The sequence below is a fragment of the Triticum dicoccoides genome, chromosome 5B, assembly GCF_002162155.2.
Source record: "Triticum dicoccoides isolate Atlit2015 ecotype Zavitan chromosome 5B, WEW_v2.0, whole genome shotgun sequence".
NCBI classification, from domain to species: domain Eukaryota; kingdom Viridiplantae; phylum Streptophyta; class Magnoliopsida; order Poales; family Poaceae; genus Triticum; species Triticum dicoccoides.
In genome coordinates, this window is record NC_041389.1 from 282,293,627 (window position 1) to 282,365,715 (window position 72,089).

Genomic DNA, 72,089 nt, shown 5'->3' on the forward strand with positions numbered 1-72,089 from the left:
GCGGCAAAGACGGAGGAGGAGCAAGGAAGAACAAGCAAGCGGAGCGAGAAGTGATGGACTGAGGGGGCTCGCACCTCTCCGTACTTATAGTCCAAAGGAGGCCAACCGTCGGCCTCCACGATCGCAGGTAATCATGACTCTTTTTTGCATGCAGCAGGGACTCGTCAAATCGGGCAGTTGACGAGGTAGCGTGGGGAAGTGAAGATGCCCACGTCCAATCAACTGCCACGTGGCGACCAAGGCCGCAGGTTGTTAGGGCCCGCGGCGCCCCGCACTTGCCCTTTTGCTTCGCTACTAAGCCAGGCCCGAGCGCGCCTTGGGCCCGGGGGCTACTGTCGGTGTTCTGGGAACGGGGGTCCCCAGACTTGCCTGCCTGCAGCCTGCGGCGTGGCTCAAGGGGTGGCCCAGCATGACCCGTCTTCATCAACCCAAGCTCAAGACCCTCGCGAGGGGCCAAGCCTCGCGGGGCTGACGATGCAAGGCTTACTTAGGGGTGGCCTCACCAGGCAGGCTCGCGAGGAGGCAGAGAGATCAAGGCAAGGAGTACCTCGCGAGGTGCTCATGACGCAAGCCATGACGATCGAGACCAAGTGGGCGCCAGGCGGGCGCCAGCCTGCGCAGTGCCCTCGTTTCCTCTTTGGTGCAAAGGGGGCAAGCGCAGGCACGGAGTACCGAGGCATCAAGCAAAGGTTACCATATTGGTGCAACAAGACCAAGACCAGCAGAGCGGCAGGACGGAGGTCACTGTGGAGCCCAAGACGGCGTCATTGCTAGTGCCTTTGGCAGTCGAAGACCAACTTTAGTCAGGATAACTTGTACTAGCTGCCCCCTTCAAAATGGCCATTGTTGGCTCCCTTCCCGCTCAATATTTGGGAAGAGGACCAGGGCCTCTATATATAGATATAGCCACCACAGTAGAGGGGATCGAGATCTCACCGAGAACCAACAGAGACAGAGCCATTCCTCTCCAAGCACACCACCACAAGAACACCCCTCGCGAGGCTGTTCTTCCTCTGCACTATTCATCATCGGCCCCAGAGGCAATCCACCATCACACACTAGAGTAGGGTATTACACCACAACGGTGGCCCGAACTAGTATAAACCTTGTGTCCTTTGTGTTGTTCATCGTGTAGCTTAGATTCACGGCAAAGCGTTGGGACGTGGATCGGTAGGGAGTAGATCTTCGCGCGCACCCCAGAGTTCGAACCTTAAGGGTTTTACCGGAACCCGATATCCGACAATGGTCATCTTTAGAACAGTAACATATATTGTCATATAATTTCTTATGCTAAGTAACAATTCGTTCACAAGGTAAAGTATGAATCAGAAACTTCATTGCAAACCAACAAACTATTATCTTGGTCATTGAAGAAATTGCAATTTATCATAACATCGGAAAGAGTCAATTCAAGAGCTTTTCAGCAAGTCCACATGCTCAACTATCATTTAGACTTTCACAATTACTAACACTCACACTACTTATGTGTTCAAAGCTTCAATCGGTCACAGAGAAAGATAGGGGCTTATAGTTTCACCTACCAATATTTTACCCCAAGGGTAATGTCAACAGTAATACTTTATGATAGCCTACATCCGAGTGGATATATATATATATATATATATATATATATATATATATATATATATATATATATATATATATATATATATATATATATATATGGATCTCTCCAACACATAGTGCTTGCCAAATGAAAAAGTGTGAAAAGGAAAGGTGAAGATCACCATGACTTTTGTATAAGGGTAGAAGATAAAAGTAAAAGATAGGCCCTTCGCAGAGGGAAGCAGAGGTTGTCATGCGCTTTTATGGTTGGATGCACAAAATCTTAATGCAAAGGAACTTCACTTTATATTGCCACTTGTGATAAAGAACTTTATTATGCACTCTATCGCTTTTATTTCTTCCATATCACAAGTTCGTATAAAGCTTATTTTCCTCACACTAATAGATCATACATATTAAGAGAGCAATTTTTATTGCTTGCACCGATGACAACTTACTTGAAGGATCTTGCTCAATCCATAGGTAGCTATGGTGGACTCTCAAGGCAAAACTGGGTTTAGGGATGTTTGGATGCACAAGTAGTATCTCTACTTGGTGCAAATAATTTGGCTAGCATGAGAGGGAAAGGCAAGCTCAACATGTTGGAGGATCCATGACAATATAACTTCTATTCGGATATAAGAAAACATAACCCATTATGTTGTCTTCCTTGTCCAACATCAACTTTTTAGCATGTCCTATTTTAATGAGTGCTCACAATTACAAAAGATGTCCAAGATAGTATATTTATACATGAAGCTTCTCTTTATTTATTACTTCCTATTAATTGCAACACTGACCAAAACTATGTTTGTCAACTCTCAACAAATTTTATTCATCATACTCTTTATATGTGAAGTCATCACTTTCCATATGATCAATATATGATCTTTTATTTCTTTTTTTCCTTTTTTTATTCCCTCAAGATCATAGCAAGAAAGCAAAGTCGTCAACTCAAAACTACTCTTTATTATATATAACTCACGGACTCGATTACATAGAGGGAACATAAAGAAAAACTCAAAGCTAGATCATACTAAAAACTTCATTCTACTAGATCAAGATATAACCAATAGGATCGAACTATGAAAAGCGATAAAGGTAAAAGTGTGATGGTGATACAATACCGGGGCATCTCCCCCAAGCTTGGCAGTTGCCAAGGGGAGTGCCCATACCCATTTATTTATGTCTCTTTCTTAAGAGGTGGTGATGAGGGAGTTGTTGATTTGGTATCCTTCTTCCTCAGCTTGCGCTTGAGGATAGAATTTTCCTCCCTTAAGTCATCGATCTCCTGCTCAAGCCTTAATATCTTTTTACATAGTTCTTGTTTGTTTTCCTGCAAGAGACGAAAAGGGATAAACTTGATCTTAGGTTTCTTTGCTTTATTAGGAAGACTTGACTTTTTGAACTCCATGTGCATGTCCCCAGGTTGGGGTAGTGGGACTTCCCCTACATCAGAACTTGTCTCCTCCTTTCCTTTCGGATCATAGTCTTGTTACTCCTCTGTGGTCCAACCACAATGCTCCAAATCCCCATAGACCTTGGGGTCTGCAATGTAATTAGCTACATAGCTCTCTCCCTTCGAATCTTGGGACGACATATTGCTCTAAATCTGCTACAGAAACAACTCAAAACGAAAACAGGGGATTTTGCCGTGGTACTGTGGTCAAAACCTTTGGGAGATTATATAATGATTTTTTACCGACCAAAAGAAGTGTTATGCAAGAAAACGGAGTCCAGAGGGCACACGAGGGGGCCACAAGGCAGGGGGCGCGCCCAGGGGGTAGGGCGCGCCCTCCACCCTTCTGGTCTCCTCGTGCAACTTTCAGACTACTTTTAATTTACTAATTTTTTAAATATTCCAAAACGGAGAAAAATTGCCATTAGAACAGTTTTGGAGTCGGTTTACTTACCGTACCACATACCTATTCCTTTTTGGAGTCTGAAACATTCTGGAAAGTATCCCTTATGTACTCCTCCGGTGTTACAGTATTAATTATATTGGTCTCAAAATTTATGGGAGTACCTAAGATATAATGTTTGATTCTTTGACCGTTTACCACCTTCGGATTTGTGCCTTCGGCGTTGTTGATTTTGATGGCACCGGAATGATAGACCTCCTCGATAATGTAAGGACCTTCCCATTTAGAGAGAAGCTTTCCTGCAAAAATTCTTAAACGAGATGTATAGCAAATCATGATCACCTACATTAAACTCATGCTTTTGTATCCTTTTGTCATGCCATCTTTTAACTTTTTATTTGAACAACTTGGCATTTTCATAGGCCTGAGTTCTCCATTCATCAAATGAGCTTATGTCAAATAACCTCTTCTCACTGGCAAGTTTGAAATCATAGTTGAGCTCTTTGAGTGTTGAATATGCTTTATGTTGTAATTCAAGAGGTAAGTGGCATGCTTTTCCATAAACCATTTTAAACGGAGACATACCCATAGTATTCTTATAAGTGGTTCTGTAAGCCCATAATGCATCATCAAGTTTCTTAGACCAATTCTTTCTAGATCTATTAACAATCTTTTGCAAAATCAATTTAATCTCTCTATTTCTCAATTCTACTTGACCACTAGACTGAGGATGATATGGAGATGCAATTCTATGGTTAACATCATACTTAGTAAGCATTGTACTGAAAGCACCATGAATAAAATGTGAACCACAATCAGTCATTAAATATCTAGGGACTCCAAACCTAGGAAAAATAACTTCTTTAAGCATCCTAATAGAATTCTTATGATCAACACTATTAGTTGGAATAGCTTGTACCCACTTAGTAACGTAATCAACAGTAACTAAAATATGTGTATACCCATTAGAGGAAGGAAAATGTCCCATATAATCAAAGCCCCATACATCAAATTGTTCAATAACAAGTGAATAATTCATAGGCATTTCCTGGCGTCTACTAATATTACCAATTCTTTGGCATTCATCACAAGAAAATACAGACTTATGAGCATCCTTGAAGAGAGTAGACCAATAAAAACCAGATTGCAATGCCTTGTGTGTAGTTCTATCTCCAGCGTGGTGTCCTCCGTAAGACTCAGAGTGGCACTTGTGTAGGATCTGTTCCTGTTCATGCTCAGGCACACAACGTCTAATAACACCACTCCTTCTTTATAAAGGTGTGGGTCATCCCAAAAGTAATGTCTTAAATCATAGAAAAACCTTTTCTTTTGCTGGTATGTGAAACTAGGTGGTATAAATTTAGCAACAATGTAATTAGCATAATTAGCATACCATGGAGTATTATGAGAAGCATTTATGACAACTAATTGCTCATCAGGAAAGCTATCATCAATATACACTGGGTCATCAAGAACATTTTCTAACCTAGACAAGTTGTCTGCAATGGGGTTCTCGGCTCCCTTTCTATCAATAATATGAAAATTAAATTCTTGCAACAAGAGAACCCATCTAATAAGTCTAGGTTTAAATCTTTCTTTTCCATAAGATATTTAATAGCAGTATGATCAGTGTGAACAGTCACTTTGGAATCAACAATATAAGATCTAAACTTATCACAAGCAAATACAACTTCTAAAAATTCTTTTTTAGTAGTAGCATAATTTCTCTGGGCACTGTCTAGAGTTTTACTAGCATATTGAATAACATCCAACTTCTTATCAACTCTTTGTCCTAGAACAACACCAACAACATAATCACTAGCATCACACATAATTTCAAAGGGTAAATTCCAATCATGTGGTTGAACAATAAGAGCAGAAATCAAGGCTTTCTTAAGTATTTCAAATGCTTCTACACAATCATCATCAAAAATAAAAGGAACATCTTTTTGCAAGAGATTAGTGAGAGGCCTAGAAGTTTTAGAGAAGTCTTTGATAAACCTCCTATTGAAACCAGCATGACCAAGGAAACTTCTTGTAACTTTGATATCTTTAGGACACAACATCTTTTCAATAGCATCTAGCTTAGCTATATCAACTTCAATACCTCTTTCAAAAATTTTATGCCCCAAGACAATACTTCCATTAACCATAAAGTGGCACTTCTCCAATTCAAGACAAGATTATTTTCTTCACATCTCTGCAAAACTCGATCAAGGTTGCTTAAGCAATCATCAAAAGAAGTTCCGTAAATGGAGAAATCATCCATGAAAACCTCAACAATCTTTTCACAATAGTCGGAGAATGTAGTAGTCATACATCTTTGAAAGGTAGCAGGTGCATTGCATAAACCAAAAGGCATACGTCTATAAGCAAGAGTGTCAAAAGGGCAAGTAAAAGTGGTCTTTTCCTGATCATCTTTTGACACATGTATTTGAGAAAAACCTGTATAACCATCTAGAAAGAAAATATGTGTATGTTTGGATAATCTTTCTAGCATTTGATCAATAAAAGGTAGATGGTAATGATCTTTTCTAGTAGCTTTGTTTAATTTACAAAAATCTATTAGCATCCTATAACCTATAACAATTCTTTGTGGAATCAATTCATTCGTATCATTAGGAACAACAGTAATACCTCCCTTCTTAGGGACACAATGAATGGGACTTACCCATCTACTATCAGCAATAGGATAAATTGTACCTGCCTCCAAAAGCTTTAGTATTTCATTTCTTACCACTTCTTTCATCTTCGGATATAACTGTCGTTGGTGATCAACAACCGGTTTAGCATCAGGCTCCAAATTAATTTTGTGCTGACATAGAGAAGGACTAATGCCCTTAAGATCATCAAGAGTATATCCAATAGTGGCACGATGCTTCTTCAGAGTTTTCTATAATTTCTTTTCTTCGTGCTCTGAAAGGTTAGCACTAATAATAATAGGATATATCTTCTTTTCATCAAGATAAGCATATTTCAAAGTATCAGGTAATTGTTTAAGATCAAAGACGGGATCACCTTGGGTGGAGGAGGATCCCCAAGATTTTCAACAGGCAAATTGCGTTTCAAAACAGGTCCTTGAATAAAGAATATTTCATCTATTTCCCTTCTTTGTTTCATTCATAAACACATCATTTTCATGGTCTAGCAAATATTGTTCTAAAGGGTCAGTAGAAGGCACAGAAATAGAAGCAAGACCAATAATTTCATCCTTACTAAGCAATCCTTATCATGGGGTTGTCTACAAAACTTAGAGAAATTAAAAACACGAGACACATCCCCAAAACTGACTGTAAAAATAACCTTTTCGCAATCTGTGTTAGCATTAACAGTGTTCAAGAAAGGCCTACCAAATATAATGGGACAAAAATCATCTTGTGGGGAACCAAGAATAAGAAAATCGGTAGGGTATTTTATTTTCCCACACAAGACTTCAAAATGTCTAACAATCTCAACTGGTGATATAATATCTCTATTGGCAAGCTTAATAGTAACATCAATATCTTCTATCTGAGTAGGTGCAATATCATTCATAATTTCTTGATATAAGGTATAAGGAATTGCACTCACACTAGCACTCACATCACATAAGTCATGATAACAATGATCTCCTATTTTAACCGAAACAACACGCATGCCAACAACAGGTCTATGTTCATCTTTAACATCGGGTTTAGCAATTCAAGCAGCTTCATCACATAAATAAATAGCATGCCCTTCAACATTATCGACCAAGAGATCTTTAACCATAGCAATACTAGGTTCAACTTTAATTTGTTCAGGGGGTGTAGGTGTTCTAGTATAACTCTTACGAACCATAGTTGAAGCTTTAGCATGATCCTTCATTCTAACAGGGAAAGGTGGTTTCTCAATATAAGCAGTAGGAACAATAGGATCAACATTATAAGTGATAGTTTCTTCTTCAACTTTAATAGGCTCTACTACTTTCACTTCAATGGGAGGATGATATTTAAACCACTTCTCCTTAGGGAGATCAACATGAGTTGCAATTGATTCATAGAAAGAAGCTACTATCTCAATGTCAAGTCCATATTTAGTGCTAAATTCACGAAAAGCATCGGTATCCATAAAAGATTTAACACAATCAAACTTAAGGTTTATACCCGACTCATTACCTTATTCGAGTTCCCAATATTCAGAGTTACGTTTAATTCTCTCCAATAAATCACATTCAAATTCAATATCTTTCTTCATAAAATAACCAGTAAAAGAAGTATTGAGCATGGATGGACCATTACGAGGAAGCCGAGCATAATTTTTTTGAATAATAATTTATCTGTAGAGCTCATGATTGGGGCATGAATATAACATTGACTTAAGCCTTCCCCAAGCTTGAGCGATACTTTGTCCTTCACTTGGCCAAAAACTATATATATAATTCCGATCACGATTAACCAGATGCATAGGATAAAACTTTTGATGAAATTCCAATTTCAATTGATTGTAGTTCCAAGACCCAATATCATCACATAGCTTATACCATGTCAATGCCTTTCCCTTCAAATATAAAGGGAATACCTTCTTCTTGACAACATCCTCAGACAAATCTGCAAGCTTAAATAATCCACAAACTTCGTCCACATAGAATAGGTGCATATCGGGATGTGTTGTTCCATCTCTTGCATAAGGATTACCTAGCAGTTTCTCTATCATACCCGAAGGAATTTCATAATAAATATTATCAGTAGGTTCAGTAGGTTGAGGAGCAACTCTTTGCTCTTCCAGTCGAGGTGAAGATACCCCGAACAAACCCCTCAAAGGATTATTTTCCATAGTAACAAGTGACAGTAAATTTCATCACACTATACAAATGTTTCCTTACCAAATTCTACTCACCAAAGGCGCTTCACTCCACGGAAACGGCGCCATAAAAGTTGATGACCCACAAGTATAGGGGATCTATCTTCGATAAGTAACCGTGTCGAACCCAACGATGAACAGAAGGAAATGACAAGCGGTTTTCAGCAAGGTATTCTTTGCCAGCACTGAAATTATCCATAACAGATAGTTGTGTGATAAGATAATTCGTAATAGAAAACAAGTAAAAAAACTAACTAAGGTGCACCAAGGCGGCCCAATCCTTTTTGTAGCAAAGGACAAGCCTGGACGAACTCTTATATAAAGGAAAGCGCTCCCGAGGACACATGGGAATTACTGTCAAGCTAGTTTTCATCATGCTCATATGATTCGCGTTCGTCACTTTGATAATTTGATATGTGGGTGGACCGGTGCTTGGGTGCTGCCCTTGCTTCGACAAGCATCCCACTTATGATTAACCCCTCTCGCAAGCATCCACAACTACGAAAGAAGAATTAAGATAAATCTAACCATAGCATGAAATATATGGATCCAAATCAGCCCCTTACGAAGCAACACATAAACTAGGGTTTAAGCTTCTGTCACTCTAGCAACCCATCATCTACTTATTACTTCCCAATGCCTTCCCCTAGGCCCAAACAATGGTGAAGTGTCGTGTAGTCGACGTTCACATAACACCACTAGAGGAGAGACAACATACATCTCATCAAAATATCGAAGGAATACCAAATTCACATGATTACTTATAACAAGACTTCTCCCATGTCCTTAGGAACAAGCGTAACTACTCACAAAGCATATTCATGTTCATAATCAAAGGAGTATTAATTATCATTAAGGATCTGAACATATGATCTTCCACCGAATAAACCCACTAGCATCAACTACAAGGAGTAATCAACACTACTAGCAACCCACAGGTACCAATATGAGGTTTTGAGACAAAGATCGGATACAAGTGATGAACTAGGGTTTAAGAGGAGATTGTGCTAGTGAAGATGTTAATGGAGATTGACCCCCTCTCGATGAGAGGATCGTTGGTGATAACGATGGCGATGATTTCCCCCTCCGGGAGGGATGTTTCCCCGGTAGAACTACTCCGTCGAAGCCCTAGATTGGTCTGCCCAAGTTCTACCTCGAGACGGAGCCGCTTCGCCCCGAAAGCTTCCTTCTCATTTTTTTTCCAGGTCAAATCACACCATATAGCTGAAGATGGGCCCCGGAGGCCTTCCAAGGGGCCCACAAGGCAGGGGCATGCCCAGGGGGTAGGGCGCGCTCCCCACCCTTGTGGTGGTGGGCCCCCTCTAGTGCTTTCTTCGCCTAATATTTTTATATACTCCAAAATAATTCTCTATGAAGTTCAAGAGTTTTGGAGTTGTGCAGAATAGGTCTCTCATAATTGCTCCTTTTCTAGTCCAGAATTCCAGCTGCCAGCATTCTCCCTCTTCATGTAAACCTTGTAAAATAAGAGATAAAAGGCATAAGTATTGTGATATGATGTGTAATAACAACCCATAATGCAATAAATATCAATATAAAAGCATGATGCAAAATGGACGTATCAACTCCCCGAAGCTTAGACCTCGCATGTCCTCAAGCGAAAGCCGAAATCGAAAAATATGTCCACATGTTTAGAGATAAAGGTGTTGATAAAATAGAATACATACATGAGGGCATCATGGTCATCTTTAGAACAATAACATATATTGTCTTATAATTTCTTATGCTAAAGTAACAATTCGTTCACAAGGTAAATTATGAATCAGAAACTTCATTGCAAACCAACAAACTATTATCTCAGTCATTGAAGCAATTGCAATTTATCATAACATCGGAAAGAGTTAATTCAAGAGCTTTTCAACAAGTCCACATACTCAACTATCATTTAGTCTTTCACAATTACTAACACTCACGCGATACTTATGTACTCAAAGCTTCAATCGGACACAGAGAAAGATAGGGGCTTATAGTTTCGCCTCCCAATCTTTTACCTCAAGGGTAATGTCAACAGTAATACTTTACGATAGCCTACATCCGAGTGGATATATATATTTGGATCTCTCCAACACATAGTGCTTGCCAAAGGAAAAAGTGTAAAAAGGAAAGGTGAAGATCACCATGACTCTTGTATAAGGGTAGAAGATAAAAGTAAAAGATAGGCCCTTCGCAGAGGGAAGCAGAGGTTGTCATGCACTTTTATGGTTGGATGCACAAAATCTTAATGCAAAGGAACTTCACTTTATATTGCCGCTTGTGATAAAGGACTTTATTATGCAGTCTATCGCTTTTATTTCTTCCATATCACAAGTTTTTATAAAGCTTATTTTCCTCACACTAATAGATCATACATATTTATAGAGCAATTTTTATTGCTTGCACCGATGACAACTTACTTTAAGGATCTTGCTCAATCCAGAGGAAGGTATGGTGGACTCTCATGGAAAAACTGGGTTTAGGGATGTTTGGAAGCACAAGTAGTATCTCTACTTGGTACAAAGAATTTGGACAACATGAGAGGGAAAGGCAAGCTCAACATGTTGGAGGATCCATGACAATATAACTTTCTATTCGGATATAAGAAAACATAACCCATTATGTTGTCTTCCTTGTCCAACATCAACTTTTTAGCATGTCCTATTTTAATGAGTGCTCACAATGACAAAAGTTGTCCAATATAGTATATTTATACATGAAGCTTCTCTTTCTTTATTACTTTCTATTAATTGCAACAATGATCAAAACTATGTTTGTCAACTCTCAACAAATTTTATTCATCATACTCTTTATATGTGAAGTCATCACTTTCCATAAGATCAATATATGATCTTTTTATTTCTTTTTATCCTTTGTTTTATTCCCTCAAGATCATAGCAAGAAAGCAAAGCCCTCAACCCAAAACTACTCTTTATTATATATAACTCATGGACTCGATTACATGGAGGGAACATAAAGAAAAACTCAAAGCTAGATCATACTAAAAACTTTATTCTACTAGATCAAGATATAACCAAAAGGATTGAACTAAGAAAAACGATAAAGGTAAAGGTGTGATGGTGATATGATACCGGGGCATCTCCCCCAAGCTTGGCAGTTGCCAAGGGGAGTGCCCATACCCATGTATTTATGTCTCTTTCTTCAGAGGTGGTGATGAGGGAGTTGTTGATTTGGTATCCTTCTTCCTCAGCTTGCGCTTGAGGATATAATTTTCCTCCCTTAAGTCATCGATGTCCTGCTCAAGCCTCAATATCTTTTTACATAGTTCTTGTTTGTTTTCCTGCAAGAGACGAAAAGGGATAAACTCGATCTTAGGTTTCTTTGCTTTATTAGGAAGACTTGACTTTTTGAACTCCACGTGCATGTCCCCAGGTTGGGGTAGTGGGACTTCCCCTACACCATAACTTGTCTCTTCCTTTCCTTTCGTATCATAGTCTTCTTATTCCTCCCTGGTCCAACCATAATGCTCCAAATCCCCATAGACCTTGGGGTCTGCGATGTAATCAGCTACATAGCTCTCTCCCTTCGAGTCTTGGGATGACATATTGCTCTAAATCTGCTGCAGAAACAACTCAAAATGAAAATAGGGGATTTTGCCATGGTACTGTGGTCAAAACCTTCGGGAGATTATATAATGAATTTTTACCAACCAAAAGAAGTATTATGCAAGAAAACGGAGTCCAGAGGGCACACGAGGTGGCCACAAGGCAGGGGCGCGTGCCCTCCAACCTTGTGGTCTCCTCGTGCAACTTTCGGACTACTTTTAATTTACTAATTTCTTAAATATTCAAAAACGGAGAAAAATTGCCATTAGAATAGTTTTGGAGTTGATTTACTTAGCGTACCACATACCTATTCCTTTTCGGAGTCTGAAACGTTCTGGAAAGTATCCCTTATGTACTCCTCTGGTGTTATAGTATTAATTATATTGCTCTCAAAATTTATGGGAGTACCTAAGATATAATGTTTGATTCTTTGACCGTTTACCACCTTCGTATTTGTGCCTTCGGCGTTGTTGATTTTGATGGCACCGGAATGATAGACCTCCTCGATAATGTAAGGACCTTCCCATTTAAAGAGAAGATTTCCTGCAAAAGATCGTAAACGAGATGTATAGCAAAACATCATCACCTACATTAAACTCACGCTTTTGTATCCTTTTGTCATGCCAACTTTTAACTTTTCCTTTGAACAACTTGGCATTTTCATAGGCCTGGGTTCTCCATTCATCAAGTGAGCTCATGTCAAATAACCTCTTCTCACTGGCAAGTTTGAAATCATAGTTGAGCTCTTTGATTGCTGAATAAGCTTTATATTCTAAATCAAGAGGTAAGTGACATGCTTTTCCATAAACCATTTTATACGGAGACATACCCATAGGATTCTGATAAGTGGTTCTATAAGCCCATAATGCATCATCAAGTTTCTTAGACCAATTCTTTCTAGATCTATTAACAGTCTTTTGCAAAATCAGTTTAGTCTCTCTATTGCTCAATTCTACTTGACCACTAGACTGAGGATGATATGGCGATGCAATTCTATGTTTAACATCATACTTAGCAAGCATTTTACAGAAAGCACCATGAATAAAATGTGAACCACCATCAGTCATTAAATATCTAGGGACTCCAAACCTAGGAAAAATAACTTCTTTAAGAATCTTAATAGAAGGGTTATGATCAGCACTACTAGTTGGCCCGCTCCTGTGTCATAGGACTTGTAGCTCAGCAGTCCACCGGGTAGGTTTGTTTATCCTTCCTTTTTCGAGTGTCTTCTTGGAGCTAAGCTCCTGTGAATGAAACGCCTGTCCTGCTAAGCCCAAACTCTAATGTGCTTGACTTGGCAGTAGGCCACTCTTTCACTATGAGGATCTTCTTTTAGTCTGTAGCCACCCCTTGCCCACTAATGACATGACCCAGGTATTCTATCTATGGTTGAGCAAATGAACATTTATTCAACTTCACATATAGTTGATTCTGCTTTAGAAGGTCAAATACTTGCTGCAAATGGGTGACCCGCGCGTGAGACTTTTTGAGGTTAAGAAAATAATAATAGGGCGGCTTTCTTAGACTCGGCTCTATAGCACTCTTTGAGTAAGTTCGTTAACGAGGTAGCAGTTCTACACGAATGAAAACAAACCTATCTTCTCTTTCTTGGGCGGGGCACCAGGAACGGGGAGCTCTCCCCTTTTTCCGCCTGACTCTTTGATCTTAAGAATGCTGGTTTTAAGAACGAGTGATTGCCCTTCTCCGACCCTTACTATCCAACCGGAGAGGGGACGGCTAATGTGTTCCACTTATTGAACAGGGTCTATGGTCGGTCCTAGAACTGTTCCGCCTGGAAAACCTGGTGCGGGATCTGGCTAATAAGAAGCAACAATAGAGAATCTCGCCTAGCTCGAGGCTGCGCCTCAGTTGCTATTAAAGGGAATTCCTCCTAACGTTGGAAAATCTATTTATTTGGGATCGGTCTTCCTCGTTCGTTCCCTCGATCGGTCACTCCTCGTCGACCTTGTTATTATTAGATTTTTGCTTTTATCCAGGATCGCCCTACGGGGTCCGAGCATCTTACCTTCCTCGAGGCCGATCTCGGAAGGCGCTAATGGCAAAGCAGTAGAAGAATAACCAGTAGAAGAAGTTTAATCGCTTCCAGAGATCGGAGCCAGACAAAGATAAGACTCCACGGCGGCACGATCGGGATGATCGGGTCAAAAATGAGTCAAAACTTGTAAAACCCCAGTTTTGGCCTTGTTACTAAGGAGAGGCTTTTACGATTCTTCTGATTGACTTCTCTTCTCTGCTCCTAGCTCCGAATGCCAGGAATAGGGATTGCCATTAGCCCTTTCGAGATTGGCCTCGAGGAAGACCTTTTCCCGCTAGGATCGGAAATCCTGTATTTTCCATATCCATATGATCGAGTCCTTAGGTTTCCGAGGAAGACTCGGCATGAAGGCCAGAAAATGGTGTGGAACGTAGTGGTAATAGTACGTGCCCGCTCCGAAACAAAGAAAAAGGTCCCATCCAAACCAAATCCGCCACTCGTTGGGCGAGGCCTTGCTTTCTATGAACACCTCACCACTGAATGAGAAACTTAGCCTCCGACCCGACCAAGAGAGAAGATAGTACGAAGACGAATCGGAATACGGAACCGGAAGTCATAGCCCAGAACCTTTAGCTTGAGCGGAAGGGGAGGAAACCGACACATTAGCCATCCGCTCTCCGGTTGGGAAGTAAGGGTCGAAGAAGGGCAATCACTCGTTCTTAAAACTAGCATTCTTAAGATCAAAGAGTCAGGCGGCGGAAAGAATAGAATCTTTTACTGCTACATCCACTAGAGAAGAAAACTCAGCAAAGGAGATTCCTACCGTTTGGTCACTTTTCAAAAGAAGGATGCACCGCTATTTTATCATCATCTGGCACTGCTTGACTTGCTTTCACAGCTTTTAGCTTGAGCCGCTAACGCTAAGGAGACAGCACCGCTTCTTTGTTCGTAACTAGGACATGTATTGATGATAGAGGCAGACTCCTGGCACTTATCACTCCTTAGATGTTTGGTCAAGTCCTATAACGAGCGAAACCCTCGTTTTGTGTTGCCAAGACATGCGCCTAAGGAGAAATCCGCCCAAGGAGGGGCTCGCGTCTGATTAGCTAGTTGGTGAGGTAATATCTTACCAATGAGGGCTTCTTATTCCACAAGAACGAAAGCACCTTTTCATTCTTTCATATACTAGGGGTTTTTACTTGGAAAAGACAATGTTCCATACTAAAGGTAGAGGGAGTTACGCCCATAAGAACTGTTGGCTGTAAACGCGACTTGCATAGCTTCTACCCACTTAGTAACGTAATCAACAATAACTAAAATATGTGTATACCCATTAGAGGAAGGAAAATGTCCCATATAATCAAAGCCCCATACATCAAATTGTTCAATAACAAGTGAATAATTCATAGGCATTTCCTGATGTCTACTAATATTACCAATTCTTTGGCATTCATCACAAGACAATACAGACTTATGAGCATCCTTGAAGAGAGTAGACCAATAAAAACCGGATTGCAATACCTTGCGTGCAGTTCTATCTCCAGCGTGGTGTCCTCCGTAAGACTCAGAGTGGCACTTGCGTAGGATCTGTTCCTGTTCATGCTCAGGCACACAGCGTCTAATAACACCATCTACTCCTTCTTTATAAAGGTGTGGGTCATCCCAAAAGTAATGTCTTAAATCATAGAAAAACCTTTTCTTTTGCTCGTATGTGAAACTAGGTGGTATAAATTTAGCAACAATGTAATTAGCATGATCAGCATACAATGGAGTATTACGAGAAACATTTATGACAACTAATTGCTCATCAGGAAAGCTATCATCAATAGACACTGGGTCATCAAGAAATTTTCTAACCTAGACAAGTTGTCTGCAATGGGGTTCTCGGCTCCCTTTCTATCAATAATATGCAAATTAAATTCTTGCAACAAGAGAACCCATCTAATAAGTCTAGTTTAACATCTTTCTTTTCCATAAGATATTTAATAGCAGCATGATCAGTGTGAACAGTCACTTTGGAATCAACAATATAAGATCTGAACTTATCACAAGCAAATACAACTGCTAAAAATTCTTTTTCAGTAGTAGCATAACTTTTCTGGGCACTATCTAGAGTTTTACTAGCATAATGAACAACATTCAACTTCTTATCAACTCTTTGTCCTAGAGCAGCACCAACAACATAATCACTATCATCACACATAATTTCAAAGGGTAAATTCCAATCAAGTGGTTGAACAATAGGAGCAAAAATCAAGGCTTTCTTAAGTATTTCAAATGCTTCTACACAATCATCATCAAAAATAAAAGGAACATCTCTTTGCAAGAGATTAGTGAGAGGATTAGAAGTTTTAGAGAAGTCTTTAATAAACCTCTTATTGAAACCAGCATGACCAAGGAAACTTCTTATACATTTGATATCTTTAGGACACAACATCTTTTCAATAGCATCTACTTTAACTTTATCAACTTCAATACCTCTTTCAAAAAATTTATGCCCCAAGACAATACTTCCATTAACCATAAAGTGGCACTTCTCCAATTCAAGACAACATTAGTTTCTTCACATCTCTGCAAAACTCGATCAAGGTTGCTTAAGCAATCATCAAAAGAAGTTCCATAAATGGAGAAATCATCCATGAAAACCTCAACAATCTTTTCACAACAGTCGCAGAATGTAGTAGTCATACATCTTTGAAAGGTAGCAGGTGCATTGCATAAACCAAAAGGCATATGTCTATAAGCAAAAGTGTCGAAAGGGCAAATAAAAGTGGTCTTTTCCTGATCATCTTTTGACACATGTATTTGAGAAAAACCTGTATAACCATCTAGAAAGCAAAAATGTGTATCTTTGGATAATTTTTCTAGCATTTGATCAATAAGAGGTAGAGGGTAATGATCTTTTCTAGTAGCTTTGTTTAATTTACAAAAATCAATTACCATCCTATAACCTGTAACAATTCTTTGTGGAAACAATTCATTCGTATCATTAGGAACAACAGTAATACCTCCCTTCTTAGGGACACAATGAACGGGACTTACGCATCTACTATCAGCAATAGGATAAATTATACCTGCCTCCAGAAGCTTTAGTATTTCATTTCTTACCACTTCTTTCATCTTACGATTTAACTGTCGTTGGTGATCAACAACCGGTTTAGCATCAGGCTCCAAATTAATTTTGTGCTGACATAGAGTGGGACTAATGCCCTTAAGATCATCAAGAGTATATCCAATTGTGGCACGGTGCTTCTTCAGAGTTTTCTATAATTTATTTTCTTTGTGCTCTGAAAGGTTAGCAATAATAATAATAGGATATATCTTCTTTTCATCAAGATAACATATTTCAAAGTATCAGGTAATTGTTTAAGCTCAAAGACAGGATCACGCTTGGGTGGAGGAGGATCCCCAAGGATTTCAACAGGCAAATTGTGTTTCAAAACAGGTCCTTGACTAAAGAATATTTCATCTATTTCCCTTCTTTGTTTCATTCATAAACATATCATTTTCATGGTCTAGCAAATATTGTTCTAAAGGGTCAGTAGAAGGCACAGAAATAGAAGCAAGACCAATAATTTCATCCTTACTAGGCAATCCTTATCATGGGGTTGTCTATTAAACTTAGAGAAATTAAAATCACGAGACACATCCCCAAAACCGACTGTAACAATATACTTTTCGAAATCTATCTTAGCATTAATAGTGTTCAAGAAAGGCCTACCAAATATAATGGGACAAACATCATCTTGTGGGGAACCAAGAATAAGAAAATCAGTACGGTATTTTATTTTCCCACACAAGACTTCAACATCTCTAACAATCCCAACTGGTGATATAGTATCTCTATTGGCAAGCTTAATAGTAACATCAATATCTTGTATCTCAGTAGGTGCAATATCATTCATAATTTCTTGATATAAGGTATAAGGAATTGCACTCACACTAGCACTCACATCACATAAGTCATGATAACAATGATCTCCTATTTTAACAGAAACAACAGGCATACCAACAACATGTCTATGTTCATCTTTAACATCGGGTTTAGCAATTCAAGCAACTTCATCACATAAATAAATAACATGCCCTTCAATATTATCGACCAAGAGATCTTTAACCATAGCCATACTAGGTTCAACTTTAATTTGTTCAGGGGGTTTAGGTGTTCTAGTATAACTCTTACGAACCACAGTTGAAGCTTTAGCATGATCCTTCATTCTAACAGGGAAAGTTGGTTTGTCAATATAAGCAGTAGGAACAATAGGATCAACATAGTTTCTTCTTCAACTTTAATAGGCTCTACTACTTTCACTTCAATGGGAGGATGATATTTAAACCACTTCTCCTTAGGGAGATCAACATGAGTAGCAAATGATTCACAGAAAGAAGCTACTATCTCACAGTCAAGTCCATATTTAGTGCTAAATTCACGAAAAGCATCGGTATCCATAAAAGAATTAACACAATCAAACTTAAGGTTTATACCTGACTCATTACCTTCTTTGAGTTCCCAATATTCAGAGTTACATTTAATTCTCTCCAATAAATCCCATTCGAATTCAATATCCTTCTTCATAAAGAACCAATACATGAAGTATTGAGCATGGATGGATCATTACGAGGAAGCCGAGCATAAATTTTTTGAATAATAATTTCTCTGGAGAGCTCATGATTGGGGCATGAATATAACATTGACTTAAGCCTCCCCCAAGCTTGAGAGATCCTTTGTCCTTCATGAGGCCTAAAACTATATATATATAATTCTGATCACGATTAACCAGATGCATAGGATAAAACTTTTGATGAAATTCCAATTTCAATCGATTGTAGTTACAAGAACCAATATCATCACATAGCCTATGTCATGTCAATGCCTTTCCCTTCAAAGATAAAGGGAATACCTTATTCTTGACAACATCCTCAGACAAACCTGCAAGCTTAAATAATCCACAAACTTCATCCACATAGATTAGGTGCATATCGGGATGTGATGTTCCATCTCCTGCATAAGCATTAGCTAGCAGTTTCTCTATCATACCCGAAGGAATTTCATAATAAATATTTTCAGTAGGTTCAGTAGGTTGAGGAGCAACTCTTTGCTCTTCCAGTCGAGGTGAAGATACCCAGAACAAACCCCTCAAAGGATTATTTTCCATAGTAACAAGTGACAGTAAATTTCAGCACACTATACAAATGTTTCCTTACCAAATTCCACTCACCAAAGGCGCTTCACTCCCCGGAAACGGCCCCAGAAAAGAGTCTTGATGACCCGCAAGTATAGGGGATCTATCTTCGATAAGTAAGAGTGTTGAACCCAATGAGGAGTAGAAGGAAAGTACAAGCGGTTATCAACAAGATATTCCCTTCAAGCACTGAAATTATCGGTAACTGATAGTTGTGTGATAAGATAATTCGTAACAGGTAACAAGTAACAAAAGTAACTAAGGTGCAGCAAGGTGGCCCAATCCTTTTTTGTAGCAAAGGACAAGCCTAGACGAACTCTTATATAAAGCAAAGCGCTCCCGAGGACACATGGGAATTACTGTCAAGCTAGTTTTCATCATGCTCATATGATTCACGTCCATTACTTTGATAATTTGATATGTGGGTGGACCGGTGCTTGGGTGCTGCCCTTCCTTGGACAAGCATCCGACTTATGATTAACCCCTCTCGCAAGCATCTGCAACTATGAAAGAAGAATTAAGATAAATCTAACCATAGCATGAAACATATGGATCCAAATCAGCCCCTTACGAAGCAACGCATAAACTAGGGTTTAAGCTTCTGTCACTCAAGCAACCCATCATCTACTTATTACTTCCCAATGCCTTCCCCTAGGCCCAAACAATGGTGAAGTGTCATGTAGTTGACGTTCACATAACACCACTAGAGGAGAGACAACATACATCTCATCAAAATATCGAACGAATACCAAATTCACATGATTACTTATAACAAGACTTCTCCCATGTCCTTAGGAACAAACGTAACAACTCACAAAGCATATTCATTTTCATAATTAGAGGAGTATTAATTATCATTAAGGATCTAAGCATATGATCTCCCACTGAATAAACCAACTAGCATCAACTATGAGTAATCAACACTACTAGCAACCCACATGTACCAATCTGAGCTTTTGAGACAAAGATCGGATACAAGAGATGAACTAGCATTTAAGAGGAGATGGTGCTGGTGAAGATGTTGATGGAGAATGACCCCCTCTCGATGAGAGGATCATTGGTGATGACTACGACGATGATTTCCCCCTCTCGGAGGGTTGTTTCCCCGGCTGAACAGCTCCGCCGGAGCCCTAGATTGGTTCTGCCCAAGTTCCGCCCCGAGATGGCGTTGCTTCGTCCCGAAAGCTTCCTTCTGATTTTTTCCAGGTCAAAACACACCATATAGCAGAAGATGGGCATCGGAGGCCTGCCAGGGGGCCCACAAGGTAGGGGGCGTGCCCCGGGGGGTAGGGCGCGCCCCCACCCTTGTGAATGGTTGGTGGGCCCCCTCTGGTACTTTCTTCGCCCAATATTTTTTATATATTACAAAATAATTCTCCGTGAAGTTTCTGGAGTTTTGGAGTTGTGCAGAATAGGTCTCTCATATTTGCTCCTTTTCCAGTCCAGAATTCCAGCTGCCGGCATTTTCCCTCTTCATGTAAACCTTGTAAAATAAGAGAGAAAAGGTATATGTATTGTGATATAATGTGTAATAATAGCCCATAATGCAATAAATATCAATATAAAAGCATGATGCAAAATGGACGTATCACGTGGGTCTCCACTTTATGCTCGCTGAACTCCATTGCAGCGCCGCTAGATAAACTCTCTGTATGTGTCATCATGGGTGTGCTTGTTGTGTTGTGGAGCGAGATCGAGAGGTTGAAGAGACTAAGGTTATAATGGTCGCGGGAATTAATGGGGAAGCTGGACGGCCTGAAATATCCCCACCCCGGATGGCAGTTCTAAGTTGCAGCGCGTAACTCCATCGTGCCACACGTAACTGCATAGTGGCGACGCATGCGGTGCAACCACATGCATATGGGGCCCCCAATGTGATCATGCGTAGGGCCCAACCGCTAGCAGAGCGCGTGCGCAGGGACGCAGGCAGAGCGCTTCGCGGTCGCCTCAACGGCGAGCAACCATATATATGCATATAGTAGTTGAACATGCAAGGAAAAGTTGTCCACAAGCCGAGCGCAGGAAGGTACACGAGCAGAGCGCATCGACGGACGCGAGCAGAGCGTGCCGTGGCGCCTAACGGCGAGAAGAGCGCCGAGGGATGCGAGCAGAGGCCGGCACAGTGATACGTGGTAAAATAAGGTGAAATGTGCGAGCGATGTCGGATACATCAAGCACGAATCATATTAGAGTTGCGTGTGTGATACGTGGCATATAGTTGATCCACCCGATCGAGTTGTTTGTGATGGAATAAGCCATGTGTGTTCTGGGCAAACGCTTGCTGGTATACAACCGTCTGCGATTGATATATTCATGACCGACGGGTTCCCTAGTGTGGTCCGTGTGTGATGTGATATGCTCTGTCTATAGAAATCAACACATATACTTATAAGAACAGCATTGCATAACCAAATTAAGCATACAATTACATAAGTGACTACACACATTACATTTCCACACACCAAAGTAAGCAGTTACATGCATACTAAACTAGGAGAAACGAGCATCTAATCACTACATCTTGTTGCGATGACGTTTGCCATTGCTCTGCTTCCGGCTGGATCCCTGGTCATGAATGGTTAATAAAATCGAAGTCTATTGCATATTAAGGTCAAAATAGCACTACCAATATATGAGTCTCATACGATGCCATTTCAACGATTGTACCACAAAAGCCCGAAATATTACAAGGTTCAAATTCCAGAGTTACATGGCTCAAAATTCGAAGATTACAAGGTTCAAACTGATATTAGAAATGAAATTCGGATCATTCAGCTGCAAACACCCATGCTGATCAGCTGAACATGGATATAAGAGAGGTTCAAACTAAAATTACCAATAGTAAGGCCAGTTTCGAAACCTCATCATTTCTGCAAAGGGATCAGCTACTAACAAGTCATGTATGGGGTTGACACAATGACTTCCAATTACTCTGGCATATGCAGTTCCAATATGAAGTTTAGCTTTTTTGGATCCTCTTCCATTCTGCAGTAACTTCTAGCTCTGACCAACAAACCATTCATAATTTCTATGTAAATGCATGTTCAACCTCATTACCTTCAGCACCCTTGCTCTGGCAACAAAGAACCTAGCGAATATAATCTCCGGTAAGGTCCCTCGGTAGGAGTTCAAAGAAATTTTTGAGAGATGCAGATCTGGGAATTCGATGCGATTGTCATTATATTGAATCACATTATCCACCATCGGGCCTATTATCATGTGCAAAAGAAGAGAACATGTTACTGCCTACATGCAGTTTTGAACACTACTACAGGCCTATTTGGTTTGCAGGATTTGTAAAATGCACCAACATGCCATCTTCGATCTGACATGATTAACATGGGCATTTGATTACAATCTAGAAAAATGTAGCCTTCTTCACAAGTGGTTGGAGTGGATGCAAAATTTCTTAAGAAAACTAGTACAGATGAATCCAAAGGAGAAATGCTTATGGATTGTAACCATATGAATCAAGCAACCAGTATGGGGTGGGGGTGTATGTCCTTAAATCCTGCAAAATTCCTTCAGAAATCTTAGTACATTGTCATTGTAAACTTGGGAAAAGGTGCGAAAAATTGAACTCCCTGATGGTTAAATTTTAACAGGAAAGGAACATCACCTCGATATACAACTTCTTCAGGCACATAAAGTATCTCAGGAAACTCATAACTTCGTGCAGGTTGGGGCTGATAGATTCTAGTGCTAAGAACTTCACTGTGCGCAGAATCTGGGTCAACTTTTCTGGATGACAGACGAACATACATCTTCAAAATTAGAAATAATGTTGATATCAAGAAGGAGAGATAGAAGGAGACTGTTGTACTTGAACATATGTGGATCAGATAACACGTTCGTAGTATTTGACAGACGAATAGCCCACCACTGTCAATTTCGGTGCAGAAATGACATTGATTCTTGTTGGACCTTGTTGATCAACTACAATTAATCTCTCAAGTGAAGGTGTGTCCTCAATGAACATATTGTGGTCCACCTTTTGTAATCTCTCGTTGCAACACCAGCAACACACACTGGTACAGCGAGGTGCTATAGAAACAGTTTTTAACCCCTTTCTGCGACGGCGTTCTAAACCGTTGCCTAGTGAGTGACTGTGATAGGGGGGTCCTTCCCACACGACCCAGAAACCGTTGGGGATAGGGAGCCATGATGCATACGGTTGTCCCTATAAAACTGTTTCCGATATCTCAAATATCCCAAATGCTTCATCCTTGCTACTCGTTTGTCCTCGCATTGCCATCGCAGTCAGAGTTATGTGGTTTTACCTAAAACCAGGCACATTCCAGGCACGGAATTTTTCCAAGCGCAGTCCAGGCACATTCCAGACACGTACCAAACTGGCTCTACGTTTACGATGCTTGGCACATCACAAACAGTTCATCATTGTAAATCGTGTACGATAGGGCGACAATCACTCACATTTAGTTTTCCCGCACCGTTTGTGATATTGTCTAACATCACACACGGTTTGCAAACGGCAACTTTGTGCATGGTTACACACGTTTCCTCTCCATGAACCATGTCGGATTATGATGTATATCGCACACGCTGTGCTTTATAGACCGTGTGCGCAGTAATGACCTGTGGAGCGTAATTTCACCCTAATTTAATTGCTGCCATTTAAAATTGTACCTGATTTGAATTTGAAAGTAGGCTATAGCTGTATTCATATGCATCAGGTTCAAACAACCAAAGAATTATTCGATGCACATGTACATATGTTCAAGAATTACATAAGAACCAAATAAAGAATGATGAACCATGTATACTTGTACTATTACAGATGCTAAAGAAAGAGGCGAGAGACATTCTGGTTGCTCAACAAGGTGAAGCGGAATGGCCCTATTGTGCTCTCCTCGATGCAGAAAGCACACACGACTCTAGTCCAACCCCTTGTGATGGCCGGCCGCCAATCATGTAGTTTGAGAGGTAATCTTGAGTAAAATGCTTCAGGATCCACTACAAAGGAAAAAGATTCAGACACTGTCATCTAACACAACTCATTACGGGCAGTAAAAAGAAGGCTACAAAGTTCTTACTTACCATCCTCCAATTCACTGTTGTCTTGCATAAAGTGTAAACAAATAGTTCGATTGACATCTTTTGACCCATTTTAATAACAATCTTTGTCAGTTTCCTCACTTGATGCTGGTTCATGAATATCTCATTGCCCATATGCAGAAAGGGTCGAAGTGTGGATCCTTGGCAATGGCATATGTACCTAAAAGCACCAAGTTAATATTAGAACCTAAACAAAAATTGCAAAATGATGTAGTACAACACTCCCTCCATCCCATTATATAAGATCTTATTACATGTATATCTAGACATCATCAGAACATTAAGGTAACACTCTTCCTTGTTGCTGTGTAGCCTAGGATCACATATTTAGTCATTCAGTACAATGCATGTTGCTATGTGGCCTCAGATATATTAGATATGGCCCTGGTAAACCTATCGATAAATGGATTACTGATATATTAAGTGAAATGTCCGATTCGATGATTAATCCCTTATTAGCCCCCAGGCTATATGGTACCAGCTACCGATATCTTGAACAATGAGTATATATAAGCAACGCGATGAAACTAGCCTCGATGGTAAACAACAGTTGTTCTTGATATTGTCATGTATGAGTACATATAAAGGCATGTTAAGCACAACAGGCTAAACATCAACCAAATATATCCATGGTAGACAACATAATCTACAAATGATAGCTTCAGTGTGCAGGTTTAAGCACACTATTTAAGCAAAATAAGAAGTGGAAAGGTGTGTTAACTACAATAGGCATAACATTTAAAAACAAGCAAATATAGTAATTCAAACTAGTATTGTGCGGGTCTAAAGTACACTAGTTATTGTTAAAAAACGAAAAGGCATGTTAACTGCAACATCCTTAACAACAACCAAATATCGTAATTCATAGTGGTATTGTTGAAACTGTTATCGATGAAATTGAACTGCATGACAAATAGTTGCACATATAGAGCATCACATTGTGAAGAACTGGAATAAACAAGGCATAAGGCCATCTCTAGCCGATCCTTTAAAAGTTAATGGACTAAAACTGGGAAAAACAGGAACTGACACTGGGCTCTAGGTTAATAGGTCAGTCCCAAAAATAATATAAAATAGCATAATAATGCATATAAAACATCCAAAACAGATAATATAATAGCATGGAACAATAAAAAATTACAGATACGTTGGAGACGTATCAAGCATCCCCAAGCTTAATTCCTGCTCGTCCTCGAGTAGGTAAATGATGTGGAATGATACCTAACATATTTATCCATGTAATTTTCTTTATTATGGCATGAATGTTCAGATCCGTATGATTGAAAACAAAAGTTTAATATTGATATAAAAACAATAATACTTCAAGCATACTAATAAGGCAATTATGTCTTCTCAAAATATCATGGCCAAAGAAAGCTTATCCCTACAAAATCATATAGTCTGGCTATGCTCCTTCTTCATCACACGAAATATTTAAGTCATGGACAACCCCGATGACAAGCCAAGCAATTGTTTCATACTTTTGACGTTCTCAAACTTTTCCAACTTTCACGCAATACATGAGTGTGAGCCATGGACATAACACTATAGGTGGAATAGAAGGTAGTTGTGGAGAAGACAAAAGAAGGAGATAGTCTCACATCAACTAGGCGTATCAATGGGCTATGGAGATGCCCATCAATAGATATCAATGTGAGTGAGTAGGGATTGCCATGCAACGGATGCACAAGAGCTATAAGTTTATGAAAGCTCAAAAAGAAACTAAGTAGGTGTGCATCCAACTCGCTTGCTCATGAAGACCTAGGGAAATTTGAGGAAGCCCATCATTGGAATATACAAGCCAAGTTCTATAATTAAAATTCCCACTAGTATATGAAAGTGACAATATAGGAGACTCTCTATCATGAAGATCATGGTGCTACTTTGAAGCACAAGTGTGGTAAAAGGATAGTAACATTGTCCCTTCTCTCTTTTCTCTCATTTTTTATTTGGGCCTTCTCTCATTTTCTGGCTCTTTTTTTTTGTCCGGAGTCCCATCCCGACTTGTGGGTGAATCATAGTCTCCATCATCCTTTCGTCACATAGGACAATGCTCTCACAATGAAGATCATCACACTTTTATTTACTTACAACTCAACAAATTACAACTCGATACTTAGAACAAAATATGACTCTATATGAATGCCTGCGGCGATGTACCGGGATGTGCAATGAATCAAGAGTGACATGTACGAAAGAATTATGAATGGTGGCTTTGCCACAAATACGATGTCAACTACACGATCATGCAAAGCAATATGACAATGATGGTGCGTGTCATAATAAACAGAACGGTGGAAAGTTGCATGGCAATATTGTAACACCCACGATGCGGCTATATCTCCCATGTGTCGAAGCACGACTTAGAGGCATAACCGCACGGTGGTTTTGTCGCAAGAAGGGTCATTTTCACACAATCCCATGTAATGAACAAGAATGGGATAAAGAGTTGGCTTACAATCACCACTTCACACAATGAACATTTAATTCATACATCATTCAGAGTACACACATAGTCTAACTACGGACAAAGGCAAAAGAAAAGAAGATAACCCAACTGCTAGATCCCCGATCGTCCCAACTGGGCTCCACTACTGATCAACATGAAACGAAACATAGCAACGACCAAGATCTTCGTTGAGCTCCCATCTGAGCTTGGTTGCATCACCTGCACTGGTATCATCGGGACCTGCAACTGTTGTGATAGTATCTGGTGAGTCACGAGGACTCAGCAATCTCAAAACCACGAGATCAAGACTATTTAAGCTTATGGGTAGGAAGGGGTAATGAGGTGGAGTATCAGCAAACACTAAGCATATATGGTGGCTAACATACGCAAATAAGAGCGAGAAGAGAAGCAACGGAACGGTCGAGAAGCTAGAAGTGATCAAGAAGTGATACTGAACTCCTACTTATGTCAAACATAACCCAAAACCGTGTTCACTTCCCAGACTCCGTCAAAAAGAGACCATCACGGCTACACACGCGGTTGATGTGTTTTAATTAAGTCAAGTGTCAAGTTCTCTACAACCGGATATTAACAAATTCCCATCTGCCACATAACCGCGGGCACGACTCTCGAAAGTTTATACCCTGCAGGGGTGTCCAAACTTAGCCCATCATAAGATCTCAAGGTCAACGAAGGATATTCCTTCTCCAGGAAGACCCGATCAGACTCGGAATCTCGGTTACAAGACATTTCGATAATGGAAAAACAAGACCAGCAAAGCCGCCCGATGTGCCGACAAATCCAGATTGGAGCTGTGCATATCTCGTTCTCAGGGCACAACGGATAGGTCAGCCTACGAGTAAAACCAGCCCTCGAGTTGCCCCGTGGTGGCCCTGCAGTCTGCCCGTTTCGGACCAACATTTGAAGGAACACTGGCCCGGGGGGGTTAAAATAAAGTTGACCCTTGAGTCTACACAACCCAAGGGAAAAAGGCTTAGGTAGCAAATGTTAAAACCAAGGTTGGGCCTTGCTGGAGGAGTTTTATTCAAAGCGAACTGTCAAGGGGGTCCCATAAATCACCCAACCGCGTAAGGAACGCAAAATCAAGGAACACAACACCGATATGACGAAAACTAGGGCGGCAAGAGTGGAACAAAACACAAGGCATAAGGCCGAGCCTTCCACCCTTTACCAAGTATATAGATGCATTAATTAAATAAGAGATATTGTGATATCCCAACATAATCCTGTCCATCATGGAGCAATCTTCAACTTCAGCTGCAACTAACAACGCTATAAGAAGGGCTGAGCAAAGCGGTAACATAGCCAAGCAACGGTTTGCTAGGAAGGGTGAAAAGGTTAGAGGCTGACATGGCAATATGGGAGGCATGGTAAACAAGTGATAGGTAGCGCAGCACAACGATAGAACGAAGAAACTATCAAGCAAAGATAGAAGTGATATCAAGGGTAATGGTCATCTTGCCTGAAATCCCGCAAGGAAGAAGAATAAGTCCATGAAGAAGACAAACAGACGTAGTCGAACGAATCCTCACAACTCCGGAACGAAACCGAAGCTAACGAGAGAAGCAAACCGGAAATAAGCAAACAATATGGTAAACACACAAGCATAAACATGTCATGATGCACAAACAAGTATGATGCATGTCCGGTTTAAAGAGGCATGGCATGGCAAAGTGCAACAAACAATACTACAAGTTAAGTGGAGCTCAATATGCAACGAGTTGCATATTGACGAAACACCACATTCAAATATTTAGTTCTCTCTCGTTTATGTACCCAACAATATTAAATGTTATTAAACATGGCAAGAGGTGAAGCATGAGCAAACCACCTATTTAGGCAAGTTTAAATGAGGCCAAAAACAACAAACAAAATTTCCGGAAATCCCCATATGTTATTTAGCAATTTAACGCAAACAACAATTTTAAACATTTTAATTGTTGTTATCATGATGCGGATGACATATACAAGTTTATGCATTTTTTATGAAAATGTTGACATGAGCCTGTTATGAAGCATTTGGTCACCATGGCGGAACGGAAGGGGTGCCATGGCAACGACAACAGAAATGGTGCCACGGCAACATTTCGATGATCCGACAACTCGTCGAGATGTCGGTGCAAAAGAAAGTGGGCGTGAGCGTGTCATGCAAGGATGGTGGGGTGCTCCCGAGTTCCGGGTTCCCACGGGACGGTGGCATGGAAAAAGAGGGGCATCGCAAGGACAATTCGATCACGGTGCAAAACTCGAGCATCTCATACAACCAAGCATGCATTCGTTCACGGGCGGTCGTCATCTCGGGATTATACCTTTGAAGCGTGCATTTCGGAGCGGTTCGGGTTCAGAAGGATGTAGAGGAAGTAGACGTTCTCACGACGGTAGTGGAAGTAGTGGTACACGGCCGTAGTTGAAGTAGTCGTACACAATCCGTAGATGTTCGGGGTCGTAGTGAGGAACTTGACGTCCACGGGGTCTTCGAGGGTCAACGGTAGTGGTACACATGTCATCGGGGTACTTGTCGGATCCGAGAGGTACTTGGCGAAAAGCATGTCGACGGTAGTTGTACTCATATTGTCGTGGTACTTGGCGATATCCGAGACGGTCTTGCGCATTCGTGCGTAGAGGTACTTGGCGACGTTTCGATGAAGCTCAAACGAAGCACCCGCAACTAGAGGCAACCAGTGCCCCGGTGCTCTGGATGACGGTAGATGCACTTGGTTTTGAGGGACCCATAGCAACGGTAGACGTACACGCATACTTGGTGCATCACTGGTCTTGGCAATCTTGAAGAACTGAAAGGGCATCGAGGGACTTGCAAGGCTCTGCCTCGGGAGGTCACCAGGGACCGCTCGAGCTGCTGGATGCTGGTGCATGGCCGAGCAGCGGCTGGAAGAAGTGGCCGGCGTTGGCCTTGGCCGCAAAGGTGGTTGCATCCACAGGAGGCTGTCGAGGCGGAAGCAGGGGTGTGAGGAGGCGAAGCAGAGGACGGGGAGGCCAGAGGTGGTGGTTGCGGAGGTCGGGGTAGTACTGCGGTGGCGCTGCTGCACCAACTGATGGCGATGGAGTTTCTGCGATGGCGCGCGGGGTCGATGGAGAGGGGCTTGGCACGGCGGGGACGAGCTCGCTCCGGTGAGGGTGCAGAGGTCCAAGGCACGGCTCCCGTCGACATGGACGAGGCGAGGAGGAGCTGCTGCCGTTCGTCCCGACGCTCGACAGAAGGACGCATGCGGGACTTGGCGGCGGGGCCTCGGCAGCAGGGAGGCGCGGCCATGGCAGGGCCCGACGGATCCGGACACGGGCGACGCTTGACAACGGAGGGCGACGCGAGGCAGAGGAGATCGAGGGCGTGAGGTGGCGGTGCTACGGGATCGAGCGAGAGGCTCTCGCTCCTCTCTGGCGGTGCAAGTGGGGGAAGGAGGGAGAGACCAGGGGATCGAGAGGAGGGGATCGGGGCTAGGGTTAGATAGGTGCTAGGGTAGGGCCTTGGCTGGATCTTGGGCCGACCGGCCTGAGGCTGCAACTGGGCTTGCTCCTCTCTCCCTCTTATTCTTATTTCCTTTAGCAGAAAACAAATTAGAGAGAAGACAAAGAAAGAGAGGTTGAAGGAAAGAATTTGCGCACGGGGGTAATTTTCCCGGACTCGCAAAAATGCGCTGGTTCCAAGGAAATAGAAATGGCCAAGATTGAACGATAAGAATTCAAACTCATTTGAATTTAATTCAAATGGGTTTGAACTAGGACTTGATAAAAGGAAGGTCCAAAAATGTTTGGATTTTTGGTGGAGCTCCGGAATATGATGAAAGAATATATGGCAAGGTTGGAGACCAAGAATTAAGATAACAAAGGCATTGGGATATTTTGCAAGTGGGTTATGGTTAATTCCAAATAAATGGAATAAATTTATTATAGCTCCCTAATAATATTGAGAGGCTTTAATATGTTATAAATAGAAAACACAAGTGAATTCCCTCGATTTAAATAGATCAACGATCTATGCAATTTATTTAGGTGAGTTTTAAAAAGGGGTTGCATGATGACATGATGCAAGGATGAATGCAGCGAACAAAACAAATCACACGACGAATCTCGGAATACAAGGAAGGCATCTGGAGCGTCGGTCTCGGGGCGTTACAACACTCCACCACTACGAGAGGATCTCTTCCCGAGATCTAGGATGACACCGGAGAGAAACGGAAGAGGAAGAGAAGAGGTAAAACTAAGTTGCTTCTTCGACAAAAGAGTGAAACCAAAGAACCTTGAGAGGTTGAAAAGTTGAAAGAAAGAACACAATGCAGTTGAACACAATTGAGAGCACTACGATAGAAAATGGAAACAAGGAACACCATGTGAACCTTGGAGGTTGCAAAGCTATGAATGACGCGTACAATGGACAAGAAGGAATTGAAACCACTCAGGTTGAAACGAGATAAGAATGAATAAGAATGATATAATTTTGGACAGTACTCTGACTGAAAATGGAAGGAATTAACATGAACTTGAGAAGATGGGATGATACTTGATGAAAACAACAACACAATGCCTCCGGAACTATTGAAAGAATGGCACAATGGATAAGAAGGATTTCAAACAGCACTCAGGTTGAAAAGAGAGGCAAAACTTGATAAGATGAAAGAACTTGAATGAGAACACAACACTCTGGTTAAATGGATAAGCAAGGAAAAGAACATGATCTTGACAAAACAAGATGATTAGTGAAGAGAGCAACATCACAATGCCTCCGGAACGAAAGAATAGAAGCTAGATTGTTGGGATAAAGGGACAGAAATAAAATGACAACTTTTGCCACAAATGAACTTGAAAGCATCCTTGCAAAGTAGGATTTAACGGAGTTGTTGGAAAATCAACAACGAAAAGCACAAGCTTGTTGTGGGCTTATGGAAAACATCTCAAAATTATGAGGTGACAACCGGCCACTAACGGAAAAAATTGCTTGCTTGAGATCAACGAAGAGATGAAAAACCTCTTTCACCGAGAAGGATATGGAGAAAGCTTGGATCATTGATAAGCACCACAAATAGCAACATCCCCAATGGAAGGCTTTAGGTGAAATATAACCCAAGATACTCCAACAAAGAAATTGCTGGGTTGAAAAGATCTCATGATCGAAGAGAAAAATGATGGTTTTTAAAATACCTCATTCTTGACAACATGTGAATCGCGAAACATGAACGGAAATTGTCAAGAATGATATAACACCACCTGAAAAGATAAGGTAGAAAGAATTGCACCTCAAAATGCAAGAAGAAGAATACTTGAACTCCTCAGAAAAAAACATGTGTTGAGCACCATGTTTATTTTTGAGTATAGCTTGGCGGATCTTAGCTTCGAGAGAAATCTTGAAGTACGATTGAAGAATGAAAAGAATCCTTGATGAACCACCATGTTGAGACTCCATGAAGAACTCTGGTAATAAAAGGATGATAGAAAGAAAGAGAAGTTGCAAATACAAGGTGAAGCCTTGCGATGATTTAGAAGGAGCTTCGCGATGATATAACCGACAAAACTTGGAACTCCGGAAAAAGAAAAGATGAAACACTAGAAACGAGAATTACTTCATCATGAATAATCTCCGAAAGAAGAGAATTGAATCACCTCGCGGAAATAAGAATAAGATTTATTGTATGCTTATCCTTCATCAAATTAAATTGATGACAAGCAATGGATTTGGCATACTACTTATTCCCGTAGAAAGGATTAAAAGAGATATAGCGCAAGCTTGAGAAGGTATTGATGGAACCACCAGTGGGATTTGGAAACAACGAATGAATTGATATGATAACAAAGGAAGTGAAATCTTGAACGAACCATCATAAAAATTGGAAAAGAGAGTAGCAAGGGCACAATTCACTGGAAAGAATTTGAAAATGAATGAAGATACTTGAGGGGATTTAGATACATGAGAATGAAGAGATCATGAATTGATTAGAGGATATTTGAATGATGCACCGGTTAGATTTGGAGAACAATAGCTACACGCCGAGAATGAAGGATTATGACATGATGGCCTTCGGAGGAAAGAAATGGAAACAACTCATGAAATGCTCCGGATGGGTGAAAAGAATTTTCACAATCAAAACAATTATGAAAGGATGGCATCAAGCTAGAATCATGAATCTTGAAGAGAATGGAGCAAGATTTAAGAGAAATCCTTCTTCGGTCTTCAAATGTTGAGAATGATGATGAGAACCACCATGAATTGTTTAGATACTCCGGGAGAATGAAAAACAAAGAGGTTGAGCCAACAAGGAAAAATAATTTGAAACCGATCTTGGAAAACATCTGACTGATGAGATTCATTGTTACGTCAAACTTTGAAAGAATTTGAGAACGCTCCGGATAAGTTAGAAGAGTTAGGTAAGATCTTGGAAAAAAACCAGTGGGTTAGGGCCTACTCAAAAGAAAACACCGTTGAATGATTTTGAAGAGAGATTGCACTGGTTGAATTAAATGACTAGAATGAGATAATAATCTCCAAATAGCTTGGACGGATCTTGGATGAAAAGACGAGCCTTCTGAGATATATTCAACACTCGAGAACGAAGGAATATCGAGAAGTGAATGATTAAGAGGTGCACCGGCATGAGAAAACATTTGAAACGAGGAAAGGATATGATCGACAAAGCTCGAATTGAATCCACCAGAGAAGAAAAGAGAACGAAGAATTATAAACTTGAAGCTCGTGAGCATCTTCACGAGGGATCACCGGATCAGAACATTGATTGAAAAGGGTGAAGTGACTTCACAGGAATAAATGGATACATGATTAAGATATATGATTCCTTGAAGAAGAAAAGGGTGGGAGGGCGGGAAAACAAAGGCAACTTGGGGCAGATGGAATGGATACCGTTGAGAAAAACTTAGAATTGATCTTGCGGATGTTGAAATGATCTAATCCACTTGAAGAGAAGCACACCGGTCGGAAAGAATTCACATGACAATCTCGATGATCAAGAAGGGTTAGTATTCACATAGCAATATGAGAACACCGTTTATGAAAGGTATGGATTCAACACTTGACTCGAAGCAACTCGAATACCACAAATAAAACAAAATAAAGGATTTGGCTTGCAGAATAAGCCGGAACAAACGTATGATAGAGATTTCGTCCGAAGTTTTCATGGTGGGGCCCACACGGGCTCGATCATACAACACCATCATGTACAAGGCAGTGCACATGACATACGAAGTGTCCCCGAACCAGCATAGCCAAGGGTTCTTTAAGACACAACGAGACCACTGTAAAAACGACCATGGATAGGCGGACCACTAGATGTCGAACCCCAATCTCATATCATGCATCTGTTGGAAAGAAAAAAACTAGAGCTACTTGAATTCCCACCTATAAAACTCCCGAAACTTTCTGGTTATGCAATCTGGTGTTGGGGATACAGGGGAAGCAATATATATCTCATCCAAAACTAACAATTCCTACATCCAAGCTGTATCCATCCATCAACACATAACCAAGAAACCTTTGGAAATCGTGTACCTCAACCTTCGAAAAGCATCCGTTATATGAGTTATGGCAATACTCCCGAACTCCCACCCCAGTACTGGGTGGCGTCGAGGTTATCTCACCAACAACTGCATAAAAGAGATTTTCGATGTCGGCAAAACTCAGGTATTCCAGAACTGAAACGATAAAATTATGACGACAACACCTCGGAGCTCAACTCCCCGGGACACTGCCACAACCCCTAAATGTCAGGAGGCACCAAGAACAATGCTCTCGTCATAAGAATATCGGAATGATCCCAAGATACCCGCGTGATCCTAAAAAAATTAGTGAAATTTGAGGCGAGGAAAGACAAAACATCTACATCAGGAGGCCTCACCAGAGCGACGAAGGGGCTGATGAGTAAAAAGAATCCTACTCTCCGATATATATAATCCTAAGACTCAAAACATTTTTGTTCTAGACTCAACAACGCCAACGATTCGATTAAGCAAGGGGCTCCTAAGTCGGGGATGGCTCTGATTACCAACTTGTAACACCCACGATGCGGCTATATCTCCCACGTGTCGAAGCACGACTTAGAGGCATAACCGCATGGTGGTTTTGTCGCAAGAAGGGTCATCTTCACACAATCCCATGTAGTGAACAAGAATGGGATAAAGGGTTGGCTTACAATCGCCACTTCACACAATGAACATATAATTCATACATCATTCAGAGTACACACATAGTCTGACTACGGACGAAGGCAAAAGAAAAGAAGATAACCCAACTGCTAGATCCCCGATCGTCCCAACTGGGCTCCACTACTGATCAACATGAAACGAAACATAGCAACGACCAAGATCTTTGTTGAGCTACCATCTGAGCTTGGTTGCATCACCTGCACTGGTATCATCGGGACCTGCAACTGTTGTCATAGTATCTGGTGAGTCACGAGGACTCAGCAATCTCAAAACCCGTGAGATCAAGACTATTTAAGCTTATGGGTAGGAAGAGGTAATGAGGTGGAGTAGCAGCAAGCACTAAGCATATATGGTGGCTAACATACGCAAATAAGAGCGAGAAGAGAAGCAACGGAACGGTCGAGAAACTAGAAGTGATCAAGAAGTGATCCTGAACTCCTACTTACGTCAAACATAACCCAAAACTGTGTTCACTTCCCGGACTCCACCGAAAAGAGACCATCACGGCTACACACGTGGTTGATGTGTTTTAATTAAGTCAAGTGTCAAGTTCTCTACAACCGGATATTAACAAATTCCCATCTGCCACATAACCGCGTGCACGGCTGTCGAAAGTTTATACCCTGCAGGGGTGTCCCAACTTAGCCCATCATAAGCTCTCACGGTCAACGGAGGATATTCCTTCTCCCAGGAAGACCTGATCAGACTCGGAATCCCGGTTACAAGACATTTCGATGATGGTAAAACAAGACCAGCAAACCCGCCCGATGTGCCGACAAATCCAGATTGGAGCTGCACATATCTCGTTCTCAGGGCACAACGGATAGGTCAGCCTACGAGTAAAACCAGCCCTCGAGTTGCCCCGTGGTGGCCCCGAAGTCTGCCCGTTTCGGACCAACATTCGAAGGAACACTGGCCCGGGGGGGGGGGGTTAAAACAAAGATGACCCTTGAGTCTGCACAACCCAAGGGAAAAAGGCTTAGGTGGCAAATGTTAAAACCAAGGTTGGGCCTTGCTGGAGGAGTTTTATTCAAAGCAAACTATCAAGGGGGTCCCATAAATCACCCAACCGCGTAAGGAATGCAAAATCAAGGAACATAACACTGGTATGACGGAAACTAGGGCGGCATGAGTGGAAAAAACACAAGGCATAAGGCCGAGCCTTCCAGCCTTTACCAAGTATATAGATGCATTAATTAAATAAGAGATACTGTGATATCCCAACATAATCCTGTCCATCATGGAGCAATCTTCAACTTCACCTGCAACTAACAACACTATAAGAAGGGCTGAGCAAAGCGGTAACATAGCCAAGCAACGGTTTGCTAGGAAGGGTGAAAAGGTTAGAGGCTGACATGACAATATGGGAGGCATGGTAAACAAGTGATAGGTAGCGCAGCACAGCGATAGAACGAAGCAACTATCAAGCAAAAATAGAAGTGATATCAAGGGTAATGGTCATCTTGCCTGAAATCCCGCAAGGAAGAAGAATGAGTCCATGAAGAAGATAAACAGACGTAGTCGAACAAATCCTCACAACTCCGGAACGAAACCGAAGCTAACGAGAGAAGCAAACCGGAAAGAAGCAAACAATATGGTAAACACACAAGCATAAACATGTCATGATGCACAAACAAGTATGATGCATGTCCGGTTTAAAGAGGCATGGCATGGCAAAGTGCAACAAACAATACTACAAGTTAAGTGGAGCTCAATATGCAACGAGTTGCATATTGACGAAACACCACATTCAAATATTTAGTTCTCTCTCGTTTATGTACCCAACTATATTAAATTTTATTAAACATGGCAAGAGGTGAAGCATGAGCAAACCACCTATTTAGGCAAGTTTAAATGAGGCCGAAAACAACAAACAACAATTCCGGAAATCCCCATATGTTATTTAGCAACTTAATGCAAACAACAATTTTAAACATTTTAATTGTTGTTATCATGATGCGGATGACATATACAAGTTTTTGCAATTTTTATGAAAACATTGACATGAGCATGTTATGAAGCATTTGGTCACCATGGCGGAACGAAAGGGGTGCCATGGCAACGACAACGGAAATGGTGCCACGACAACATTTTGATGATCCGACAACTCGTCGAGATGTCGGTGCAAAAGAAAGTGGGCGTGAGCGTGTCATGCAAGGATGGTGGGGTGCTCCCGAATTCCGGGTTCCCACGGGACGGTGGCATGGCAAAAGAGGAGCATCGCAAGGACAATTCGATCACGGTGCAAAACTCGAGCATCTCATACAACCAAGCATGCATTCATTCACGGGCGATCGTCATCTCGGGATTATACCTTTGAAGCGTGCATTTCGGAGTGGTTTGGATTCGGTACGATGCAGAGGAAGTAGACGTTCTCACGATGGTAGTGGAAGTAGTGGTACACGACCGTAGTGGAAGTAGTCGTACACAATCCGTAGATGTTCAGGGTCGTAGTGAGGAACTTGACGTCCATGGGGTCTTCAAGGGTCAACAGTAGTGGTACACACGTCATCGGGGTACTTGTCGGATCCGAGAGGTACTTGGCGAAAAGCATGTCGACGGTAGTTGTACTCATATTGTTGTGGTACTTGGCGATATCCGAGACGGTCTTGCGCATCCGTGCGTAGAGGTACTTGGCGATGTTTCGATGAAGCTCAAACAAAGCACCCGCAACTAGAGGCAACCAGTGCCCCGGTGCTCTGGACGATGGTTGATGCACTTGGTTTTGACGGACCCATAGCAACGGTAGACGTACACGCATACTTGGTGCATCACTGGTCTTGGCAATCTTGAAGAACTGAAAGGGCATCGAGGGACTTGCAAGGCTCTGCCTCGGGAGGTCACCAGGGACCGCTCGAGCTGCTGGATGCTAGCGCATGGCCGAGCAGCGGCTGGAAGAAGTGGCCGGCGTTGTCCTTGGGCGCAAAGGTGGTTGCATCCACAGGAGGCTGTCGAGGCGGAAGCAGGGGTGCGAGGAGGCGAAGCAGAGGACGGGGAGGCTGAAGGTGGTGGTCGCGGAGGTCGGGGTAGTACTGCGGTGGCGCTGTTGCACCGGCTGACGGCGATGGAGTTTCTGCGATGGCGTGCGGGGTCGATGGAGAGGGGCTTGGCGCGGCGGGGACGAGCTCGCTCCGGTGAGGGTGCAGAGGTCCAAGGCACGGCTCCCGTCGACGTGGACGAGGCGAAGAGGAGCTGCTGCCATTCGTCCCGGCGCTCGACAGAACGACGCAGGTGGGACTTGGCGGCGGGGCCTCGGCAGCAGGGAGGCGCGGCCATGGCAGGGCCTAACAGATCTGGACAGGGGCGGCGCTTGACGACGGAGGGCGACGCGAGGCAGAGGAGATCGAGGGTGTGAGGTGGCGGCGCTACAGGATCGAGCAAGAGGCTCTCGCTCCTCTCTGGCGGCGCGAGCGGGGGAAGGAGGGAGAGACCAGGGGATCGAGAGGAGGGGATCGGGGCTAGGGTTAGATAGGCGCTAGGGTAGGGCCGTGGCTGGATCTTGGGCCGGCCGGCCTGAGGCTGCAGCTGGGCTTGCTCCTCTCTCCCTCTTATTCTTATTTCCTTTAGCAGAAAACAAATTAGAGAGAAGAAAAAGAAAGAGAGGTTTAAGGAAAGAATTTGCGCACGGGGGTAATTTTCCCGGACTCGCAAAAATGTGCTGGTTCCAAGTTAATAGAAATGGCCAAGATCGAATGACAAGAATTCAAACTCATTTGAATTTAATTCAAATGGGTTTGAACTAGGACTTGATAAAAGGAAGGTCCAAAAATATTTGGATTTTTGGTGGATCTCCAGAATATGATGACAGGATATATGGCAAGGTTGGAGACCAAGAATTAAGATAACAAAGGCATTGGGATATTTTGCAAGTGGGTTCTGGTTAATTCCAAATAAATGGAATAAATTTATTATAGCTCCCTAATAATATTGAGAGGCTTTAATATGTTATAAAGAGAAAACACAAGTGAATTCCCTCGATTTAAATAGATCAACGATCTATGCAATTTATTTAGGTGAGTTTTAAAAAGGGGTTGCATGATGACATGATGCAATGCACATGATGCAAGGATGAATGCAACGAATAAAACAAATCACACGACGAATCTCGGAATACAAGGAAGGCATCTGGAGCGTCGGTCTCAGGGCGTTAGAAATATATCTTAGAATGGCTATGGAAATGCCATAATAGGTAGGTATGGTGGTCGTTTTGAGGAAGGTATATGGTGGGTTTATGGCACCGGCGAAAGTTGCGCCGTACTAGAGAGGCTAGCAATGGTGGAAGGGTGAGAGTGCGTATAATCCATGGACTCAATAATAGTCATAAAGAACTCACATACTTATTGAAAAAATCTATTAGTTATCGAAACGAAGTACTACGCGCATGCTCCTAGGGGGATAGATTGGTAGGAAAAGACCATCGCTCGTCCCCGACCGCCACTCATAAGGAAGACAATCAATAAATAAATCATGCTCCGACTTCATCACATAACGGTTCACCATACGTGCATGCTACGAGAATCACAAACTTTAACACAAGTATTTCTCAAGTTCACAATTACTCACTAGCATGACTCTCATATCACCATGTTTATATCTCAAAGCAATCATAAGGAATCAAACTCATAGTATTCGATGCAGTTTATATGAAAGTCTTTATTATATCCCTCTTGGATGCCTATCATATTAGGACTAAATTTATAACCAAATAAAATTACCATGCTGTTTAAAGACTCTCAAAATAATATAAGTGAAGCATCAGAGTTCATAAATTTCTATAAAATAAAACCAACGCCGTGCTCTAAAAAGATATAGTGAAGCACTAGAGCAAAATTGCCTATCTCAAAAGATATAAGTGAAGCACATAGAGTATTCTAATAAATCATGATTCATGCGCGTCTCTCTCAAAAGGTGTGTACAGCAAGGATGATTGTGGCAAACTAAAAAGCAAAGACACAAATCATACAAGATTCTCCAAGCAAAACACATATCATGTGGTGAATAAAAATATAGCATCAAGTGAAGTTACTGATAGACGAAGACGAAAGAGGGGATGCCTTCCGGGGCATCCCCAAGCTTAGGCTCTTGGTTATCCTTGAATATTACCTTGGGGTTCCTTGGGCATCCCCAAGCTTAGGCTCTTGCTACTCCTTATTCCATAGTCCATCAAATCCTTACCCAAAACTTGAAAACTTCACAACACAAAACTCAACAGAAAATCTCATAAGCTCTGTTAGTATAAGAAAATAAATCACCACTTTTGGTACTGTTGTGAACTAATTATTTATTTATATTGGTGTAACATCTACTGTATTCCAACTTTTCCATGGTTCATACCCCCCGATACTACCCATAGATTCATCGAAATAAGCAAACAACACAAAGAAAACAGAATCTGTCAAAAACAGAATAGTGTGTATCAATCTGGATATTTCGAATACTTCTGTAACTCCAATAATTCTGAAAATTTAGGACGACCTAAGCAATTTTTTTATTAATCTTCTGCAAAAATAATCAAATCAAAATCACTCTTACGTAAAAAAATGAGAATTGTTTTCCTGAGCGCAGAAGTTTCTGTTTTTTAGCAAGATCAAATCAACTATCACCGTAAGCTACCCCAAAGGTCTTACTTGGCACAAACACTAATTAAAACATGAAACCACATCTAACCAGAGGCTATATGAATTATTTATTACAAAACAGCAAGGAAAAATATTGGGTTGTCTCCCAACCAGCGCTTTTCTTTAAAGCCTTTTAGCTAGGCATTGAGATTTCAAAGATGCTCACATGAAAGATAATAATTGAAACACAAAGAGAGCATCATAAAACACCTAACAAACACATATAAGTCTAACATACTTCCAATGCATAAACATTTTATAAGCAAACAAATTATCAAAGCAAGGAAAAACTAGCATATGCAAGGAAGAGGAAAGAAACAATAGCAATCACAACATGAAGAGAGGTAATTTAGTAACATGAAAGTTTCTACCATATTTTCCTCTCTCATAATAATTACATGTAGGATCATTAGCAAATTCAACAATGTAGCTATCACAAAACATATTCTCAACACGATCCACATGCATGCGAAGTTGACACTCTTCCAAAATAGCGGGATTAACATTAACTAAAGTCATGACCTCTGCAAACCCACTTTTATCAAAAATTTCATAAGATTGAACATTCTCCAAATACGTTGGATCTAAAGTTGGCACTCTTCCAAACCCACTTTCAATATTATTGAAAACATTATTATCAATCTCATATTCTTCATGGGGCTTAAATAAATTTTCAAGATTAATAGAAGAATCACCCCAATCATGATCATTGCAACAAATAGTAGACATAGCAAAACTAGCATCCCCAAGCTTAGGGTTTTGCATATCAATAACACACTTGACATTAATAGAATTTATAATAACATCATTGCAATCATGCTTTTTATTGAAGGAACTATCAAGTGTGGGTGCAATAGCAATAATTTCATGTTTAACATAAGGAACTATAGCAAGTTCATCTCCATAAGCATAGTTAATATTGGCTTCATGGCCATAAGAATAGCAAGCATCATGTTCATAAAGGGATATTTCAATCAAATCATCGGAATCATAATTATCTATTGATTCATGCATATCATTATTTTCTTCCAAAGCAACGGTCATTTTCTCAATAAATTCCTTAACATGGGCATTATGAGCATAGTTCTCATAGCAATATTTAAGTATGTCGGAATTTTCAGACTTGTAGAGAGTAATATCATACTCCCTCCGTCCGAAAAAGCTTGTCCCAAGCTTGTCTCTCAAATGGATGTATCTAGCACTAACTTGATGCTAGATACATTCATTTGAGAGACAAGCTTTTCCGTACGGAGGGAGTACTTTTCAATCAAAGAAGCAACTTCATGAGCACCCTTAAAAGCAACAAATTCTTCAATTTGTTCGATATCATAGTAACTATAAACACCCTTTTCATAAGAAGATAAGATTTCATTACCATTAAACTCACATAGGTAGAGAAGGTGTTTTTAGGGTTCTTAGAACAACAAGTAAAATCATAAATTTCACAAAGATTCCAAGCATAACACAGCAAAGAGTTTATATGATTCCATAAGAGTCTCCCTTTTCCAGACGAACGGTGACGCACAAAATGAGCATGCTCATCTAAAGATTTTGCTTCAACTAAACTAGTTGGGGTTTCAGCACGAGCACATATAGATCGTAGATGATGAAAGTAGAACACTTTTAGTGGATCCATATCAATAGATTTTTAGCAAGCAAAGATGCAAGCAAATAGAAGGCGCATGGAAACACAAACAAAAAGACATATGGAAAGAAGGCGAAGAAAAAGGCAAATCTTTTCGAAAATTGTTTTAGAAGTGGGGGAGAGGAAAATGGGAGGCGAATGGCGAATAATGTAATGCAAGAGATGAGAGTTTATGATGGGTACTTGGTATGGCTTGACTTAACGTAGATCTCCCCGGCAACGGTGCCAGAAATTGGCAATTTGACGGGAAGAAAATCTTGACTTGGCGTAAATCTGCCCGACAACGGCACCAGAAATTTGGTTTATAGAATGGAAAGTAAAAGATTACAAAATAGTAGATCGAAAACTTATATGATGTAAAGTAGACCCGGGGGCCATCACTACAAAAAAATACACTTCCGTGATGATACGTGTTTTTCACAGTAGGTCACGTTTTCTGTCATGCATGTACATCCATGATGATTTTATGATAGAATCAAGATAGTCATACTTGTGCTGTCGTAGAAGTGTTCCATGACATTACAAAATTTATCATCACAGAAGTGTCCACTTCCATGACAATAAATCGCGCATCATAGAAGTGCTTTCGTCAATGGTCGGGTCGCTGTTAAGCTATCGGGTTCCGGTTTGGATCCGATAACCCATTAACAACGCGTACCAATGGGGATTTTCCACGTGTAAAATTCTCATTCGCCGGTAGATCCACGTGTCGGACCGACGTTCGGACAGTTGTCATCGAGCGAATGGACGGAACGCGCTTATGATACGTAGACACATGTCTCGGCCCAACAGTGGCCCATTCAGGTTAAAAGGTCGGGCCTGTCAAAATAAGCGGGCCGGCCCATTAGCGGCCTACTTGAGTTAGGCCCATTCACAAGCACGACCCATACAAGTTACACAGAATCGACCCATCAAAGGCCCATTTTAGATTTGACAATTTCTAGCCCATCGTTAGTTTCAGCCCGTTAACGGCCTGCTACGTCTTTGGGCCCAATTACGGCCCGACCTTCTTTCAGCCTGTTAGCAACCCATCATCAGTTCTAGTCCGTTAATGGCCCGGAACGTCTTTCGGCCTTTTCTCGGCCCATTCTACAGTTGGGCCAATTCTAGCCCGTTATGACTTTAGGTCTGTCCTCGGCCCATTTATAAATGGGCCAATTCCTAGCCCATTTTTTCTTTCGGCCTATTAACGGCCCGCACAACAGTTGGGCCTTTGACTTTGGGTCCATTAGGGGCCCATGTTTTGCAGGGCAAAATTTCCGCCCGACGCGACTTTCGGCCTGCTAAAAAGCCTAGTTTGCAAATTGGGCCTCCTCTGGCCCGTAACACTTTCGGCTTCTTACTGCCCGTAATGTAAAAGGGCCGAGACAATATTGACATTTATTTCGGCCTGCTAGAGGCCCGCGGGCCATTTCCATTTATACGGCCCTATCGAGCTTTTGGCCTGTTAACGGCCTGCTAAGAGTTGTTGTTACGGTGGGCCACATCATTTGGGATCCACTAAATATTATTTTGACCAATCCAATTAAGGCCCGCTTTGACTACACATGTTTCTTCGTTTCTATGGCATCCAGGAAATGTTTGGGTGTGTTGGCCCCCATTTCAACAATATAGCATATTAAAAAATTACCCTACTCTATACTACCACCTCTAAAAAACATACACCATACAATAAAAAGACTAAGGCATAGAAACATAGAATAATCCTACACTACACAATAAAGAAATTACAGCCGAATATATCCATTGGGCATTATAGTTCGGCACGAGTGATAATAAAGTGTACACAAACAACAAATTACATACACTGGACAAATAAAGCTCATACATCATGGACACGCATCAACAGAACTTACCATTTGAACAATAATCTCTTCAGAAAATAGGATTGGCCGGATTCAGATAGCATAAATTTCAGTCTGCAAAATCTCCAATTCCTTCTTGGTTACCTCAGTGTCTCATTTCACTTTTTTGACTCCTGCATCTAATACTTGCAAGTCCAGTCTCAACTTGTTGATTGTATGTTGAGAATCATGTACACGTTGTCTTGCCACCTCTAGTTGATGCTCGAGAACATCAGCACATTCCAATTCCAATCCATAATCATTTGGTAACGGCCATGCTGCATTGCTCGCAGATCTTTGTGTTGATGTCACTTCATCCTGAAATGTTTCTGTAAGTACACATGACTAGGAAAAAAAATATAGTTACAACAGTGAAGCGAGCAAGACAAACTATTTTATACATGGCAAAACATGACTAACAATAATGGTACACATCATGAAGTATAAGTAGGTGATATTATAAAAATTACAAAAAGGGTAGTCTGTGCAGCCCCATACCATACAAAAATCTCTCTTAGCTCACTAGAGGAGCACGATGTTGGGGCCAAATCCAAAACACAAACAAGTTACAAATTTAGACAGCACGTTGTGTATAAGTAAGCAAGCAGCTGGCCATTCTGTAGCTCAATTAAAGCCTTAGGGAGCATAATGAAAAGCAGAGGGATTCATACAAACCTACTACAGCAAGCAAAACTATGCAATCATTAGCCTAGTATAAACTAGATTGTGAGCCTCATGCAATAATAGTTGGTTAATAGACTTTAAAGCTTCAGGCACACTTCGCCAAAGTAATTAAATGGTAAGGAGTTTAATTATGTCAACTAATAGTTATACAAGTACCCAACATCAGGCATCATTGTTTGGCATCTCATTAACTAAGGACAAATAAAGCAATTGCAAAGAGCAAATTAACTATGCCTGAAACAAACAAGCAATTGAACCGTTGAGTTGGATACACTGACTTACCTTAACTGGTTGAACAGGCTTAGCACTGCTCCTCCTTCTCTTGCAAGGCTCCTTCCTAACATCTTGTACTTGGAAATCCTCAATCTTATCTTCATTGCACCCCCTCTGCAAGGTGACACAAACTAGTTACTCGTCTCCTTGGAAGATAAATATGCATACTTTCCAGTCTGTGAACAACACAAAAGGATGAGATTATAACAAAACAACACCACATAATGAAACATGCCACATCTCTTGCACTTACACACAATGAAATGAGCATTTACTATGTGTGCACTATGTAAAAACTAGGCATACCTTCCGACTGGATCTCCAGGTACTCTTGGAGATCCTACTTTAGTGTACATCCAAACCTTTATGTCACCTATGAGTTAGACAAGCCCCCACTACAGCAGCCCTTAGTGTTTAAATCGTTGACAAGCTCTATTAGAGGTCAAGAACAACAAGTATCAAAGAAAACAGTCCTAGTATGGCTGGCTGATACAAACAAGCAATTGAACAGATGTGTGAGAAAATCTTACATATCAAGAAAAGAAGCAAAGAAGGAGGCTTAAAGACCATCACTTGACTGACCATATTTAAGGGGCATTTACACATCATGTCCAACGTATGAACTAACATAAACATTGCATATTCCTAATTCTACAATGGAATGCACATGTATTAGGTTATGCCATGTATGATGATGCCTAATTGTACACTATAGCAGGCGGTGTGATTCATCATTGCACGCAAAATTGAATTGCAGGTTAAGGGTCAGTTCTATTCCACCTTTTCAGAGCTTATTGTCAAAATAAGTCATAAAAGATGTAAGAAGTCATTTTTGAGTTATGGGCTTGGGCTTAACTTATTCCGCTTTGGAGGGGGGTGTTTAGGGTAGAAGCTCACTAAAAATTGAAGGGAAGGGGAATAGTGAAATGACTCTGCTGTCTGCCTATATTACACTCAAAATGCCACTGCTTATGCCCGCGTCACACCCGACCCTCAAGTAAAAACAAACAAGCAAGCATTCATTGCCCTGCCCGCTTGCATCTCCTCTCCCCTTTCCCTCTACCTCGATCCCCTGCCTACAGCGCTAGGGTTCCTCCAGCGAGCCGTCACCACTGGTCCCATCTGGCCTGGTTCTTGACGATGCTCTGTCCAGCTAGGCTACATGGCCGGCGGGTAGGGCCAAATCTCCTCGGCTGCTCCTCCCTCTGGCGCCGCCCCTCATTTTCATGGTCTCCAAGAGCTGCTCCATTGTGGTCCGTCCAACGCACTACTCCGGCGGGCGCCGCACAACTATGACCGATGCCACACTGTGGTAGATGGCACCTTATTCCCCCTCCCTTCCTCCCAGGCCGTGGCCTTGAGGTGCTGTTGAAGGATGAGCTCATCCAACAAGGTGAGGATCTCCTCTATTTTTTTTTGCCAAATTTTCATTCTGATTCGCTATACGATGAATTGCTACAAGCTGCTTCTTATGCTGCTATATGATGCATTTCTATGAGCTACTCCTGCTGCTATTATATGATGAATTGCTATGAGCTGCTGCTGCTATATGATGAAATGCTATAAGCTGCCCCTGCTACTGCTATATGATGAATTGCTATGAGTTGCTCCTGCTCCTGCTATATGATGAATTGTTATGAGCTACTCCTGCTGCTGTTATATGATGAATTGCTATGAGCTACTCCTGCTGCTGCTATATGATGAATTGCTATGCTGCTTCTGCTGCTGCTATATGATGAATTGCTATGAGCTACTCCTACTGTGCTATATGATGAATTGCTATGAGCTGCTGCTGGTATATGATGAATTGCACACTGTTGCTGCTGCTGTATGTGAGTTGCTATGAACTGCTGTTGATGCTGCTATATGATGCTTTCAGGTGGTGCTGCTTGATGACCCACAAGTATAGGGGATCTATCGTAGTCCTTACGCTAAGTAAGAGTGTCGAACCCAACGAGGAGCAGAAGGAAATGACAAGCGGTTTTCAGTAAGGTATTCTCTGCAAGCACTGAAATTGTAGGTAACAGATAGTTTTGTGATAAGATAATTTGTAATGGGTAACAAGCAATGAAATTAATAAAGTGCATCAAGGTGGCCCAATCCTTTTTGTAGCAAAGGACAAGCCTGGACAATTTCTTATAATGAGAAAAGCGCTCCCGAGGACACATGGGAATTATCGTCAAGCTAGTTTTCATCACGCTCATATGATTCGCGTTCGGTACTTTGATAATTTGATATGTGGGTGGATCGGTGCTTGGGTACTGCCCTTTCTTGGACAAGCATCCCACTTATGATTAACCCCTATTGCAAGCATTCGTAAGTACAAAAGAAGTATTAAGGTAAACCTAACCATAGCATGAAACTAGTGGATCCAAATCAGCCCCTTACGAAGCAACGCATAAACTAGGGTTTAAGCTTCTGTCACTCTAGCAACCCATCATCTACTTATTACTTCCCAATGCCTTCCTCTAGGCCCAAATAATGGTGAAGTGTCATGTAGTCGACGTTCACATAACACCACTAGAGGAGAGACAACATACATCTCATCAAAATATCGAACGAATACCAAATTCACATGACTACTAATAGCAAGACTTCACCCATGTCCTCAGGAACAAACGTAACTACTCACAAAGCATATTCATGTTCATAATCATAGGAGTATTAATATGCATTAAGGATCTAAACATATGATCTTCCACCAAATAAACCAATTAGCATCAACTACAAGGAGTAATCAACACTACTAGCAACCCACAGATACCAATTTGTGGTTTTGATACAAGATTGGATACAAGAGATGAACTAGGGTTTTGAGAGGAGATGGTGCTGTGAAGATGTTGATGGAGATTGACCCCCTCCCAATGAGAGGATCAATGGTGATGACGATGGTGATGATTTCCCCCTCCCGGAGGGAAGTTTCCCCGGTAGAACAGCCCCACCGGAGCCCTAGATTGGTTCCGCCTCGTGGCGGCGGAGTTTCATCCCGTAAGCTTGCTTATGATTTTTTCCAGGATAAGAGGGTTCATATAGCAGAAGATGGGCACCAGAGGGCCAACAGGAGGCCCAGGAGACAGGGGCGCGCCCAGTAGGGGGGGCATGCCCCCCACCCTCCCGGCCAAGGTGTGGGCCCTCTCTGGTATTTTCTTCGCTCAATAATTCTTATTAATTCAAAAAATGACTTCCGTGGAGTTTCAGGATTTTTGGAGCTATGCAGAATAGGTTTCCAATAGTTGCTCCTTTTCCAGCCAGAATCCCAGCTGCCGGCATTCTCCCTCTTCATGATAAACCTTGTAAAATAAGAGAGAATAGCCATAGGTATTGTGACATAATGTGTAATAACAGACCATAATGCAATAAATATCAATATAAAAGCATGATGCAAAATGGACGTATCAACTCCCCCCCAAGCTTAGACCTCGCTTGTCCTCAAGCGGAAGTCGATATCAAAAAATATGTCCACATGTTTAGAGATAGAGGTGTCGATAAAAATAAAATACGGACATGAGGGTATCATGATCATTCTTATAACAGCAACATATATAGATTTTGTCATATGATTTCTTATGCTCAAGTAACAATCTATTCACAATGTCAAGTATGGAACATAAACTTCATTGAGAACTAACAAACTATAATCTCAGTCATTGAAGCAATTGCAATTTATCATAACATCAGAAAGAATCAAGAATAGAGCTTTTCAGCAAGTCCACATACTCAACTATCATATAGTCTTCTACAATTGCTAACACTCACGCAACACTTATGGTTATGGAGTTTTAACCGGACACTGAGAACGATAGGGGCTTATTGTGTTGCCTCCCAATGTATTCACCTTTGGGTGATGTCAACAATAATAGTTCATGCTAACTTACATCCAATTGGATATATATATCAGGATCTTTCCAACACGAGGTGATTGCCAAATGATAAAATGAAAAAGGGAAAGGTGAAGATCACCTTGACTCTTGCATAATGTAAAGACATAAAGTAAAATATAGGCCCTTCGCAGAGGGAAGCAGAGGTTGTCATGTTCTTTTAGGGTTGGATGCACAAAATCTTAATGCAAAAGAACGTCACTTTATATTGCCACTTGTGATATGAACCTTTATTATGCAGTCCGTCACTTTTATTACTTCCATATCACATGATCGTATAAAGCTTATTTTCTCCGCACTAATAAGTCATACATATTTAGAGAGCAATTTTTATTGCTTGCAACATGACAACTTACTTGAAGGATCTTACTCAATCCATAGGTAGGTATGGTGGACTCTCATGGCAAAACTGGGTTTAAGGATATTTGAAGCACAAGTAGTATCTCTACTTGGTGAAAGGAATTTGGTTAGCATGAGGGGGAAAGGCAAGCTCAACATGTCCGAAAGATCCATGACAATATACTTTAACTGAGATGTGAGAAAACATAAACCATTACGTTGTCTTCCTTGTCCAACATCAACTCTTTAGCATGTCATACTTAATGAGTGCTCACAATCATAAAAGATGTCCAAGATAGTATATTTATATGTGAAAACCTCTCTTTCTTTATTACTTCCTATTAATTTCAACGATAACCAAAACTACGTTTGTCAACTCTCAACAACTTTTATGCCTCATACTCTTTATATGTGAAGTCATTACTATCCATAAGATCAATATGAACTCCTTTATTCTTTTTATTCTTTCTATTTTCTCAGGATCATAGCAAGAAAGAAAAGCCCTTGACTCAACACTAATCTTTATTATAGATATCTCATGGACTCGATTATATAAAGAGATCACAAAGCAAAACTCAAAACTAATTCATACCAAAACTTTATTCTACTAGATCAAGATACTACTAAAAGGATTGAACTAAGAAAAACATTAAAGATAGGAGTGTGATGGTGATACGATACCTGGGCACCTCCCCCAAGCTTGGCAGTTGCCAAGGGGAGTGCCCATACCCATGTGATTATGTCCTCGGAGGTGGTGAAGGAGTTGTTGATGATGTAGGCTTGTCGTCCATCTTCCAAGGCATAGGCTCACCATCATAGAAGGATGATCGAGTCTCCGGGATCCTCAAATCTGCAGCCAAACTCATCCTCTTGAATCTATATTCATACTCACAGTTTTGGTTTTGCAGGTCATAGATCTGAGCTTGGAGGTGCTCGATTTTCTCATGAAGCTTAAAGATGGTTTCCCCAATGTTCTTGGCGTCTAGCTTGTGATTGTTGGTGAATTCCGCGATCATCATCTGGTTGGCGTTGAGTCCACGCTCCACCATCCCTTGGCACTTGAAAACTTGTTGCTCCATAGCTTCGAGCTTTGTCTCCATGCTTCCGGTACGCCTTGGTCCCTCCACATCGCGGATGTGCAGCACCCCCTCACGCATCTCAATGGTTTGAGGGTGTTGCAGCACCTCCGCGAGATAGAGGTTGATAAACCTCTCGAAAAACTTGTCCTGGGGAGCGCTTGGAGACGTCATGGTGTTCTAGATCTGTCAGAAAAATAGCTCGAAAAGAAAACAGAAGATTTTTGCGTGATACATTGGTCAAAACCTTCGGGAGATTATATAATGAATTTTTACCGACCAAAAGAAGTAACGTGCAAGAAAACGGAGTCCGGGAGGCACACGAGGTGCCCACGATATAGGGGGGCACGCCCAGGAAGGGTGGGCGCGCCCTGCACCCTCGTGGAGGCCTCGTGTCCTTCCCGGATTACTTCTTGCTTTCAAAAATTCTTAAATATTCCAAAACGGAGAAAAAATGCCATTAGAATTGTTTTGGAGTCGGTTTACTTACTGTACCACATACCTATTCCTTTTCGGGGTCTGAAATGTTCCAAAAAGTGTCCCTTATGTATTCCTCCGGGGTTACGGTCTCAATAATATTAGTTTCAACATTGATAGGATTACCTGAGATATAATGTTTGATTCTTTGACCGTTCACTACCCCCGGACTTGTGCCTTTGAAGTTGTTGATTTTTATGGCACCAAAACGATAGACCTCCTCGATAACATAAGGACCTTCCCACTTAGAGAGACGTTTTCCTGCAAAAAATCTTAAACGAGAGTTGAATAGCAACACATAATCACCTATGTTAAACTCGCGCTTTTGTATCCTTTTGTCATGCCATCTTTTAACTTTTTCTTTGAACAGCTTGGCATTCTCATAGGCTTGGGTTCTCCATTCCTCAAGTGAGCTAATATAAAATAACCTCTTCTCACCGGCAAGTTTGAAGTCATAGTTGAGCTCTTTAATATCCCAATATGCCTTATGTTCATGTTCGAGAGGTAAGTGACATGCTTCTCCATATACCATCTTATACGGAGACATACCCATAGGATTTTTATATGCAGTTCTATAGGCCCATAATGCATCATCAAGTTTCTTGGATCAATTCTTCCTAGACCTATTGACAGTCTTTTGCAAAATTAATTTGAGCTCTCTATTACTCAACTCTACTTGACCACTAGACTATGGGTGATAAGGAGATGCAATTCTATGATTAACATCATACTTAGCAAGCATCATACGGAAAGCACCATGAATAAAATGTGAACCACCATCAGTCATGAGATATCTAGGGACTCCGAACCTTGGAAAAATAACTTCCTTAAGCATCTTAATAGAGGTGTTATGATCAGCACTACTAGTTGGAATAGCTTCTACCCACTTAGTAACGTAATCAACAACAACTAAAATATGTGTGTAACCATTAGAGGCAGGAAAAGGTCCCATATAATCAAAGCCCAAACATCAAATGGTTCAATAACAAGAGAATAATTCATAGGCATTTCTTGACGTCTACTAATATTACCAATTCTTTGACATTCATCGCAAGACAAGACAAACTTACGAGCATCTTTGAAGAGAGTAGGCCAATAAAACCGGATTGCAATACCTTATGTGCAGTTCTATCTCCAGCGTGGTGCCCTCCATATGGTTCAGAGTGACACTTGCGTAGGATCTGTTCATGTTCATGCTCAGGTACACAACGTCTAATAACACCATCTACTCCTTTGTAAAGGTGTGGGTCATCCCAGAAGTAATGTCTTAAATCATAAAAGAACTTTTTCTTTTGCTGGTATGTGAAACTAGGTGGTATAAATTTAGCAACAATGTAATTAGCATAATCAACATACCATGGAGCAGTACGAGAAGCATTAATGACCGCTAATTGTTCATCAGGAAAGCTATCATCAATAGGTAGTGGGTCATCAAGAACATTCTCTGGCCTGGATAAGTTGTCTGCAATGGGGTTCTCAGCTCCCTTTCTATCAATAATATGCAAATCAAATTCTTGGAGCAAGAGAACCCATCTAATAAGTCTAGGCTTAGCATCTTTCTTTTCCATAAGATATTTAATAGCAGCATGATCAGTGTGAATAGTAACTTTAGAATCAACAATGTAAGGTCTAAACTTATCACAAGCAAACACAAACTCTTTTTCAGTAGTAGCATAATTTCTCTGGGCATTGTCAAGAGTTTTACTAGCATACTAGATAACATTCAATTTCTTATCAACTCTTTGCCCTAGAACAGCACCTACAGCATAATCACTAGCATCACACATAATTTCGAAGGGTAAATTCCAATCAGGTGGCTGGACAATAGGTGTAGTGATCAAAGCTTTCTTAAGTATTCCAAATGCTTCTACACAATCATCATCAAATACAAAAGGAATATCTTTTTGTAATAAATTAGTCAGAGGCCTAGAGATTTTAGAAAATTCCTTAATGAACCTCCTATAAAAACCGACATGACCAAGGAAACTTCTTATACCTTTTATGTCCTTGGGACATGGCATCTTTTCAATAGGATCAACTTTAGCTTTATCAACTTCAATACCTCTTTCAGAAATTTTATGCCCCAAGACAATGCCTTCATTAACCATAAAGTGGCACTTTCCCAATTCAAGACGAGACTAGTGTCTTCACATCTCTGCAAAACTCGATCAAGGTTGCTCAAGAAATTATCAAAAGAGGATCCATAAACGGAGAAGTCATCCATGAATACCTCACAAATCTTTTCACAAAAGTCAGAGAATATAGCCATCATGCATCTTTGAAAGGTAGCAGGTGCATTACATAAACCAAAAGGCATACGTCTATAAGCAAAGGTACCGAAAGGGCAAGTAAAAGTAGTTTTTGATTGATCCTCCGCTGACACAGGTATTTGAGAGAAACCATAATAACCATCTAGAAAGCAGAAATGTGTATGTTTGGATAGTCTTTCTAGCATTTGATCAATAAAAGGTAAATGGTAATGATCTTTCTTAGTATCTTTGTTTAATTTACGGAAATCAATTACCATCCTATAACCTATAATAATTCTTTGTGGGATCAACTCATCTTTATCATTAGGAACAACAGTAATACCTCCCTTCTTAGGGACGCAATGGACAGGACTTACCCAATCACTATCAGCAACGGGATAAATTATACCTTCCTCAAGGAGCTTTAGTATCTCCTTTCTTACCACTTCTTTCATCTTAGGATTTAACCGTTGTTGAGGATCTCTAACTGGTTTGGCATCTTTCTCCAATTTTATCTTGTGTTGGCATAAAGGGGGACTAATGCCCTTAAGATCATCCAGAGTATGTCCAATAGCAGCACGGTGCTTCTTCAGAGTTTTCAATAATATTTCCTCTTCTTGCTCTGAAAGGTTAGCGCTAATAATAACAGGATATATCTTCTTTTCATCAAGATAAGCATATTTAAGATTATCAGGTAAAGGTTTGAGCTCAAACACAGGATCATCCTTGGGTGGAGGGGGATCCCCTAGGATTTCAACAGGCAAGTTGTGTTTCAGAATAGGACTTTGTTGAAGGAATACTTCATCTATTTCCATTCTTTCATTCATAAACATATCATTTTCATGGTCTAGCAAATATTGTTCTAACGGATCAGTAGGAGGTATGGAAATAGAAGCAAGACCAATAATTTCATCCTTACTAGGCAATTCTTTATCACGAGGTTGTCTACGAAACTTAGCAAAATTAAACTCATGTTTCATATCCCCTAAGCCAATGGTAACAACATCCTTTTCATAATCAATCTTAGCATTAACGGTATTCAAGAAGGGCCTACCAAATATAATGGGACAAAAGTCATCTTGTGGGGAACCAAGAACAAGAAAATCAGCAGGGTATTTAACTTTCCCACACAAGACTTCAACATCTCTAACAATCCCAACTGGTGAAATAGTATCTCTATTGGCAAGCTTAATAGTAACATCAATACCTTCTAACTCAGCGGGTGCAATGTCATGCATAATTTCTTTATATAAGGAAACAGGTATTGCACTAGCACTAGCACCCATGTCACATAAGCCATGATAACAATGATCTTCTATTTTAACAGAAATAACATGCATGCCTACAACAGGTCTATGTATCTTAGCATCTGGTCTAGCAATATTAGCAGTTTCACCACAGAAGTAAATAACATGCCCATCTATATTATCATCCAAGAGATCTTTAACCATAGCAATACTATGTTCAACTTTAATTTGCTCAGGGGGTGTATAAGTTCTAGTATTACTCTTACGAACAATAGTTGAAGCTTTAGCATGATCCTTTATCCTAATAGGAAAAGGAGGTTTCTCAACATAAGTAGTAGGAACAATAGGATCATTTTAAGTGATAATCTTTTCTTCAACTGTAATAGGTGCAACTACCTTTACTTCAGTGGGAGGATTATATTTAAACCACTTCTCCTTAGGGAGATCAAAGTGAGTAGCAAAAGATTCACAAAAAGCAGCTACTATCTCAGAGTCAAGTCCATCTTTAGCGCTAAATCCACGAAAAGCATCGGTATCCATAAAAGATTTAACACAATCAAACTTAGGCATCATACCTGACTCCTTACCATTGTCGGAACCCTAATCTTCAGAATTGCGTTTAATTCTTTCCAGTAAATCCCACTTGAATTCAGTAGTCTTCAGCATATAAGAACCAGCACAGGAAGTATCGAGCATGGTGCGATCATTGAGAGAAAGCCGAGCATAAATTTTTTGAATAATCATTTCTCTTGAGAGCTCATGATTGGGGAATGAATATAACATTGACTTAAGCCTCCCCCAAGCTTGAGCGATACTTTCTCCTTCGCGAGGCCAAAAATTATATATATAATTATGATCACGGTGAACAAGATGCATAGGATAGAACTTCTGGTGAAATTCCAACTTCAATCGTTTATAGTTCCAAGATCCCGTATCATCACATAGCCTATACCATGTCAATGCATCTCCCTTCAAAGATAAAGGGAAGACCTTCCTCTTAACAACATCATCGGGAATACCTGCAAGCTTAAATAATCCACAAACTTCATCCACAAAGATAAGGTGTAAATCGGGATGCAATGTTCCATCTCCTGCAAAGGGATTAGCTAGCAGTTTCTCTATCATACCCGAAGGAATCTCAAAGTAAATATTTTCAGTAGGCTCAGTAGGTTGAGTAGCAACTCTTTGCTCTACTGGTCGGGGCAAAGATACCCCGAACAAGCCCCTCAAAGGATTAGTTTCCATAGTAACAAGTGACAGAAAATTTCAGCACACTATATAAATGTTTCCTTACCAAGTTCCACTCACCAAAGGCGCTTCACTCCCCGGCAACGGTGCCAGAAAAGAGTCTTGATGACACACAAGTATAGGGGATCTATCGTAGTCCTTTCGATAAGTAAGAGTGTCGAACCCAACGAGGAGCAGAAGTAAATGACAAGCGGTTTTCAGTAAGGTATTCTCTGCAAGCACTGAAATTGTAGGTAACAGATAGTTTTGTGATAAGATAATTTGTAACGGCTAACAAGCAATGAAATTAAATAAAGTGCAGCAAGGTAGCCCAATCCTTTTTGTAGCAAAGGACAAGCCTGGACAATTTTTTATAATGATAAAAGCGCTCCCGAGGACACATGGGAATTATCGTCAAGCTAGTTTTCATCACGCTCATATGATTCGCATTCGGTACTTTGATAATTTGATATGTGGGTGGACCGGTGCTTGGGTACTGCCCTTTCTTGGACAAGCATCCCACTTATGATTAACCCCTATTGCAAGCATCCGCAACTACAAAAGAAGTATTAAGGTAAACCTAACCATAGCATGAAACTAGTGGATCCAAATAAGCCCCTTACGGAGCAACGCATAAACTAGGGTTTAAGCTTCTGTCACTCTAGCAACCCATCATCTACTTATTACTTCCCAATGCCTTCCTCTAGGCCCAAATAATGGTGAAGTGTCATGTAGTCAATGTTCACATAACACCACTAGAGGAGAGACAACATACATCTCATCAAAATATCGAACGAATACCAAATTCACATGACTACTAATAGAAAGACTTCACCCATGTCCTCAGGAACAAACGTAAATACTCACGAAGCATATTCATGTTCATAATCAGAGGAGTATTAATATGCATTAAGGATCTGAACATATGATCTTCCACCAAATAAACCAATTAGCATCAACTACAAGGATTAATCAACACTACTAGCAACCCAAAGGTACCAATTTGTGGTTTTGATACAAGATTGGATACAAGAGATGAACTAGGGTTTTGAGAGGAGATGGTGCTGGTGAAGATGTTGATGGAGATTGACCCCTCCCAATGAGAGGATCGTTGGTGATGACGATAGTGATGATTCCCCCCTCCCGGAGGGAAATTTCCCCGGCAGAACAGCTCCGCCGGAGCCCTAGATTGGTTTCGCCAAGGTTCCGCCTCGTGGCGGCGGAGTTTCGTCCCGTAAGCTTGCTTATGATTTTTTCCAGGGTAAGAGGATTCATATAGCAGAAGATGGGTACCGGAGGGCCAACAGGGGGCCTAGGAGACAGGGGGCGCGCCCAAGGTGTGGGCCCCCTCTGGTATTTTCTTCGCTCAATAATTCTTATTAATTCCAAAAGTGACTTCTGTGGAGTTTCAAGATTTTTGGAGCTGTGCAGAATAGGTTTCCAATATTTGCTCATTTTCCAGCTAGAATCCCAACTGCCGGCATTCTCCCTCCTCATGATAAACCTTGTAAAATAAGAGAGAATAGCCATAAGTATTGTGACATAACATGTAATAACAACCCATAATGCAATAAATATCGATATAAAAGCAGGACACAAAATGGACGTATCACTGCTATATGATAATAACCAGCCACTTGGACCATCGAATTTCGATAAATAATTGTTCTTCATTCAAATTTGGGTCATGCGCTCTTCGTTTACATTAGGCAATGGGATCTCTTTGGAAGACATTGACCAAAGTAGATTGTGCCAAGTAGATGGTATATTTGTATTTGCATTTTGAACAAAAAGTGATGGTATGTCTTCCTATCATATTAATTACTGCACTGGGTTCAATTTGTGATGTTTGCAAGTCAAAATAATTTTCATATGGGCAGAAAAATGACAAAATATAATGCAATCTAGACTTTTCACTGATCATACCAAAGATAAGCTGAAAAGGAAGGCAATCAAAAGAACTGGTTGGCTTATTACCTAGAGCTTATATTCACAGGTGCTTATTTTCTTAGGATAACTCGTAATAACTGTCCCTAAGAAACTTGGCCAATAGAACTGACATACAAATAACATGTCACGATAATTGCAACGGAGGAGTGACCTACCATAGCACACTGTATAGGCTCACCGCTGCCTCTCCTTTTTTTGCGATGTTCCATGAAATTGCCACATACATCTTGTATTTTTTGATTGTGTAACCCTAGCTGCAAGTTGACACGGCTAATTTCAGACATCTCTACATGATAATACATTGCATATCCCTTGTGCATATTTAAACCACCAATTAACGATTGTGTGCGTAGCATAAACTAGCCATGACTCTATGTGCTAGACTAGCATGCACTCTAAGGAAGCCTAATGTAGTGCACTGTAATTCCTACATGCCACCTACAATTTTGTGTAATGTACTACCTCTGTTCCTAAATATATGTCTTTGTAGAGATTCCAGTATGGACCACATATAGATGTATATAGATGCATCTTCGAGTGTAGATTCACTCATTTTGCTCTGTATGTAGCCTATAGTGGAATCTCTATAAAGACTTACATTTAGGAACAGTGGTAGTATCATGTATGACATCTACATATCTAATTTAGCAGCCAGTAGTAGAAATCATTGTCTGCACAAAGGGATTACTGGTCGAAAATCCTTGCAAAGCACATTGGCATGCACACAACAATACAAGAGAGAGAGGCGCACTTACAAGATCATAGCAATGCCTCAGTCCAGGATCTTGGTTGGCCAAGCTGTTAGATCCAGAAAAAACATCGTCCTTGTAGTTTTTGCCAGCTGCATAACATGTAAAAATGACATGTTAGTATATTTGAAGTACATCAGGCAGGTGATGCTGGACGGGTTTAAAGGTGACAAGTACCTAGGCCGCGGCGGGTGCTTGGCATCTTGCTAGATGGCGGGAATCAGGTTAGAAACGTCAAGGGTGATGACGCTGCACTGGCTGTCGAGGTCCAGTAAGGAGATCTAGAACGATCGAGTAGGGTGTTTGTGGAGCGGCTCCGGTAGGGTGGACTACGGTGTGGGCGAAGCGGATCTGAGGCCGTGGACGAGGGCGTCGGTGAAGATGCTCCGGTGGTTAGGTTTAGGATGGTGTCGATGATCCGGATTTGCGGCCGTGGACGGGGCGTCAGAAGCTGCTCCGGTAGGTTGGACGAGGTTGCGACGAAGCGGATCTGAGGCCATGGACTTGTGAGTTGGCAAAGCGGCCCCGGTAGGGTTGAGAATGGTATAAACAAAGCTACTCTGATAGGGTTGATGATGGTGTCAGCGAAGCAGCTCTGGTAGGGTTGAGGAAGGTGTCGGCAAACAGGATCCGAGGCCGTTGACGGGGGCGTCGGTGGGGTGGCTCCGAGGGGGTGTGGATGAAGCGTCTCCGCGGGGAGTATGAAGGAGCCGCTGCAGATGCGTTGCGGTTGACGAGAGTACCGGCGAAGCAGATTCGGCGTCGTGGACAAGGCCGACACTAAATGGGCTGTGGTACAGTGGTGGATGAGCAGTCTACTTGTTTCTAGGGGAGGTGGGAGGGGTAGATGCGGCCGCAAAAGCAGATCCGGCGAGGTGGACACCGCTGGCAGTGAATGGGCTGTGGTACGTCGGTGGATGAGCAGTCTAGGGTTTCGAGAGGGGTGGGGTAGGAAGGCCGATGAAGTACGTACGGCATGATGTAAGATGCTCTGGTGTTGTGGAGTTAGTCGTTTTTGCGGGAGGGGGAGAGGAAATGGGGGTGCCGTGTGGTGGGGGGAACCGGAAGTTACCAAAGCAGCCCCGGCCTATTATGTAGATGAGGGCGATATTGTAACTATTGTTCTCCGTGCACCAAGGACAAAGGGGGGATTTTGCATGCTAAAGACTAGGTGGCAGAAATTTTAGAAGGAGGTGGGAGATTTTGTTGCCCGCGGGATCGTTCGTATCCAGTTTCAACTAATTTTGCACTATGCTAGAAGGAAGGTCATGCGAGACTGTGTACACGGGGCACGCGTCAGCAGTTAATAACTGGTGTGAAGTCCACCCCAGAAAAAAGACAATAACTCGGGATGATGCACCAATAACTTAGACGTTCACATGGGCGCGGGCAATCGTATGGGTGTAGGGGCGCGTTCACAAAAAAAGGGATCAAACACTCAACCTATGTATTTCTCGTGTAAATAGATAATTTAGTTCCATTGGTTATTTACTTTAAACATAATGCATTGACGTGTTATTGTAGAGGCACACAAAAATAAATGGGATATTGTAGTCCTACAAAGAAATGGATAGTCGGCTACTTAAAAGTGTTACCTCGTATGATTACATAGCCTCCATTTCATAAATTGCGCACCTGTTGAATTCATATATGAATATTACATATATTACTTCATAATAGAACCTTAAATCATCAAGACTAATGAATTTGAATGCAAGACTAACAATGGTGCATGTACATGATAGCTACATTGGTTGTTTGAAGAAACATCACTGTAACTTTGGCGTATGCACAATTGAAAATGATTATTTAGAAAGAATTTTTTTTGATATGTGAGTGTCCAATCTTTATAGCATTGAATCGATATTGTATCTTTGGCCAAGATACAAAGTAGATATTGATTTATGTTCAAGCGATGCACGTCCATGATCGCTAGATAGTGATACGTGAATGAATTGTGCAATCTCTCTCACACGCATACATATCTCATTTCTCCGTGGGCATCGGAATCACACACGCGCACTTCGTGTATTTCTCTCCCTCTGTCAAGGTTAGAATTCGTCTTTCTACCTTGTCCTACAAGTCTCTCACACAGAAACACACACGCTCTCTCTATCCACTACTGCAGGATGCTGCTAACGCGACACTACGATCAGAGACCCTTCGACGAAACTCTGTGCGATGCAATAATCGCAAATGGTGGTGTAAAAAACCAGTCAAAAAGGTGCAAAACGTTTGCGAAGGAGGATGCATAAAACACGGTTTAGATTTTAGTTACGTGTGCGATGCATGGCATACAGTTCAATTCAATTAACTGTTTGCGATGAGGAGGAACAAAAGAAATGGGCAGCCAGATGAAGGTGTGTGCAATATACAGCATACGTTTCACTCGGATGAACTGTTTGTGATTAGGCAACACAAAATAAATGGTCAGCCAGATCAAGGTGTGTGCGATATACGGCATGCGGTTCACTCGAATGAACTGTTTGCGTTGAGACAAGAGAACAGAAACGGTTCAATATAACAAGATGTGTGTGATACGCGACAAACAGGTCTGTAATCAGAAATATGTGCATAGACCGATAATAACACAGACGATTGCTTCTAATAAGACGTATGTGATATGCTCTGTCTACACAACATCTATTGGCCATTGGGGGACGGGCGGTCATCCGGATACGCCATAAGGATGCGAAGAGGCATCCTATATCAGCAAGGACTAGTTGTTCCACTACTAGCTCATGTAAGAGAACTCTCAAGTTAAGTGTGCTCAGGCTGGAGCAGCCATCAGATGGGTGACTGGATGGGAAGTTGTGTTGATGTTAAATTAACTGATAGGATGGGTCGTATTTGTCAAATTAAATGACTGATATGACCCATCCCATGAGTTAATTTAACCTCGAGGTCCTTGTTTTTTTATTTTATTTTATTTTTTAACACATGTTAAAGAAGGTCTACCACATTCCTTTTTGATAATGTGCGATATGTGGCATACAGTTGATCCATGTGACCTGCTTGTGATGGAATAAGCCGTGTGTGTTGTAGGCAAACGCTTGCTAGTATTCAACCGTGTGCGATTGATGAATTCATCACCGACGGGTTCCCTAGTGTGGTTCGTGTTCATCTGATCATCATCTACTTCTTGTGCTAGCTCGATGTTCCTTCTATGCTAAGTTTCCATTATTTGATGATGTTTTATGAACACGCCACCGTTTCCCGCCATTTCCTCACATGTTTCCCGCCACCCAGTGACATTGCGCATAAACCTAGGCGGCGCACGACGCACAGAGGCGACACGCGCAACCTGTAGCACATCCACCTTTTCCAAGCATGCCAACCCATCAAAGCGCCGCCTCTGCCATCAACGTCGTCGACAAGGAAAACGAGTAGGCGCCACGGCCTGTCGAGGCCGAGGTGCTCCCCGGCAACGTGATGGACGACGCCGTGATGCGCTTCATCAACAGGGTTGAGCAGAACTTTGGTGCATGGCGCTTGAGCGCCGCGGATCAAGATAGGCATGTCAGCACCGGCAGGCTGCAGCTCGCCGAACAACATGATCGATGGCGTGCCGCAGAGCAAGCTAGGCGCGTCTGCGCCGATAGGCCGCGGCTCACCGCACGACGAGACAGTTGGAGCGATGCAGAGCGAGAGGCGCGGCGCGTAGCACAACAAGAGCGGATCCATCAGCGCTTGCCTGCTGTCGACACGGCGTCGCAGCTGGGTACACGTCCCATCAGTACCCCCATTCCTCGCCAGGAGTGGGCAGAGGCCCTAAGTGTCGTACTTGTACCAGAGGCCGGCTGCGTCGTACTTGCACCGAACGCCCACCGCGCTGTTCGCATGGGTGGCGCCGTTTGCTCCGCCGCCCGCTGGATGCCAACATGCTGATCTATAGGCTCGACCGCCTCCTTGGCCCAGGTGTCCACCTGGGTGCAGTAGAAGAACATGGCCGTCACATCCTCGAGCCGGTGATCTCCGATGAAATAGCCAACTTGGAGCTCGAGATCGCGCTCCCGATGTACCGCGAGCATGTCGAACGCTTGGAGGAACGCCTGCACGAGTTCAATCAGAGCCAAAAGCTACCGTAGGCAAGGGCTGCTGGTCATGGTCTCATGGACGCATTTTATTTTGTTGAGTCATTTCGATGTGGATAGCTATGTATTCATAGCAATAGTAGTATTGCTCTGTTTATTCCTCTGTTTCAATGTGTATACTTTATTTTTCGTTTTAATATGTTCTGTTTCAATATGTGTATATACGCTCTTCATTTTGTATATGTGGATGATAACGGCTAGATTCAAATTAGTATACAAAAACAGATAGAAAATGGATTTCATAATATATATATATAGGGAAAATCCATCCTACTATCCGGTGGTAGTTACCCCATATGTCTCATATACTCTAATATGATACTATATATACTACTTTATCATTTTAAATATATTCGTACACTATATTTATGATATTTTAAAGCCAGTTACATGAAAAATTGCATATGAGCCCATAGTTTTTGTTATATTTGTGAAGTACATACATATTTATATGTAAAAAAGAGCATACTCAAAACATGGTATATATTACCTAAAAATTAATACATATACTACCTAATCATTGTTATATACTACATACTACACGTACATACTCTCGATTTCGACGAATACTACATACAACATACAAAACGCAAGTGGTGATAACTACCACGGCTTCTAGAAAACATTTGCCATATATATATATATATGTATGACATCACTATTCTAATCCCAAGATTAGAATAACTATTTGGATCACAGAGCGACTATATAGGGGCCGAGGGGATGCTCCCGAGATCCCGAACGGAGAAAAAAACAGCCCGACCAGCCCATTACCGCAGCCCACGACCTTCTCCTCCCCGTCCAAGCCACCGCGCTGCCCCTCCCCATCGGTGCTATGCCGCCCCTCCCCGCCGGCCTCGCATGGCCCCTCCCTGCCGGCCTCGCGCCGCCCCTCCCAGCCCGTCCAGCGCGCCGCCTGGATCTTGTTGCTACCGGACGCCCACGCCATCTGCCCCGACCACCTCCGCCGCCGCCGCCCTCCCCCCGACCACCTCCGCCGCCGCCGTCCTTGCCCCAGTAACCTCCACCACCGCCCTCCTCCCCACCTCCGTGCCCACTCTTCGCCCCAGCCACCTCCGCCCTCGCCTCCAACCACCGCCCCGACCACCTCCACCACTGCCCTCTGCCATCGCCACCACCTGCAAATGGAGAAGGCATCGTCCTGCAGGTAGAGGAGGCCTTCACATGCGTCTAGAGGAGGACTCGACCTGTAGTTCTACAGTAGACGCGTCCGGGTGACTCTGCCAGGTAGTTGCACCGGCTTCATACTGTTCGAAAGATGAGCAGCACGAGTCGGCATCAGCAGGTTTCCGTAGTGCAGTCCAAGTTGAGCCTCCCTTGGCTTCCTCCTTGCTTGCATTGGTGACGCCTCCGATCGAACGACTGCTTGGCCGCAGAATTGGCACATCAGCGTGTTGATGGCATCTCTTACCAAGTTCTCATGGAAAAAGCAGCTAGCTTGCCTTGAAGCAGCATCCAATACCCCCGCGTGCTCCTGGAACATGGTCTTATTTGATCGGATGCGATTCTCTAGTCGATGGAACCAAAATTTTGATGTTTATGTATTAAGAAATTTCATCATGTATTTGTATTTCTTGGGACAACATCCCTAATGTGCTTGAAGCATGTGCTATGTGTAGTCATGATAATGGTTATGTTGTATAGAAAAAAGGTCTTATTTGGTTAGAGCAAACCTCTAGTGTATAGATTTTCATTTTTACATTAGGTAGAAAATAAATTTCTATTAAGCATATCAAGATTAATTCACCATGGAAGCAAATTTAGTGATAAACGGAAGCAGGTTTAATTCCACATTACATTGGAGAAAAATGTCTTTGATGTTGAAGCAAAGTCAGCCGACAATTATGGAAGCAAAATAAGGTAATAATGGAAGCAAGATCTGCTTCCTAAGGAAGCAAACAACCTGACGTGAAAATTAGGAAAAGAAACTCACGTGATTCTAGGAAGTGCTTGTTAGGAAACAAACTAGGGAAGCACTAGGTTCGGACTACCAACCACTGCTTCCTATCTTCCTACCGATCACATTCCATTTTTTGACGAGAGTTATGCAGTGGGAAAGCAATGTTTACGGAGCAGGAAACGACTCGAGAGAGAATTGTGAATGGAGGGCGTGCATCATGGAAGATGTTAAGAATCGGCAACAAGTTAGGGACAAGGCCCACCTAATCTATGGGTCGCCTAGTTACCAAATCAAATATGCATATCATGCTTCCAATCCGACGGCCTCGGACTGGTCTGATAGATGCAAATCATCAGTAGTCTGATGCCTAGCGGTGGCCTACTAGAGGAATTTTTTTCAAAACTATGTTATTTTTTGTAGTAATTTCGGAAAGTATAGCGTAGAATGAAAAAAACGCAAAACTAGTAGCCCGTCGGCCAATCTTGGGCTGAAGTAGTACTTTTCGGCCACAACTAGGCCGAAATAGTACTTTTCGGCCATAGCTAGGCCGAAGTAGTACTTTTCGGCCACACTTAGGCCGAAGTAGCACTTTTCGGCCACGCTTGGGCCGAAGTAGTACTTTTCGGCCACGCTTAGACCGAAATAGACTTTTTGGTCAAGTTTAGGCCGAAAAGTCACTTTTTGGTCAACCCTAGGCCGAAGTTGCATGGCTCATGCTGAATTGTATTGTGTCGCCACCCGTTTCCCGCCCACCCGTTTCCCGCCACCCGTTTCCCGCCAACCCCTTCCCGTCATATGTTTCCGCCACCCGTTTCTCGCCAACCCCTCCCCGGCAATCCCTTCCCATCTTATTTTCCCGCCAATCCGTTCCCGCCTTATTTTCCCGCCAATCCCTTCCCGCCTTATTTGCCCGCCAATCCCTTCCCGCCAACCCTTTCCCGCCATACCACAGTTATTCTTTCCCGCCATTTTCTCCTCTGTATCTATAAAACCCCCTTCAGGCGGAGGTGGATAAGCATTCCAGTGTAGTGTAGTCGAGATGTCCCATTATCCATTCGATCGTAGTTTTCACCCTAAGATGAGCAGCACTCTGCTGAGTCTAGCTACCGGTTTCAGGATGGACAATAGGATAGTTCCATGGGACGAACTCACCAGTAGTGACACCATAATGAATGAATTGGCTCACCAACTACGTAGGTCTGGGTGGCCTGAAAGGACCTATGAGGAGGTACGTCAAGAACTTCTTAGGTTGCATGAAAGGTGGAAGAAGGTGGTGGAGCCGAAGAGTGAAACTTTCAGAAGGACTGCAGAAAAGCATCCATTTTTATGGACTGAGGAGAGCGAGGACGACGATGATATCTTCATGTCGCCGCTTCCGGGTTCTGCATCGTCGAAGGGCAAGAGTTCTGCATCGTCCAAAGGAAAGAGTTATGCATCCGCGAAGGGCAAGAGTTCTGTATCGACCAAGGGCAAGAGTTCTGCATCGACGAAAGGCAAGAAGAGCGCATCGTCGAAGGGCAAGAGGGCTGCATCAACGGAGGATGACGATGATGACTTCATGTAGTATGTAAGATGAATTCCAATTGTACCGTTTCATTCAGATGTATTTGCATTATTAGTTTGTCTTGTATTATTGTAGGGCATTATGTTCTATCTGAATTTCATTTTGTAGTATGTAAGATGTATTGCACAAGTTCAGCCGCACCGTTTAATTCAGATGTACTTGTATCTTAATTATCGGTTGTAGTCTATTTGGAAGTGTAACTGAAATAAGAATGCGAATTAATAGTAATATGTGTCTCGCATACATAAAACAATATATGTCTCCTGATCACATAGAAGCAAGTGCGATAGTAACACATACATGAAGCATGTCTCATACATAAATACTGACACACAGCTGCGAATAGTCTGAAACTAACATAGATAATGAGTCATACATAGATAGATAAGCATATCACTGCGGGGGACGACGACGAGTCTGGGCCTTCCTCGGGCGAGGACCCGAAGGCGATAAGCGCTGAGGCGGTGGACGAGGCTCGCGATAACCACGACCATAGTTAACCTCGTCTGTCACGGTCTGTGTCTCCTGCGTCGGTGGTGGTGGTGGAGTGTGAAACACTGTCTGTGAGAAGTCATAAATGTTTGTAGCTTGGTCATCATCCTCGCGGTCGCCCTCAAAGTACGAAGCACCACCACTAAGGATCGGTGACTGCTCTGAATGCATGAACGGTTGCGACTGGTTGCCGCCTGCGGTAAAGTAAAATTGATACAAATGCATGAACGAAGCACCACCAGTAAGCATCAGTGACTGCTGAGAATGCAAGAACGATTACTACACTGTTCAAAAGAATGTAGTGAGTAGTGTTACCTAGATTCATCTGCTGATGCCAGTAAGCGCTCCCTAGCTGTGAAGGAGGTGGCTCATGCCAGGAAGAGCTCCCTGGCTGTGAAGGAGGTGGCTCATGCCAGGAAGAGCTCCCTGGCTGTGAAGGAGGTGGCTCATGCCAGGAAGAGCTCCCTGGCTGTGAAGGAGGTGGCTCATGGCAGGAAGATCTCCCTGGCTGTGAAGGAGGTGGCTCATGCCAGGAAGATCTCCCTGGCTGTGAAGGATGAGGTTCTGCACGATGCACAGAGGGTCGTGGTTCTGAACGGTGCACAGAGGGTCGTGGTTCTGAATGTTGTACAGAGGGACGTGGCGGACGATGTGCTGGAGGAGGAAGTGCAACATCCGAAGTCCGTCTACACGTAACAGCTGCGTAAATCCCGCGTAGCTTGTCATCAAGACGCCTCAACCATGAGACGCCCTCTCGCGGTGGGATAGTTTCTCCCCTCTGAAAGCGCCGCATTAAAGCGGAAACCTCCTCTCGCGCCTGTACTGTCAAGTCACCCTGTACACAAAGAATGAACCAATTATATGCTCGTTATATGATAGACACCACGAATAGACAACCAAGCGAATATGTCCAGATTAACAAAAGACTTAACATATGAGAACCAAGGCATTTACCGCGTGGTGTCTGGTTCCCACAACAGAGGCAGTTGGGTACATATCGCTGGTGAGAGGGGCTTCGATCTGATCAGTAGCAGCTGATGGAACCAAGTGGATCCTCGTTGTATGCCGGTAACGCTGCAGATACAACCCAAACATTTCCCAGTTAAAGGGCCGAACCTCACCCCAGATATTTGTCGCAGCGGTAGTCCATTTGTCAACGTAAGGGGTAGTGCTCTCAAGCCAATAAGTCATGGACTTGTTTCCTCCTAGGCGACTGTCCCTGAGATTGACATGCGCGATACATGGTTAGGTATATTATGAATGCAGAGCTGCCAACTAAAATAGTATTAGTACTTACTTGTGCACGTGGTCTGGCAAGTGTGGAATATCTGGAATCGCAGGCTCTTGATATAGACCGAACTGTCTCATCACCCTATGAAGAGACATCTCCTCAACCGTCACGTCGAACACCAACTTGGCCTTGGTCATCCAAAAGTGCCGATCTCTAGTGCACAATCCAGAAATCCCAACTGGGTACCTCGATGATATAGCCTGAGGCGAGTATGGCTCCCAAATAACTTGATCCTCGTGCAAACTATCAAACTGCGCCATGAAGGACGGGTAGCATCCCCTAACCTGAGTATGCGCAAACTGTCTCTGTGCATGACAACAAATAAGCATTAGTAATACTATTGAATGGCAAGAAATAATTGAATTAATTGTTACTTAATATAAAAGTACCTCTCGCCGTGTCCAAACAGATCCCATAGTAGGTAAGTCGCCGATAGCAGGCACATAAGTCCCAGCTAAGTCCTCCAAACCAAAAGGTTTATCAATGTAGACATAGGGTCGTCCAATAGGGAACCTCTCGTATGACCAAAGCTACAACAATAATGGACATCCAACAAGACTAGATTTTCTAGACTTCAACAAGCAAGCTTTGCACAGGCCTCTGTACGTAGCCGCCAACACAGCAGAACCAAAACTCCTCTGTAGAATATCCGCAGGGCAACGTGCGTCAGCTATCTCTCGTGCAATACCGATGAGTCGTGCATCGACAGTGGTCACGTGGTTCTCCGTAAACATTGTCTTGCCGAATAGCCAAAGAATATATGCCTCTAGGGACCGGTCAATCTGAGCCTCCGACAACTGAACGTCGGGATGTCCTAACGAGACAATCTACATAGAAACGTAATAATTGTATGAACATCAGACAACTAAAAAACAACATTTGTTTAAGTGGCCGTGATGGTTACCTGAAACTGGCTCAACCATCTAAAAAGAGGTCCATGAGGATCGTTGTCTATAGCCCTAGCAGTCGGGACTGCAGCCAAAAAACGGGTCTGCATCGCTGCTTGCCACCCAGATTCTGCCTCTAAGGGACCTATGGCAGCACCGGCCAGAGGTAATCCCAACAAGTAAGACACATCCTGTAAAGTAGGCGCCATCTCTCCCCAAGGAAAGTGAAACGTATGTGTTTCTGGTCTCCATCTATCTACTAAGCAGGTAAGGAGTGACTTGTCGTAAGAGAAACGTCTCACTTGCCTCTTGTGTAACTGCAATGGTTCACCTGCCTCATCTAAGTCCGGACCATCAATCCACTCATCCAATGTACCCTCAACCAGCCGTGCCAAGGGTAGAAGTCCAGCCCAACTTAACCTACAAAATAAAGAGATTGTTAGCGGTTATGAAAAGTATGTCAAACATAGTAAGTCATTATATGGTCTCCATTATATGCACACATACCTATCAACCCATGAATCGTGTATCAGCCAGTTAGTCTTTGGGGTACGAGTGACCAACACGTCTAAGTTGTTGCCCGCTTCCGTAAGAGCGCCCCGGTGCTTTCTATCGATGTTACCATTAAGCAACGGATACGAAGACATATCTGCAATTCAAATTATCCGCACAAATTAAAACATAGTCCTGACATATTACAAATTAAAACATAGTCCTGACATATTACATATTAAAACATAGTCCTCACATATTACAAATTAAAACATAGTCCTCACATATTACAAATTAAAACATAGTCCTGACATATTACATATTAAAACCCACTACGGCACATTATATAGCTTGTGAGTTATTTCTTCCTCGTCCGCCCCTTCGGCCTCGACTGCCACGACCACGTCCGCCTCTTGCTCCTGTTGTCACAGCCGTCGATGTGGAAGCACTCGTCGATGCGGAAGCACCATCTTTGTTCAGGTCGGGACAATATTTCATCCTATGCCCATAAGCCGCGCATAACAAACATTGTCTGGTTGCTCCACCAGCTTCAGACTGGTCCATATCGTTCCGGATGCGACGGGCCTTTCGTCTGCCCCTACTTGTTCGCCGAAGGTCTGGATGCGGGATGTATACTCTCTCACCGTCGTTTACCTTGTTGAAATTGCCGACGACTCTAAACCCTGTCATCTCGCTTGTCCAGGTGTTGAGCACTGCCTCTTTTAAATAGTATGGGGACACGAAGGATATAGCATCCAACTGAATCTGGCCACAGGCAGCCAACACATGAGAGCAAGGTAGGTGCAGCAACTTCGGTTTGTTGCATGTACACTCACACGTTGGATAAAATTCCGTTCCAATTTTAACCTCGTGTGTCTTCACCTCATTTCCAGAACCAAAACCATCGGTAGGAAGCTGAACCTCATACCTCCTTTCTTGATTCCCTATGAGTCTGACACTGTGCTTCTTTGCTTTCTCTATCTTCTTTGCCATGTATTCCATGACACGGCTACAATAAGGTGTGTTCTGATTATCTTCAATATGCTTCTTTGCTAACTCGTGCCTTTCTCTGAAATATCTCAAAGTGCCATGGAATACAGCCTCCACAATAGCTGTGAGTGGCAATGCTCTATTCCCTCTCAGCACAAAGTTATACACCTCTGCAAGATTGGTTGTCATGTGGCCATACCTAGCTCCATGTGTGTCATGCAGCAAAGACCAATTCATTGGAGGCTCTTTCTCTATCCACTCAGAAAAATTCTTTATTGCCCTTCCCTTCTTTCTCTTAGTATTAGGAGGGTCAATTGCTGGCAAGTCACAAAGACCAACTGGCTCCTCTAGCTCCGCGATGAGTGCTGCTAATTTAACCTGATCTTCTTCCATTTTCTTCCTTGCACGGACCTGCTTCTTAGTAAACTCATCTAGTTTTGACCAAATAAATTCGTATTTCCGCTGCTGGCTCTGCTTGCATAATTTTTTGAACAAGTTCATCAACCGCTTGTTCTTGAACTGTGAGAAAAAATTAGCCCCAAGATGGCGCATGCACCACTGGCTCTGCAAGTCCCTCCAAGGTGTTGGTTCGTCATCTGCTGGATTCCGAAGTGTCTTCACGGCCTTCAATATACCAGCATGTCTGTCATGAATGACACACACGTTTGGTCGGTCCTTCACGATGGCAATTTTCACTTGGCGGAAGAACCAAACCCAGCTGAGAAAGTTCTCACCCTCCACAAATGCCATGGCAAGTGGGATGATTTGATTGCTCCCGTCCACACCAATAGCAGTAAGGATTTTCCCTCTATACTGACCGATCAGGAATGTACCATCCACAAATATAACAGGAGGACAATGCCGGAAAGCTTCGATGCACATAGCAAATGAGAAGAACACTCGTTTCAACACCTTGAAATCTGGTATACTCAGCAACCTCATGTGTTGTACGTTCACATAAGTGCCCGGATTCCTTTCCTTCAGTATGCCCAGGAGACGGACAACATTATCATATGAGTCGAAGAACGTCCCAAACCTTTCCTCCATAGCCTTCTGCTTAGCCCTTCAAGCCTTCCCATAAGCAATGACATAATTCCATCTGACCTTCACTGCTGTCTGGATGTGTTTTGCTTCCATATCTTTCTTCTCTACTATCTCAGTATACATGAGTTGCGCAATGAGACTTGAAGTCAGGTTCGGATGCTTCACCAGCAGGTTCGTCCTCACACAATTATGTGGGACGACAATGGTGACAACCCAGTGGATGTCATACTTCGGCACGTGACCGTGCACCTTCCCAGGACAACCTGTTACAACACATTTCACGGTATAGTTTGTTGGACTTGATATGTGTGTCTTGAAAACCCTCTGCGTAGACATAGCCCACTTTATCACCGCATACTTCAATTTTTTCTTTGTATCAAACATAGCCCCTTTTTGTACTTGGTTCAGATTATACTGCCATGGAGTCTCATGGCCATCGTTCACCGTAAGGCCGGTGGATATGTCCTGCTCCCATGCAGAAGGAATCGGTACCTCAACTTCATCCTCAGAATTTTCAGAATCCAGTTCCTCCACCAATCCATCCTCGTCCTCTTCCTCCATCACCCTCTGCATTTCATCCCCTTCCTCATCCCCATCAGCAAAACCAGAAACAACTAATATTATCGACTGGCTACTCTGCCCAGTATCAGGACCACAAACATTGTGTGGCACGTAGTCTGACTCTTTCTCCGGTTGGCTAGCATCCACATCTTGTGGCTGTGACCCGGATAAAACAATCTCGTTAGCCACTTCACTGCCTTGGCCGGGTTCATACCCCCTGTGGAGTTGTACGGTATTCTCCTCCTTCGGCACAGGTTGCACAAGTGCATATGGGTGGATTCTTCGGTCTCGGCAGCGTCTTAACAGGGACAACCAATGCTGGCTCCTATCTACCGGCATCAACTCCCACTTGACATTTTTACAAGATTTGGTCCACAATGCATGAATACTGACGGAACATACTTCAGGATCCAGACCGAAACTAGTTGTCAACCAGTACTTCAACTGTCTAATGTCCAGTCTGTCCGGGTCAGCTAGTGTCATAATGCCATTTTTAAACTCGCTAAGATCAACCCCCAACTCATTATATCGAACATTACCAGCGCCGTAGTAAACATTCAGATTTACTGATTCAGACATTTTCACCTGTCAGACATTGCCATCTTCTCATTAATCACAACGAACTATGCGCTAAAATGCCTCCAAAAATATATTAACACTAAAATTCATAATATGACTTATATACACTAACTAAACTATATTAATCACAATATACACTAATTTTATCCGCTACACGAACTATGCGTTAAAATGCCTCCAGAAATATATTAACACTAAAATTCACAATATACACTAATATTATC